This window comes from Leptodactylus fuscus, chromosome 5, assembly GCF_031893055.1.
Source record: "Leptodactylus fuscus isolate aLepFus1 chromosome 5, aLepFus1.hap2, whole genome shotgun sequence".
Classification (NCBI taxonomy): domain Eukaryota; kingdom Metazoa; phylum Chordata; class Amphibia; order Anura; family Leptodactylidae; genus Leptodactylus; species Leptodactylus fuscus.
In genome coordinates, this window is record NC_134269.1 from 104727752 (window position 1) to 104799840 (window position 72089).

Here is a 72089-nt window from a genome sequence, read left to right on the forward strand (position 1 = left end):
TTTTCAGCACAGTTTTTGTGCTGAAAAAGTCTGCCTCGGCTTATACTCGGGTCATTACGGCAGTATCATAGTTACAGACCCGGCATCTGGACCCAGCATCCAGACACCAGGGCGGGTGCTGGGCCGCAGCATCGCCACGCTCCTGGCAGGAGCATGGCGATGTTGTTCATTTCAAACTGCAGAAGTACTTACGGTACTTCTGCTAGCAGGACCGGAACACAGACACCCCCCCCACACACACTGCTCTATGACAGGCAGGGTGACGTGGCCACATACCCTCAGGCCCGCAGCCGGCGTGTGTCGCGTTCCAGCCCTGCAGTTTGAAATGAACATCAGCGTGGCGATGCTGCGGCCGGGCACCCGCCCCGATGTCTGGATGCCGGGTCTGTAGTTATAAGGCCGCCGCTCTACTCCAGAGCGGTCGCCATGGCAACCAGCACCTCCGCTGTAAGCGTTACAGCAGAAATGTCCTCCGCGGGTAGTGCTGGAAGCCTCCAAAGAGAACCGCTGCAGGCGCCGCCATGCCGTTGGAGAGAGGAAGGAGAGGGCACGACTGCTCTCTCGAGGGTGGCCCTGAAGCGCTGAGGGAGATCCCCTGCCGCCGGCAGGAGCGCTGAGGCCAGACCTGAAGGAAGACCTTGGCCGCTGGACCTGAAGGGGAACTGCAGCCGGCCGCCAGCAGGAGCGCTGAGGGGAGTCCCTGGCAGCCGGGGAATCCCCTCAGCGGTTCTGCTAGCGGCCGGCCGAGGTTCTAATTCAGGTCCGCCCCTCAGCACTCCTACTGGGGATTCCCCTCAACGCTTCTGTAAAGTCGCTTCCTTTTCTTTAGTCAGTGACGTCTATAATGAGGATCTTTTTTGGACATAGACACTGCGCATGTGCCAATCAGTACTAAATAAGGAGGTAGAACAAGTTTAGATTATTTTTCCTAAATCGCCATCTTCCTGTGAAGGTTAATACTACAGTGTGTTTTCTTTTGTAACATTACAAAGAAATATGTGTCAGTACTAATGCGGTCCTCATATCATGTCCATCTTTTGTCTATAGTGTATCCAAAGTGATCGCGATTGTCAATTATTGAATTATGGTATCACATTGGCTTATTGTTTTTTATGCACTTTCTATTGTTGGTTTTATTCTTTGTATGTATGTTCAGGGGTTAATTATGTTAATTGATCCCACATGTGAGACATGAGCAGTGTGTTTCACCATATAAGTGTCGCTCAGTCTGTTGGTAGTCAGGCTATGACTAAGGAACTTGTGTTCTGAAACGTGTCAGTCAGCTGACGCCAAGTATCCCCATTTCATCTGCTGCGGGGAATACTTATCTTTTGCCACTTTCGTAATTTTTGTATTTTTTTAACAAATGATCAAATAAAGAAATCAAGATTTTATTACAGCTGCTGGACCTCCGGTATTTTTTTCCTTGTGGATCACCCTGGACCAAAGGGCTATTATGTCCGTGCACCCACCTTGGCTCTTCATGAACTGTGAGGTTTTACTATGGACATAGTTCTTTGCACTGATTATATTTGAGGTTCTCTGTATGTGGGCTGTATTGTCCCCCTCCCTTTTTCCTTACTCAATACATAATTATTAGTAACTAATACTGTCAATACTGTGGTTGTGCATATAGATCCATCCATGTGCTGTTAATACAACAGTCTGGCACATGGCCTTGGAATCCTGTTGTGTGAATGAGCCCTTAGACATATGGATGTTAGACAACCTAAACCCCAACAGATCAGCTGCACCAGAGCACCGCGACTCCCAATAATAATTACATGCCAGGAGCCACACTGCTCACTCACTGTACAAAGTGTAGATGCGGCTTTTGGTATTGTAGTGCTCCCTCATAGACTTCAATAGGACAGCGCTGCAGTACTTAAAGCCACTGTTACACTTTATACAGCTAGTGAGCAGGGGGGAGTGGGGGTGTCCTGCATGTTGGCCCCCTGCAAATTTAATAGTGGTGGTATAACCAAATGGTGGTAGAATGTGGATAATTCCTTTAACCACTTCAGTACCGGGCCAATTTGTGGTCCAGGACCAGACACATTTTAGGTTTATTTTGTATTATGTGCGGTTTTGAGGTCTGTAAAATTTTTCTCGTATGTCTCAGTCAACTAATTTTTGCGTCTTTTTTCGGGGACACATAAGGCTTTATTTTTATGTTATTTTTATTTTCAAATGTGTTTTAATTTTTTTATATTCAGGAAAATATAAACATAATAGGAGGGAAATTGTCTGGTTTTCAATCTATTATTTTTTTTTTTTATTTAATAACACAAAGTGTCACTGAAAAACTTTATTCGGGGGATATTGTCACTCCTTAGGGAGAGACCACCATATAGGTGTGTGGAGACTTGTTAAGCCTTTAGCACTCCACTTTGCAAGGAACTATGGGAAGAATATGCAAATCTGCCTTGCAGCCGCTGTGTTCTGACTGGACATACAGGTACATCTTGTCAGAACAAGGCAACCACTTCCCAGACGTATATAGTCTATGGGCGGTACGGAAGTGGTTAAAGGGGTTCTATCATTGGGAAAAGTCATTTTTAGCTAAGCACATACTTGCATAGCCTTTAGAAAGGCTATTTCACACGTATCTTTTGTATGTAAATCGCCTCAGTAGTTTTTGAATAAGTCTGTTTTTATTCAGATGCTATTTAGCCTACTATATTTTTTTTACTATTAAGTACATAATCATACATTTTTTTTCTTTGACCAAAATGCATAATCTTACATTTGTCTACACTAAACGTCATTTGCCAAGTCTCCGCCCATGCTTCCAGCTACCTTAGTCCCCCCTGTAATAGTCTACTATCCTTCTCATTTTTGATTACCTTACAAAGTTTAGTATCATCTGCAAATATGGAAACCCTGCTTTGTAAATCCTCTCCCAGGTCATTTATAAAGATATTAAACAGGAGAGCATTCAATACTGACCCCTGTGGCACCCCACTCTGACTGTGACCCAGTCTGAATATTTACCATTAACACATATCCTGTTTTTCTTATCACCGAGCCAGTTGTGAACCCAGATTCATATGCTTTCCCCAGTCCCAACCTTCCCATTTTGTATGGCAACCTTTTATGTGATAAAATTTCAAAAGCCTTTGAAAAGTCCAGGTACACCACGTCCACTGCATTACCTACGTCCAGTCTAGAACTGACCTCATAAAAGCTGATCAGATTAGTCTGACAGGACCGATTCCTTATAAACCCATGCTGATTTGGTGTTATAAGATTATTTACATTGAGATACTCCAGGATAGCATCTCTTAGAAAGCCCTCAAATATCTTTCCCACCACAGAGGTCAAACTTACTGGCCTATAGTTTCCAGGTTCACTTTTATACCCCTTTTTGAAAATTGGCACCACATTTGCTATTCGCCAATCCTGTGGAACAGACACAGTCATTAATGAATCCTTAAATATTAGATACAAGGCTCTATCACCATGCTTAATTCCCTCAGAACTCGGGGGTGTATTCCATCTGGACCGGGTGATTTCTCTATTTTAGTGTTTTGCAGGCGGCACCGCACTTCTTCCTGGGTTAAACAGGTGGCATTTAATTGAGAGTTAACATTACCCCTAATCATGTTGCTGGCCAATGGCTTTCCTGGTGTAAACACTGTAGAGAAGAAGGCATTTAATACTTGTGCTTTTTCCTCATCCTCCTCCACCATTACACCCAGATTATTTTTGAGATTGCCCACATTGTCAGTTTCTATTCTCTTATTTATGTAATTGAAGAATTTTGGATTATTTTTACTTTCCTTGGCAATTTTTCTCTGTCTCAATCTTCGCCTCCTTTATTTGTCTTTTGCACAATTTATTTTTCTTCTGTATCACTACTTTCTTGTTTTAATACTTTAAATGCTTCCATTTTATCCCTCATTACACTCTTTACTGTTTTAGCCATATTGGTTTTCTATGATTTCTGGCCTGTTTATTTCCATAGGGTATGTGTTTTCTAGTGCTCTTATTTAGTATATTTTTGAAGATGTTCCATTTAGTTTGTGTTCCCGTCACTTTGTGGACATTGTCCCAGTTTATGCTGCTAATCTCCTCTCGCAGCTGGTTAAAATTGGCCTTCCTGAAGTTTAATGTTTTTGTACCCCCTCTACTGAACATCTTCTTAATGTGTACAAGAAAACTTATGTTATGGTCACTATTACCCAGATGTCCCCCAACCTCCACTTTTGACAGTGTATCGGGTTCAATTGTTAAAATTAGGTCTAGAAGTGCCTTGCCTCTTGTTGGGTCCTGCACTAGTTGTGATAGGCAATTGTCTTTTATTACTGACAAGAATCTGTTCCCTTTGTTAGATCTGCAGGTTTCTGCCTCCCAGTTTATATCAGGGTAGTTGAAATCCCCCATAATAATGACTTTATTATGCTTTGCGGCCTCATCTATTTGTTTTATTAGTATATTTTCAGCTTCTTCCATACACCCTACTAATGCCTCTGTCAAGCCTGGCTGAGGCACCATGTATTTAATTGATTTTTTAAATAATTTTGTTTAAGTCTTTCCCGACATTCGTGGTACTAGTACGGCATATGCCGGGTGTGCAAGTATGGTGGCCGATCGGGAGCCGGGCGGCCGCTATAGCCACCGGGGGTCTACTGCTTTACGCAGTAGACAACCAGCACTAATGTCTCCGATCAGTCCCCGGACCGATCGGAGACATTAACTTTTCCAGCACCTCGGTCAAAGCTGACCAAGGCGCCATTTTCCCGGCGGCCTGTGGGTGCCACCATTTTCTTGGTGATCGCCAGCACCCAGAGTAAGCTCCGGCGCCGACATCACGTTACTATGACAGCCGGGAGCCTTGTGAAGGCTCCCCGGCTTGTAATTACATCGCTTCTATTGCAGGCTATGCTACATAGCCTGAAATAGAAGTGCCGGTATTTTGCAATGCATTGCATTAGCATTGTAATGCATTGCATTAGTGATCAGACCCCCTGGAATTCAAGACCCCTAGGGGGTCTAATGCAAAAAAAAAAAAAAAAATTTTTAAAGTAAAACAATTTTTTTTTTTTACAAAATTCAAAATCGCCCCCTCTTTCCCTAGAACACATAAAAGTAGTTAAATACTGTGAAACACATACATGTTACGTATTCCCGTGAAATCGCCCACTCTACAAGTCTATAAAAATATTTTTCCTGTACGGTAAACGCCGTAGCAGGAAAAATAGTCAAAAGTGCCAAACTGCTGTTTTTTCATCGTTTTGATTCTGATAAAAATTTGAATAAAAAGTGATCAAAGCAATAGCATTTCCCGAAAATAGTAGAACTAAAAAGTACACCTGGCCCCGCAAAAAATACGCCCTATGCATCCCCGTACACATAAAAAAGTTACGGTTGTCAGAATATGGCAACTTTTAGAAAAAATTTTTAACACAGTTTTGGATTTTTTTTAAGGGGTTAAAATGTAAATAAAACCATATAAATTTGGTATCCCCGGAATCGTACCGAAACACAGAATACAGGGGACATGTCATTTTGGCTGCACAATGAACGAAAACCGAAGCCCGTAAGAAAGTCACAGAGATGCATTTTTTTCTTCAATTCCACCCCATTCTGAATTTTTTTTTCGAGCTTCCCAGTACATTATACAGAATTAATGGTGGCATCATGAAGAAAAATTTGTCCCGCAAAAATTAAAACCTCATATGGCTCTGGGAGCGGAGAAATAAAAAAATTATGGGGTTTAAAATGAGGGGAGTCAAACACAAAAAACGAAAATCAAAAAATACCATCGGCGGGAAGGTGCTAAAATGGTGTTGAAGTGTAACAAAAACAAAAAAATATTTATATATAAATTTGGTATAGCTGTAAATCGTTCCAACCCACAAAATACAGGTAATGACATTTTAGCTGCAATGAACATAATAAAAATGAAGCCTGTAAGAAAGTCATGAAACTGCAGTTTTTCTGTAATTCCAACACTCTGAATTGTTCTCCTTCATCCAAGTAAATTGTAAAGAATATTAAATGGTACCATTATGAAGTACAATGTGTCCCACAAAAACGATGCCTTCATATGGCTCTATGAATGGATAAATATAAAAGTTATGGCTTTTGGAAGATAGGAAGTGATATTATATGTTTTACACAAAATAAGACTGTGGTGGGAAGGGGGTAGACTCAAGTGAATTGCAGAGGCAGAACAAGCCCATATGCTACAAGGTCTAATACGTTGCCTACCTTTACATTATAAATTGACTATCATGACACTCAAGCAACAGACACTCATACAAATTATGAAGTCAAAGAGTTAATTTCTTAATATACAGGAATGCACCAGACAAATTCAGAAAATTATGTACATAGTTTATTTTGCACACAGGTTTGGTACAAGCTGGAAGGAAATTATATGGTGATTTATGAGTTTGTTCTGGGTATAATACCAAGTATTTTGACAAAGTGGTTAAACACACTAGATGCGTATGATTTAGGCATAAAAGCATCAGGAATTACAGAAGATGGAGCAACATAATTTGTATAAATCAACAAGTCCATCCCACAGCAGGATCAGAAACTGCTTCAAATGGCATTACTTTCTCAAAAGTCACTCCACCTCTATCATTTCAAGTAAGCTAGTAAGTGTACCGACTCGGGCGGGAAGTTTTAGTAATGAGCATGAATTATTTCATTTACAAAAAGCACTTACCAAAAATTGTGACATTATGTGATGCCTCTGGCCTTAGTCAGATTACAAGTTCATGAACAGACCAATCCACTGAATATTTCCCTCCACTGCATGTACAAGACTCATACACTTTAAGGCTTATAGAAAATTAGCATATGCAAATGTTTCCATACATTACATTAAAGGTTATGTCCACTTTCAGTACAATTTTGCTCCAAAACACACATCACTGCAAGATAAGTTTGTATTACAGTATAATGGATCCAGGTTACCCACATGTCATACATATAGTAGGTGTGCAGGTTAGTTACAACTTTAGCCTATTTAACTAAATTGGAGAAAGCTGTAAAACCCTGCACTGTCACTGCTAAGGCAACGATACCCAGGGACAAAGACCCATGTAAACATGGACAACAGGATTTTGAGATGAAAAAATTATTACATAATTCATGTATATTGCTTGCAAATTAAACTAAAATGGAACAAAACAAAAAGGAACAAACTACAATTTCAGACAACTTTAGAACTGTACTCATACAAACTACATCCTGCTGCACAAGTGCAGCCACTGAACCGTTTTGCAGTCCTGGAGCCGCTAATATATCTTACTTCCACAAATTTTGAGGTCTGTCCTTCTCTTCGAATATCTTACATGCAGGTTTGTCAAATATGTTTTTTGGACAAGAACTTTAGACTCAAGTCTACATTCCACCCGTGCTTCCACGACCCCATACATGGGACCATGTAAGTGAGCACAGGTCTCAAAATGGACAGGAATAGTACCTATCCTGTGTTATGTCCTGGTCTCATAGCCCCAATATATGGGACCATGAATATACATGTGTATGGGGGCTACAGAAATGAACGGGTCAGCCAAACTCCAAAGCAGATGTGAATGTAGACTTCCATTATCTGTTTTTTGCATCCTGTTACAGCTATAGTGTACAACTAGCCTAATGGTAAGGTATACTGAAACAGATTAAAAAGGACAACAAGGATAGCAACACTTCTGATTTTATGTTATTTCCCAGCAACTTGCCCACCCAGTTCCACTGACTGGCACGGAAAGCCTAGCCTATAGATTTGTTTTTAATACTAAATCTACCAAGAACATGGTAAATGTATGGAAATATTTACATGTGATCTTCATTGGTGCACATGAAAAAACAAGCTGTCATGATCTGCATAAAAGGTGAAACTGAAGTACAACAAAAAAAAATCCAAAGAAAATGCACCATCTCCTATCTGACACTGCAAAGAATTGCAGAATTATTTAGGCCAGATTTAGGTTTGTGTATGTCGTGCCATCATCAAAATTTCTGTCTACCATGTTGCAGAACAAAAATACAGATCAAGCAACAGAAGACTGATATAAGAAGAGCCTGAATATGGAACAATGGAGCTGAATATGACACTATATTCTGTAACACGGACAGTGTGTGTATCAGTTCAATGTGCACCACTAGCTCTGTACTCAGGGCCTTCCAAACACATACATGATATGGAGGGGGATACACAATGTGTAATTAACGGCTGGACCAAAATCATGATTTTTTTTTTCTATATTTCAAGACCTGTATCCAATGCACTCCAACAATTCAAACTGCAGCAAAAAGAGTTAATATGAAAATGAATCAATTTGATGTGTATCTGCATCAAAGCTACAGCAGTGGGTTTAAAACATAGAAAAGGACACTTAAAGAGGACATTTCACCAGCTTCCAGGTCTTACAATCTGTTAATAGGCGCTGCTCCACTCATTCTCTCTACCCTCACCATTCTCCAATAAGTGCTGTTAGTTTTGGAGCTTTATGTTACTTAGGCTCTGTAATGTCAGGTGAGCAGTGCCAGGCAGCAGCAAGAAAGGAGAGCGATTCAGAGCTCTGGAGGCAGCCAGTGTCAGAATCACAACCCTAGCCTGCTCCTGCCTGACACCACCCAAATAATAGTACACAATAGCGTATCAGGCACTAAAACTAACAGCACTTTACTGCTCAAGAACAGTAGGGGGCTAGAGGAAAATTTCCAATTTTCAATGATATGAAGAGATGGACTTCCTCTGAAACTTCCTCTTTAAGAACATATTAAACCATTCCCTATATATTAAAAAAAAAAAAAAAAGTCAATCAGCTCAAGTACAAGTTTCAAAATTAACACATCTTCCTTAGAAGTCTGACACAGCCGTCTTTCTATGAAACAGAACTGCCGTTTTCTTATGCAGGAGGCCAGCATATGTGGAATTGCTGTGACTTAAAGGAAGTTTGAAATTCCAGCCCCAGATAGATAGGTTGAGGTCAACTGAATCAAACAGCGTTGTCCCCTGGTGAATCCTGAGTCTTCATTGCCGAGATTTTGCTACAAAGAGCCCATTTGCAAACTGACAAAAATAGCAACGAGGTCACAGTTGTTAACCCAAAGTAATAAGTCTCCCATTGCTCTAAGCTGCTATCCCCCTCCCTTTTCCTTTGACTGACAGGGCCAGAGAGGATATACTTAATCTTGCCTGTCAGAATTCTGTTGCACTTGTCACTGCTGTGATGCTTCTCTGGCCTACTGCACATGGGAGAATATGAGCAACAGTGTGTATAACAGAACTCTCAGCCAAGTGAGATTAGGAAAAAACTGCCTGGCTCTGTAAATTAAGAAAAGGAGGGGCAAAAGGTGGCACAATATGGTGGGCAGCTTACATCTTTCGAGCAAGGAAGTGCCCTCATTTGCATGTTGACAAAAACAGTGATCTCAGCAACAGAGGCACCGATTCACTAGGGAAAAACACAGATTGATCCATGGGACCCTAATCTATCTGGGTTGATAGGATGGATTCTGGTCACAGATTGTACAGAATTCTACTGTGAATAAGACCTATCCCTTTATTCACAGGATAGGGAAGAGTGATCAGCACAATTGGTGGGGATTCCAACATTTGGACCTCTATCGATCAGGAACTTCTCCCCTTCTGCAAAGTTTCATTAGCGGTACTACCACCTTTAAGACTGTGGGATGTTAACCTGTAGTTTATTTGATGCCAACGTGTCTAAATGTCTCATTCTAAATGCAGCCTTCATACTTTAGCAAACCAGGCCTTTTTAGGTCTCAAAGTAAATCAAAGCTTAACCCCAACTGGTAGCTGTAAGCCCATGAAGCCTTGTATTTAAAGAGGACCTTTCACCACCTTTACAAGCTCTAGTTCTTAGTATCTGTTAATAAGCTCTGCTCCATTGATTCTGGCGCAGCTGTTTTTTTTTTTCTCTAGCCCCCACTATTCCTGAGCAATGAATGCTGTTAGTTTTGGGGCGTGATATGCTATTTAGGCTCTGTACTGTCAGGAAGGAGCAGGCAAAAGGTGCGTTTCTGAACTCTGACACTGGCTGCCTCTGATTGGAGCTCTAAGTCACGACCCCTGCCTGACATTACAGAACTTGAACATCATAAATCAGCAAAGATTATTAACAGATGCTAACAACTGGAATTGGCGGAGGCGGTGAAAGGTCCCCTTTAAAACATAGGTCATCTTCTTGAGATTTTCCATATCCCACCTTAAAACCTACATAAACTTTTGAACAACTGTCCATTAACTTGTAGATTATGTGTTACATTAAGGTGAAGGCCTCTACAAAGTGATTTGCTGCAATTTAAAGAAAAAAAAAAAAAGTGCTTTCCACAAAGTCTGCCGTTCTCCTCTGTGGACTTTCTGCCTAAATTAAACTCATCCAGAAAACGCCACTGGTTCTCTAGGAATAAATGACATGCACGAGTTTTGGAAATTGAAACATTTTTGCTGCAGATTTTAATTTTTTTTTACAATAGGTGGATGGGATCAACCAGAATCCCATCCACTTTGCAGGTAGTCTAAAGCACAGCCTTTTCACAAAACGGGGCTATGGCCTAAAGGTGTTTTCCGGCCTGAAATCATTTATCAGACACCCAGACTCCACACAGATCAGCTCTTGCAGCAGCCATTGAGTGCCAGAAGCCGCTAGTGTATAAACAGTGTGTGCAGCACTATGCAGTGGACAGGGCTGCTGCACTGCTCCTAATACTAGAACAGGAATGGTGCTAGAAGCACCCCTGTTTAATAGCAGCTACCAGCACCTGGTGGCTGCTGCTGAAACAGCTGATCTCTGTGGGATCCAGGCATCAAACCCCTACAGATCAAATACTGATGATCTATCTAGGGGCCAGAGAACACTAATAAATATTGTAATATAATTTATTAATGGATCTTGGCTTCATTCCTATCCATAAATCCACTGTGTCCTCTGATTTACTCTTTCCCTTGTTCCTCTGTTACCAAGTAGAATTCTTCTCACTGCTTACTGAGTACATTTGGACTGGCCCCCGTATAAAACACTTTTGTTATATCTTTGGAATTATACAGCTTCCATATCCCAACTGGTGGTTTCTCCATGTATATTACTTTGTCATGACCTCCTCCAAGCCAGAGTTTCTCTGTATTATACATAAGCCTGCCCATCCGTACTCCAGTAAGAAGCAGTAAGAGGATTTATGTTGCTAATAGAAAAACAGGGGGGAAAAAAAAAGTCAATAAGGCAAAGAAAGTGGATTTCATTGTAGGATTTCGTTGAAAGCTGCCAAAATCAATATACTGAGAGAGATCATTATAAATCATATTACTGAAAGGAAAGCTATATTTACCTGATGTTAGGTGAAGTCATGGTTTACTAATGGTATGCACAGCCTTCACGATATACTATTTGGGCCTGTCTTGCTTCACCTAACAGCATGTAAATTTGGCCTCCCTTTCAGTGAAAGATGGCAAAATCCATTAACAGATTACCATATATTACCACATTTATTAATGTCACATCAGCTTTGACTATTGCTAAAATGCAAGCAACAAAATTTGATCTAGAACTTTGCTCTAAACAGAACATCTAGACAGATGCAACGTTGTTATGATGAACACCTATCTCACCACTGGAAAAGAAGAGTGTTACTGTGAATCCATAGGACAACATGCGTCACTGCAACATCTGGCATTAATACTTTTCATGCGTTTAGCTTTTTGTGAATTCTGAGTAAATGGAGCAGACTAGAAACCTTGTACTGACAACTACAGCAGCTTGCCATTTTTATTTTTCTCCCAAGTGAAGTACCAGAAGGTTTTGTGCTCAGTATACATATATTATGAATAAATAAGCACTATGTTCTGCAACAGAAATTGTCACACAATGATTATTGTTAAATTTGGCTTATAACTCAGTTTCTTACAACCTACAATTTTGTATTTAAAGTAAAGGCTGTAAAAACTCAAAATAAAAAAGAAAAAAAGTATATTTATATTCACATTCTTTATACAGAAAATACAGTAGCTGTACAGGAGGTCTTTTTTGTAATCCTTTTTTTGCACTTTTGCTTCATTTCCATATGTTACTGTAACATACACCAAAGCCCCCTTATTTACCTTAGTAAACGCAAGAAAAATTATAACACAAGGGGCTATCCTCGTATTGTTAACAAAAAATAACAAAGGCTAACACTTCACTCCAAACAGAGAAAATCTTTAAGGGACAGTAAAATTTTACATTTAAATAAAGGGAGAAAAATAAGCCACTACCTTATATTTGGGCAACTCATAAACAGGAAGGGGGGGGGGGGGGGGAAGAAACAGAAATCACTGCTGCAAATTAAACCTTCAGCAGCAAGAAAACCCTAACCCTATAAAAAAAAAATGGGCATTTTCCATTACATTATGTTCACTCTGATGTGCACAAGTTGTATTTCAACTTCAGTTCCAATTATACATATAACAATTAACAGTATTTGTCCATCTCCTTTATCAGAGAGTTCATCACAGTGTAATCAGATCAACCAAATTGCCTTTAGGTGGCGTCATACTATCAGGGAAAAAGTTGACAAGCGTATCAAAGAGTTGTGTCCTCTGAGCATATGTGTGATCAACATCCGAGAACCCTGAACATAAGAAAAAAAATGAAATTAGAAGATGCCAAGTAAAAAACAAGAATATTAGCACTGCAACATAACATTAACAGAATAAGTTTACACAAGTTAACATTTTGTACCAATATCAAATATTTTTTGCAAAGAAAAACACATTTGAGTCCAGCCATCCTTACTCAACTCCTAATCTGAAGTATTAATTTCATTTGCATATTTAGTCAATATTATGCATTAGTCTGTCCTGCATTAAAAGAAAATAAATTAAAGCTGTACTTTGGGTATGTCCTGAGACTGCTTGTATAGACACAGAGAATTGCTGCAGATTTGCAGAAATTTTCTAATAAATATAGCAATTCACTGAAAAGCTGCAGCAGGCGCGTAGATCCAGATTGGTCTTTCCCCAGTAATGAAAGCTAATTGGTAGAGAAGCCAGAACTATGATGATCTTCATAAAAATGTGTATTATACAAGATTATAAACTAATCTTAAAGCATATATGGATAATATTATTGTACTGTACAGCTAGGGCTAGTTCACACGGGGCAAGAGGGGGCGGATTTTGACGCCGAATCAACCTCAAAATCCCCCCCTCACAATAGAGGTCTATGTAGACCGTTAATGTTCTTTTTTTCCGTGAGCGATTTGTTCCTTCTCACAGAAAAAAGAAGTGAGCTGCCCTTTCTTCAGGCGGATTCCACGGCTGATTCCACGGCTACACCACCCTCCGGACTAGGCCCATTCATTTCGGCCTAGTCCAGAGCAGAAAGCTGCGATGGGATGTGTTTATGCGGAGCCCCGTGTGCACTAGCCCTTAGGAAATATTTTGAAGTTTTGATTTAATTTTGCATTCAACTTACCCAAAGGGGTGAAATCTTTGCTAGATTTAAAAAGTGCAGATGGAAGAAGCTGAAACTGTGCAGAAAAAAAGTCAAATTATTCACTGCGATGTTACATTTCTTTCACGGATTAAAGCAATATAAATTTAAATTCTTTCCAAATATTTTGCTTATCTCGTTCGTTTTTTTCCGTTATGTGTTTAATTTTCTGTATGACATAGTACTAAATTCCATAATCAGTTGAACACATAAAACGTCCATTATACAGCTAAATCACACAAAAGTCTGCGTATACAGATTCCACGAAGGAAACCGTAAATTATTCAAAGGTATTTAGAAACTTGCTTAATATTATATGTACGGTTTAACGGTGAGCTGTTTTATCTACATTACACTTTTTCCCTTAAAAGGAAAATTGTCCGCACAAACAATCAGATTCCATTGGTGCCTTTTTATTGTGACCTGGTGCTCCTATGCTGAGAAATTCATGTTATAAATATTCAAACGAGTTCCTTTTCATATGCCTTATTAAAGGCACTTGGCTGTAAGAGACTGTTACCCCGACTGTGCCTCTCACTGGTAGCTAAGATGGAGAGCAGTCACAAATCAGCTCACACAAACCTGGTCTATTCAAATAATGTAAAAAAAACTTTTTCCGAAAGGCAGGGCCTTAAGGAGTCGGGATTTTTTTTTCTTTGTTTTGGAATTAAAAGGGATTTTCTGTACTTTTAAAAAAAAAATAAATCAGCAATTTTTTGAGTGATTTTTGGGTTTCCCTGGGAGCTCCTGGCGTCTTCTGCATTTTTTTTTTTACATGGTATAGCTTCTCGTTCTTATATCCTACAACTACCATGATGCATTGCTGCACCAATAGTGAGGCTTCATACTATTACCTGCCTTGCCTCAATTTTTTATGAATTTGTACAACCTTTAGGCTGAATTCACAGATTTTGGTCAGGAATCTGCTTCAAAATCAGCCTCCAAAAAAGCCTTCCCTTAGAGTTTTATTGGGAGGCTTTTTTTGGAGGTTGATTTTGAGGCGGATTTCTGACCAAAAAACTCTGTGTGAACTCAGCCTTAGTACCTAAATCAGTTTACAAAACCATGGCTTGCTCATCCTATGCCCATAAGGCCTCCATTCCATTTAGCAATGACCCATCCTTAATCACACATGAGACCTGAATCATGGAAGGCACAAAGTTGAAAAATCCAAATATCCTCACCTCTTTAGTCTCTTCAGGATCTGAATGATCCACAGTGACAAATAAATCATTCTGCAAGTACTTTAATGCACTAAGAGGCTCAGTCTGAGCACGTTCTTCAAACCTGCAATTATTTTACAAAAAAGAACACAAAAACTATCAAAGAGGAGCATATCACCAAATTTGCATAGAAAGTTGTATAGAAATATAGAATCTGCCTCAAAAAACACCTAACTCTGCAATTCTTTTCAAATGGGAGTCAGGCAAATTTTTTCCCCTCCAACTTCAGGGTTTGGCTTCAAGCAGATTCTGCCTTGCAAATCCCATTGAAATGAGTAAGGGGCAGAAAAAAAAAAAAAATTATATATATAATATATATATTTTTTTCTGCCTCTTACTCATTTCAATGGGATTTGCAAGGCAGAATCTGCTTGAAGCCAAACCCTGAAGTTGGAAACTTCTTTTCCTGACTACTATGGAAACAAATGGGAGCGTTTAGAGGAGGTTTTTTTGAGGCAGATTTTACTGTGGATCCTGCCTCCAAAAAATTTGTTGTGAACCTATCCTTAGTGTTACAGGCAGACTAATCTAGGATTAGGTCATGTATGAAAGAACAAACAAATAGTTACAAAGACCTTGCCCTAGCCAAATAGACTGCAATAAGAAAAATTGTAAGCATCCAAAAGAGAAGACAAAAAAAAAACAAAACAAAGAAACAAACACCTAAATCTGGAAAAGCATTTGAAATATAGCTGCCTTCACTGTCAGTCTGCAACACTTTCTTCATAATCCTTACAAAACAGTCATGTAGGAATCCTACAGAGAACATAGGGGTTACTCTCCTTCTGAGGAGTTCAATCCTTCACGGATAGTGCACTAGAGGCCCGGAGCTTTCGTCCTATTGCAGTCAGGGCACAGCAGGGAGAATAAAGAAAATGTAGATAAAAATTATGACGTTACTGTACCTGTGTTTTCTAATGAGGTATTTGCAGTGTCTCAACAAGTACTCTTTGGAAGGTCGGCATAACTTTAAAGACCAGAAGTCATCTAATCGCATTTTTGGAGAGCACGACTTTCCTGGATTTCCACCAAAAAGGTAATGAACCTATGAGATCAAGCAAAGAATATATACAATAAACTATAATAACATTGCTGTGCTAAAGAGGTAACAAATTCAAGGGGCATTCCCATTTCAAGGATCCTATCTATATTGTGAGCTGGCTTATGTAAATTCAAAAGTTTTCCTAAATATGTTGCGTTTGCAAATTCTGGTGTAATGGGAATTTTTTTCTCTAGCCACCGCTATTCCAGAGAAATCAATGCCATTAGTTTTGGTGCTTGATGTGCAATTTAGGCTCAGTACTGTCAGGAGGCCAGTGCCAGGGCAGGATGTAAATCTGAGATCTGAAACTGGCTGCCTCAGATTGGATCTATTAGACACACCCTTTCCATCTCCTGTCTGACACTGCCTTTCTAACGTAACAGAGCCCAACTAGCACATCAGGCACCAAAACTAACTTTTATTATTGGTCAAACATTGACGGAGCTCGAGAGAAAATTCCATCTGTGCTGGTTTCAGCGGAGCAGCACCTATTAACAGATGTTAAAAACTTGAATTTGTGGTAAAAGGTCCTTTTTAAAGTCCTCTAATCATGAGCAACAACCCCAGCCACCACTGGCCCCGCAAAAAAAAAAAAAATGCATCGCCATATACAAAAATATATATATATAAAAAAAAAGTTATAGGTGTCAAAATAAGGCGACTAAGAAAAAACATATATTTTTGCAACATTTTAAATCTTTGCTACAGGGGTTAAAAAGGAAAAAAAAAAGTATACAAATTTGGTATCCACGGATAGAGAAAGAGAATCATAGAGAGAGAGAAATCAGAGGAGTCTCTTTAGAAGCAGAGGTTGCAGCGTAAACAGTAAGGACAGTATACAAAACAGAAGCAGAGTGTGATATACTATCAGCTGTGGGTACTGTATATCACAGTAATATTAAAAAGGCATATATAGTTTCTGCTTGGAGATCATATTTAAGATAACTATATAATTCAATACTTTAAAAAAAAATTTTTAATGTAGATTGTAAGCCCCATACAGGGATCACAATGTCCATTTTTTTTCCCTAACAGTATGTCTTTGTAGAATGGGAAGAAATCCACGCAAAAACGGGGAGAACATACAAACTCCTTGCAGATGTTGTTCCTGGCGGGATTTGAGCCCAGAACTCCAGCACTGCAAGGCTGCAGTGCTAACCACTGAGCCACCGTGTTGCCCCAATACTTTAAAATTCGTCATCATAAAGAGGTATTATACCTTATGCAGCTCATCATATACCAACTGGTGTGCAAATCTTGGACAGGGCTCCTCCTCTTGAAGGCTTTTGTTTGGATTTTCTTTAGATGCTTGATCATTCTTATATACACAAGACCTATGAAAAGTGCAGGGAGTAGAAATATGACTAATGATTCACACAACAACTTTGCTCTGCATTTAATTTCAACAATCATTTGAACCATTTATATGCTTTTTAAGGCATTTATTTTATATGTCACTTTGTCTAAGTGTTTTTACAAGCATGCATTTTTTTTTAAGTTATAAAGAATACCTGCACCACTGTTGCTCAAAGAGAAAGGGGACACTGAGCAACCATATAGTGTAGAATTGTTTGATGTCTCAGAGGAACATAATGTGCATAGATAAACGAAAAAAGACCGAGTGGCCTCTCGCCTGTTGTCAACCACAAATAAAGACATATCAGATCCAGGTGGAGGTAGCAGCAAACCCACTGGCAACACCGAACACCAATATATGAGCAAGATCAGAAAGAACAGCGTACCAAGACAGGACATTTTAGGTTGCGCTCTCAGGTCAAGTAAGATGAACACCAATGGGCTGGTGCTCAATAAATCGTCTTTACCTTTCATTGTAGTTCATCTTCCTTGACCTGAGAGCGCAACCTAAACTTTCCTGTCGTTGTACGCTGTACAAAGCACTGTTGGTCAGCGTTTTAGCCAAAAAAACAAACAAACCCCAAAACAAAAGCTGTGCAATAAAGTACACCTTTTGTGAGTTTTGTTTGAAAACAAAAGTCAATGAAATTAAATTACAATGATGTAAAAGTTTAACAACATTCAAACATCTGATTTTCTGGCAGTATTTGAATCATTAATACTTTTTGTAATGTGCTTTAACAGGTTTTTTTTCTTCATTCTGTGAAATCCTGCATGTTTTTATTCTTCCCCTTGCTTCTGTATTGAGAACTGTTCCTGCTTCTCACTGAGTAACAGTATAGAGTACAGACAAGGAATAAGGGGCTGTGTAAAATGTAGAAAAATTGAGGGGAGGAAAGAATCACTTAAAACAGATATATCTCTGGAGTTATAAAACATAGAAGGTTGCTTTTGGAGTCATCTGAAAGATATTTCCAGAGCGATCGCTGGTTGAAAATAGCAAGAGAAAAATAGAGAGAAGCAGGATTTCACAGTAATGAGCCAAAATGTGTTAATTTGTTAATAAAGCATATTAGAAAGTGTATTAATGACACAAATACTGCCAGAAAATTAAAACCTCTCCAAATTAATTTATAATTAGCTGAGTGACTTGAGCTATAAGAAACAAGATGAGCAAGATGAGTGACTTACCAGCTATTTCGTACAATATCATAAATCCAAAAAGAATTCCTGACATTTTCTTCACGTTTTTCTTTATCTTTACTTAAGCCGGACAACACATGGATTTCATTCAATTCTGGGTCAATGGTAGCTCTCTGAGTGAATCCTGTCATTGGCACTATAAAATGAACAATGAATCAGAACAAATAGTTGAATGAAAACAAAACCGCTCTTTGTTGTACAAAGGTTACAGATTACAAAATTAAAACTATGTCCAAGGAGATGAACTATCAAAAAACGACAAAGGAAGCCGCACATTTAAAGGGATCCTATCAGACATTTTTTCTAAGTACCTTGTCGGAATAGCCTTAAGAAAGGCTATTCTTTTCCTACCTTTCATTGTCTTTCCGTGCCGCCGTTCACTTACAATCCCGGTTCTTGTCAGTATGTAAATTAGCTCTCTCGCAGCACTGGGGGCAGGCCCCAGCGCTCAGACAGCACTATGGGAGGCCCCAATGCGGTGAGAGAACTCTCTCCAGCACCGCCTCCATCTTCGTCAGGAATGGCCTCTTCATTCTCTTCTTCCGGCCGTGTCTTCTTACTACTAGGCTTCGGGCAGAGCAGACTGCGCATGGAGGCCTTAGAAGAGGCTGAAGATGACGCTGCTGAAGAAGAGGAGGTGTCGCTGGAAAGAGTTCTCTCGCAGCATTGGGGCCCGCCCCCAGTGCTGCGAGAGAGCTAATTTACATACCGACAAGAACCGGGATTGTAGATGAACAGCGGCACGGAGAAGACAACCAAAGGTAGGAGAAGAATAGCCTGTCTTAAGGCTATTCCGACGTGGTACTTAGAATAAATGTCATCTGAATGATAGGATCCCTTTAATACCTGTCTGTGTGCCACACGACACCTCTGCAGCCACACAGCTTCAGTGGTATAATGCACAAGGCCAGCAGTTTGCTTCAGAGGACTACAGCAGCAGGGGTTATATGGTTTGTTTTCTTGTTATTTCACTACTAGAGATGAGCGAATACTATTTGAAACTGCAGTTTCGAATAGCACGCTCCCATAGGAATGAAAGGGAGCGGCTGGCACGCAGGGGGTTTAGCGGCCGGACGCTGGCCCAGTCCATTCATTCCTATGGGAGCATGCTATTCGAAACTGCCATTTCAAATAGTATTCACTCATCTGTATTCACTACAATTCCTAGCTTTATGCTGAACTTGTATAAACAAACTTCAACAATCAGTATTTTTTTTTTCTTAAATATATGTTGGGGTTCTGGTGGCAGGAGGGGGAGAGGGGGAGAAGAAGGGACATGTGTGTTTTAGAATGGTTAGGAGTGGGAAACGGGTGACTACTTTTCAGCCTTCTGGGTAACTGTTTACCAAGTCCAATTGCTCTCGCTAATCATTAGCGAATCTTAGAGAAATATGAGCAACTTCTCATTGAAACAATTAAGTTGCTTATTTCAATTTTAAACTGCATTTGGCAGAACATACCAATGGAAACGCCTGCAACAGAAAGAGATCATGTATGTATGAGATCATACACAAGGCTTGGAATTACTTACCCATACCAGAATCTTTCTTGGTGCCATCTGATATAATTTCTACATGGTCACTGTCTACATCATAGCTAAAGAAGTCATTCAAATAGGTCTTTGATCTTTGTCCACCAAACACATATAAACAGCGGTTTTTCTAGAAAATGGGAAGAAACATAACACATGAATTATGTAGCAGTAAAGGTTAGTAAAAAGTCAATTACTAAAGTTGTAAAATATATAAAATGAATCCTACATCTATTATAAACCAACCCTTCAAATTATTATAAATGAAGTCTTCTATAGCAGTGCATACACAATACAAACAAATCATACCGAGTGGAAAAGCATGCAGTGACCTATCCTGGACTGTATATCTTCAGGTCCAGCATTGCATGAGTCTTCTCGCAGAAGTTTCCAGGTTTGAGTACGACAGTCAAAAACAAAAAGTCCACTAAACTGAGGTTCACTGGCCCTGCTGTCATCTACATTGCCGTTACACGTTAGTATTCGTCCACCAAAGGTGTAGATCATGTGCTTTTCTGAATCCATACACATCTACAAACAAAGATGCAAAGGTTACAGCTATTGCCTAGCATATTTCCTGTGAAATTTGCTATGTATAAGCATATTTATTAATGCACATCATAAAACACATGTCACAAAAGGTGTGACCTTTTGTATGTACCTGATGATCAAATACCAACTTTGGCCCACCATCAGCAGCAGTATCTTCGCTCAATAAAGACCAGGTGTTGGTGTCAATGTCATACCGATAGAAGTCACTTTTCAAAGATTTGCTGTTTCGCACTGATGAATCCAGATATCTGCCTAAAGTATAGATCTGCCTCCGCTGAGTGTCAATGCACATCTTGTGACAAGATCTGGCGCTTGGACCATTCTGATGGAATAAATCATAATTGGAGAATTTATATACATGATATATATGGCATTTGGCATTTTTACTCCACAGAATTCACCTGCCCTAAAACATTAAATAAAGGAAATCTGTTCAAAACATACCTGCAAAACATAGAGAGTAATGTAGAGGCCTTTACAAGGCGAAAATCATATTTTATGGATATGCAAATCAGCTTGCAAGTGCACCAGGAGCCTTCAGACAAGCATAAGGCAGACAGAGGCTTATCACATCAATCACAGGGGGTATGTTTCTATTATAGGTCCCTACACAGAACTTTAACATGTTAACAGACTGAAGAAATAAACAAGTATCTAGTATTGAATTGTCAGCAGGCAGGAAAAGACAAGCAATGCTACACATTTACACACCATTAAAGGGAATACATCAAGACTGGTGTTATAATCTTCAGACCTGATGTCTAGTGCACCGGAGTGATTTGCTCCTAACTCAATAACAGGCATCCCTGGTCCTACATGCACCTGAAGGCAGATCTGAGGCACCTTGGAGCTGGTGAGTATTTATACTAAAATGAAGCCATTTTTGGTATTCATTACATTGAAGAAGTGAGGCTGTGGTAGGTACTGTCCCCCTTCCTGCAAAGTTCCACCTACTTTGCAGAAAAGCATAGATGGAGGCATAATGTCAAAAATCACACAGTGAAATTTAGGGGAAAAAAAGCAAACTACTTTTTTATGCCAGGAAACTGCAGATGGGTGCTATATCATTACACAAATACTTTAACGCTAAGCATGTGTAGTACTGTAGCTTACAAATGCAACAGTGACCATAACATTTAAAGACTTAATGAGTTACCTGAATCTCTTTAAAAAGGAGAATTCCAAGTTACCCCATAAATTATATATATAATCACAGGGTAAACAGATGATCCTCTCCAGTCTCAAGAACTGGGATGTTTTGCACCTTGTTTTGAATAAATTGACTGGGCATAAGCACATGCCTCTACATTAATTTGAATTGGGACCGCCAGAGACAACCAAGATAGCCAAATGCACAACTTTGCCTATGTACAGGACCTGCATGCTTCAGACCTAGAGTCTGAAGATGACTGACAACTATATATGAGGCAATGTTACCATCAGTCGGCTCTGCTCTGTTCTCTCAGTGTGTATAGTGGCAGCTGCATGTGGTCAAAAGACTGCTTGCATTCTGTTTAAAATTTTACTGTATAACCATACCATCATTGGTGGGAGTAAGTGGGGTTTTGACCACAGGTGGCTACCAGTATGTGAGCATGCATTCTTAGTCCATAGGAGATGCATGTCAGTATTTTACACTCTGCAAACACGAAGCGATTCAATAAAAAAAAATTCACTTGCCTCCTTCTCTGTGTCTCTAGATATACAAATCCACTGATTTTCTCTCACACTGTATGCCCAAAAGTCTGCTAGATCCTGTGTTCCATCCCAACCTCCGAACAAATACACAGTCTCTAAAAAAAAAGAAAAAATGTTAAAATGTATTAGTAAAGAGCTATTATTCTGTTTTTATATAAGGGTCATTCCGTGTCAAGTGAACCAATGATTTTTCCCTCTATATTTTTAATTCTTTTGAGATTTTGTTATTTGGTAATAGTGTGTCAGAGAATGCAAAATGTGAAGAAAAAAAAATTCTAGAAATTTTTTTTGATTTTTAATTGATTTTCATAGTTCAGAAAAAGTGTGAATTTCTGTGTTGCCTGCCTTTACATTTCTCCTCATAACTTAGGCTAGAAAAAAGATAGAGAAACAAAATAAACACCATTCTACTCAGAACTATACAGGCTTTCACCAAATATATCACAAGAGTATCTTTGTTAATATTTTACCCATGTGAACGCAAACGCAATATTTTAAAACGCATTTCCGAAAAAAAAAAACGTTTTATTTAAAAATTTCAAAAAAATGCACATGGGCCTGCTATGCTCTTAGCCACATCTGTACCAAAATACAAGTTGGGATCGCGATGGGATAATATTTTAAAATATAACTATTAGTGTCATTCCGAAAATCTTGAATTCAGATCTGTTCAGCCTGTGGTCTAAAAGTGTGGGGTCTATATGTGAGATATGTACAGAGAATGATCCACCTCACAAAATGTTAATGTTAACTAGTGTCAGACTAGCAGTATACAGGTCCTGTAATATGACACTAGAGTGGGACCATCTCTCTCAGAGGTGTGTTTCTGGTAGGACACTTATTGTAGTTCACCTCAGATAACCACAAGAAGGGAGGTTCCAATCTTCATGTTTGATGCATGTCCCTTATTATTAAAGGTAGAGTAGAGTAATTAATACAGAAGTCATGTTGTTATGTTCTCATATTGCATTTCTCAGTATATGTTGATGCAGTCACTGATGTAAGGAATGACTGATGCTAATGTACAATTACTAGGTAGTATGGAAGGACACTTATTGTAGTGTGGAGCCTAACACCATGACAGGCCGTACATAATCTTTGACACAAAAGGAAATGGCCATTGCTAGTAAGCGCTTATGGGCAAGATTACATTTCACTCACTAGCAAGGACAAATTGATGATAAAAGGCCAGTAGTTTAAAAATGTCCTATTAATTGTTTGATTAGTTCATATTTTATAGAATGAGGATTTATCTACTGGACTATTTTTCTTAATAAATTACATGTTTAGTGATATAATAAAAAACAATTGTTACATGTAGAAATAGGTGTTATAAATATTGGTTCTTGTACTCTTGTTAACATATAATTAGGATGAGACTATTTAGAAAATCGCACTTGAGGATATGAGCAGCTTTTTTCTTTCGGTTTGTTCAATGCATTCAGGTTGAAAATGCTGAACAAGTTGTGTTCTAATGATAAGATGTATTTGTTCTGGCACTTACAGTATTTGTTTTTTATGTTTTTTTTATTGTTGCATATAAATGTTGAATTCGGCAAGTTGTAATTTGAAAAGAAAAAAGGAAGAAGCTCATACAAACATAAAATCAGATGATTCAAGGCTTAAAAAAAAAAAACTGATCCCAATTTGGTCCCAAGTTGAAAACCTGTACAAATATAACCAAGAACACAAGTAACACAAATGCATTTTTTCACAATTTTAAAACATACGTTTTTTTCACAATTGCGCATCAAAATTTTGAATTTGATTTCTCCAAAACAAAATATAAAGAAACATCGTCTTGTGACATATCAAATGAAAGCCGGTACCGCTCTGAGAAAAATGATGCCTCTCCCACCTATTTATCTTAATTCTAGCCCAAGATATGTTAAAAAATGTAAAGCCATACCAGGCCAAAATTCACACTTTCAAAACTTTAGAAGTCTATAAAAAATTAACTGATAAAAAATTAACTGATGAAGAAAAAAAATTCAAAACTTTTTATTTGTAATTAACTTAAGTTGTACTTCATAAAAAATAAAAATAAAAAAAATCTAAAGACGTCAGGTAAAAAAAAATATTCCTATTTGGATCACTTGATATGGAATGACCCATAAAGATATTCCTGATAATTCTCATCACAAATGTACACACATACTGTATCCTCCAACAAGTCAGAATAGAATGTTGACATTCTACACGCTCTGCTCAGATTTTTTTTAAACCAAAAAATTACATATACATATATATCTTAGCAATCATCTTTTCAGTTCCTTGTAGGCCTTACTTATTCCATACAACTAGAGTCAACTGCTGCACAAAAGCATGGTCTGAACACTCGCTTACTTGCTTATTTACTGATCCATGTACCTTGATTCTAATTTAACATGTAAAAGAAACTTTCACTGATGTCTTACAAGCTAACAGGTAACGTCTTCTGCAAGCTTCATACATATGTTTTCCCTGCTACACACATCTGACCATATACATTAGGTTTTAGTCAGTCGAAGCCACCGATTCTGGTGGCAGTGGACATAGATCAAAAAACGCATGGAGGACTCACACTTCTTCCCTAACATCTTATGTAGTGAGAAAAAAGGATTGAGAAGTTGAGATCAATACGGTTTCATCGGTGAACAGACTTTTAGTGACTTTGGGCACAGGAGGGGGAAGGACGTGTCCTGCACTTACATGGTTTCCTCTGGTTCGATAATTAATTACACTTTCTGATGGGCTCAGCACTAGCAGTTTTCTTCACAGTGAGAAGGCCCCATTGAGTACATTATTCTCACAGCTCAAACCCTCTGACCATCACAACAACTTCATTCAAATGAGGAAAATCTGGAACAGAAAGCGCTTCCGATGGGCTGGCAGCCAACACACCAGCAGCAGTTATGCCAAGGGCTTTGTTAATCTACTAGTCCACAATAGAAGAATGGGCACAAATGCCGTATTTTCCAGCAAACAAACACTGCTAAAATGGGATATGCTGGCGATCTATTTCATATTACTGGTTTCTTAAAATCAAGTTAAACTCGGATGAGAAGACATGAGGTTAAACTATAGAGAGAGTTAGTGCAATGTATATATAGACAGATAAATTAGTGTGAGTGCTATTGGTGGGGATGCACTGATAAAAAGTTGCAGTCCTGGTGGAGGTCTTTAAAAAAAAAAAAACCATGTCCATTATAGTATGATTCTGAGGAGATAAATATGTTCATTATGCTCCTAATAACTGACTACATGACTGAAATACATGCACTGAACAGAGCATACATTTAGAAAAATGAGAACTCCAGTGGATAATACAAGACACTCTTGGTCTGGGTCAGTATACTGGGGACCTAGGAGTCCATGTGCCAAGTGGTAAATGGTTAAATGATGCATACTGTAAGCACCATATTGAGCAGCTGTGTAGAACCCCTCTGCCCCACCACACCCAAGGATGAACAGAAAATTCCTCTAAAGCCTATGAGTACAGTGCCAGTGTGCTATTCAGTGCTATAGGAGAGCCAGCCAGGCAAGTACACTCACAGTCCATTCAAAAGGCGGCTTTGGAAGGAGAAAAGTTTGATCCCCCAGAAATTGGACAATTATCTCTAGTCCTGTGGATAGAGGGATCAATGTCCTTAAGCAGCTTTAAAGAGGACCTTTCACCACTTTTGGGCACATGCAGTGTTATATACTGCTGGAAAGCTGACAGTGCGCTGAATTCAGCGCACTGTCGGCTTTCCCGATCCGTGCCCGGTGTAAAGAGCTTACGGTGCCGGTACCGTAGTGCTCTATGGTCAGAAGGGCGTTTCTGACCATTAGCCAGGAACGTCCTTCTGCCTCGCGGCGCCTATCGCGCTGTGCTGTGGAGCGGGGAGGAACGCCCCCTCCCTCTCCTGATAATACTCGTCTATGGACGAGCTGTGTGAGCAGAGGGAGGGGGCGTTCCTCCCCGCTCCACAGCACAGCGCGATAGGCGCCGCGAGGCAGAAGGACGTTCCTGGCTAATGGTCAGAAACGCCCTTCTGACCATAGAGCACTACGGTACCGGCACCGTAAGCTCTTTACACCGGGCACGGATCGGGAAAGCCGACAGTGCGCTGAATTCAGCGCACTGTCAGCTTTCCAGCAGTATATAACACTGCCTGTGCCCAAAAGTGGTGAAAGGTCCTCTTTAAAAATTCCTAAGATTTTACATTAAAAACAAGGGGGTTTTATGCTAGTTTTTGTGGGGAAAAAGGCACCTTGTAAACCTACCCTAAAGCCATAGTCACACATCAGTGTTCTTTATCAATAACTCCAAGCCACACCCAAGAGTGGAGTTGTAAAAACAGAACAGGTGCAAATCCTTCCATTACGTCTCATCTGTATGTTTGTCTTACAATCTCCGAGGAAAACTCTGACTTGTGAACAGGGCCCTAAGTTGTCTAATTTCAGAGGGAAAACCTAATCAGTTACATCTCATCACACAGCTCCATTTACGAGGATGAGACATTTCTGTCAGATTACATATACGTTTCTACGCTCACCCTGTTGTGTTCAGTGATCACATTAAACCATAGGAAACACTGGAGTTTACACTACTGCAGTTCTTCTAGCTCTATATGTTAAAATGACACACAGACATTTACCAATGTTCCCTTCCACAGTCATTTTCACACAAAGGGTTTAAAACATGATTAACCCATTCATAACGTGACCATAAATTTGATTAGGCATCCTAACCAGATTAACATCTACCTACCAGATTGAACGTCAATGACCATTTGATGCCCTCCTCTCATTCCTGGACGGCTGTCCTCACAATCCCCTAAAATAACATGAAGGAAATAAATATTAAGTACAGTAGCCAAAATAATTATAGCATTAGTAGAATGCCAGAGTATTTAGAAGTATGTCTTGATACCAAAATTATAAGCAAATTAATTCTAAAACATTGGAATCTTGTGAATGGCATTAAGTGCAATGCTGCAAATCTAAAACCAATTAGTCTACCATTTCTTTAGAAAACTGCATTATAGAAGCCATCATCTTTTACACATCTGTGTTCTAAGGCAACAAGGTCATTTTTTTTTATCAAAGTCCGTTCGCGAGCGCCGGAGGAGGACGGGACCAGAGGACATCGGAGGAAGAAGAGGCGTGGATGAAGATGAAGACACACCCTGAATGCCCACCCAGCGTGCACGTTCGGTAAGTAGAGCACATTCTTTTTTAGGTTATTATTTTAAAACAGGGGGGGGGGGGGGGGGGTAGTTTAATATAACTTTACCAGTGCCTGAATAGCCTTTTTAAAGGCTATTCACGCATATGTGGGGCTCTAGCAGCATGATTTTGCTGATAGAGCCCCTTTAAGGCCAGATGCAAGACAAGACAAGTGAAGAGAAAGAAGAAGGTGAAAGGAAGAAATGATTGCGCTTCTGTGACCCAGAATATTCCCCAAAATATATATTTCTCACTTAAGTGTAACCTGGGACAAACTAGGAACAGGAAAAATAGGAACAAAGTAAAGGAGGTAGGACAGAGTGGCGTCTCCAGTTATCCAGTGGAAGTAGTTTACAGGGGTATGATAATTGAGAGCGTATGGCCTATTGAGAGACCATTTTTTGGGGATTATTATTATTTATTTATTTATTTAACGCTGAATTCACTGTATGGGATAAATGTTTATAGTAAACGTTGGAGGACAAGACAATAGTTTGTTTTTGTTTTTTTTAAAGGGGCGCTTTTTAGCTGTTACATATATAATTTACTTCACAGACTGTCTGAAGTTGCCCCTAGTGTCTTACAAGTTAATCTATGATGGTGACACATCAGCACCCATTGATCACATTGCCAATAAAGTAGCTCAAACACTTACAAATCCCTTAGATGTCAGTCCTTATTGAGTGCAGCATTTAAAAAGGACCTTTCATGGTCCGGGGCACAGGCAGTTCTATATACTGCTGGAAAGCCGACAGTGCGCTGAATTCAGCGCACTGTCAGCTTTCCCAATCTGGCCCTGGATAAAGAGCTATCGGTGCCGGTACCGTAGCGCTTTACAGTCAGAAGGGTGTTCCTGACAGACAGGTACGTCCTTCTGCACAGCAGCGCCTAACGCGCTGTACAGTGTGAGCGGGGAGGAACACCCCCCTCCCCTCCTGATAATACTCATCTATGGACGAGCACTGTGAGCAGATGGAGGGGGCGTTCCTCACCTCTGACTCTTTACAGAGTGATAGGCACTGCTGTGAAGGACGTACCTGACAGAATGTCAGGAACGCACTTCTGACTGTAAAGAGCTTCGGTACCAGGACCGATAGCTCTTTACCCGGGGCACAGATCGAGAAAGTGGACAGTGCGCTGAATTCAGCGCACTGTCGGCTTTCCAGCAGTATATAGAACTGCCTGTGCCCCGGACCATGAAAGGTCCTCTTTAAGGGACTGAACAACCAAAACAATTTTCCCAACTAGTGGCCACTAGTAGTAGTCAGTATCATCATCATGCTCTACTTTTACAACTTACATAAAATAGTACATTATGGAACGAGAAGTGGCTTCACCCTCCTTTGTAGGGAGTAGTATAATACCTACCAGTTATACTTCTGTAAAAACAAGTTTATTGGTACCTTTAATGCTTTTAGGAATTATTTGGTTCCATTGTGGCTTGTATTCTTGCTGACTGATGTATTGACTAAATAGACCATCTGAAGGGGGAAAAAAAAAAAAAAAAGTTCTGAATGCATAATTAAGAAAAGAAAAACACTGAAAAGAATAGTCTATGGCTGCCAACATACATAAGATAGAGGGAAATGTGCCACTTTTCTCACGCAAGTTAGCGGTTTGAGTTACCAAAAAAACATTGCACTAATTTTCAGACTACAATTTTCTTTTCTCCCTCAATTTTCAATAATATGCCATTGATGACAAGCTAGCGTCAGACTTGACTCATACAGGCATCTCTCTCCTAATAAAACATGTACAATGTGAGATCTGTGTGTCCACAATGCTGCTTCCTTCAGTAACGCTCATGCACTATTACCAATATACTCCTGTAATACTTCCTCCTGCTGCAGCTCACTTTCTTTGCTCATGAACAAGAATGGATCTCTCCCTCTAATACTAAACACCATTTACATTCTAAGAGATCTAGGCTCCCTGTATATACTGTCACAATATTGTTTCTGCATTGCTGCCATTTGTAGTTGTCCCTACATTGGAAACTGTGTTCACTGTAAATTAATTAGCATTCAATGAACATGTACATATGTGGTTAACTATTCAGGACCCAACACTACTGGTGTCCTAGAGGGGGGGTTTTCTTACAAGAAAAATTACAATCTTTCACAATGAGTAACTTCAAGCGATAAGACAGTAGAAAAACTAGGTCAGGAAAAGGAACATTCTTGACAGATACTTAATAACATTAGCAACATTATTCATGAAGGTAGCAACAGTGTTTTGCATGTACAGTTGTTTAGTATAATACACAAAAAGGACACTCAGTGGTGCTTCCAAGACCTATAGTTACCAGTGTACCTGCCTATCGCTAAAAAAAGCAATTTTTCAGTACTGTGTTGGAGTCATTTCTCACCTTTCTAAATGACTAAACTCTTACTAGTACATGTAGTGGCTAGCAATGTGTGAAAACTGGAAACGAAACTAGATAGTACCAATTACAGCCTTTTCAATCAGCTCTTCACTGCCATCGAAGTCTCCTTTCAGGACTAGCTTGTCATGTAGCTCTGTTAACATTGGATGTTCTAAAGCAATTTTTGTCTTCTTCTGTAAGGACTCAAAAGCTTCTGTGTAGTTGTGCTGACGGAAGTGCTTCAGACAAAGGCGAATGGCCTCCTGTTCACGGTACTACTGGAACAAGGACAAGAATGAGCATATTTACTATAACACAAAGCAATAAATACGCAAAGGCTGACACATTCAATTCCAATTGACAGAATACGCTAATACTACAAATACTGTATATATTTAAAAAAAAAATTTAAAATCACACTTTTCTTAAAGGTAGCCTACTACCAAAGTCACTTCTAAACCACTTATATTGGGTCAGGTCATAGAGTAATACATTATCAATATGTATGTCAATGAGTTGCTCAGTGAACCCAGGGTGTGACGGTGTCTGCCAGAGCACCCATTTTCACCTGAGGGCTCCACATATTGGAACTCTTCATGTCACAGAGAAGCTCATATGCATATTAATTAAAAGTGGATTTTCTTGGCAGGAAGATCGTACTTTCACATAAAAAGTATATTTACTAATAGCCCCCTACAACAAAATACAAGCTGTTGTAGAAACTATTTTGGTTGTGGTAGACTCTTGATGGTAGAAGTCTGTTCACATTTGAATGTCGAGCCTCTACCTGGATTCAGTCAGTCTTCACAATTTTTAAAGCAAGAAAACAGCCTGCAGCACAATTATTGCTATTAAACATACCAGACTCCAATGTATCCCATTAAAATTAGCAAATGTTAGGAATTGGGTCTCACACCAGATATATCCACTCACTGTATACCAATTTTGTAGGCCATCTGTATTCATTGCTTGGCATATAAAAAGAGGTACTCTACTTCCACACTCATCCCTTCCCCCCAGTTCAACTGTCAGACTAAGGGCTTGTTCACATCTGCGCCCCGGTCTCCGTTTTGCAGGTTTCCGTTTCCTGCCCGAAACTGGACAGGAGAGGGAAACCTGCAGTCATTTTTCAAACCCATTCATTTGTCCGGCTATGAGCACCTGTGAGCGTTTTATGCTCTCCGCTGCAAAACGGGTTTTTTTTGTCTTTTTTTTTTTTTTCTTTTTAACTGGACAGGAAGTCAGACATGCAGGACTTTGGTTTAAAAAAACGAAACAAAACCTTTTTGCCGCGTAGAGTACAAAACGCTCACGGCCAGACACATTGACAGGTTTCCGTTGGCAGAAGACTGAAACCAGAAAACTGAGATCGGGCGCTGGTGTGAACCCAGCGTCAGTTGTACAGGTGCCGTTTAGCTGTTGGGGCTTGATATAAAAAGGGGGGAGAAACACTATACAGATCATACCAATCTGAAAAAGGGGGCATGTATCCCCTCACATTTAGGAGGCGTTCCCACTACTGCTGCTGTCCGCCCCAGAGCTTCCATCCTAAACCCCAGGGAAACTGGGCAAGGGACAGCTTACCGGCGGTAAGCTTTAAAACCCATTCATTTGAATGGGTTTTTAAAGGGTAACCGCCGGTGTCTGTATGCAGCATCTCTGTCTGGAAACAGTTTGTTTTTGTACAGATATGTCCTACATGTACAACGGTGTCCATGAAAAAAAATAAATAAAAGTTTTCAGGTGGAAGCCCAAATTAATGGGTTTTAAAGCTGACCGCCAGGCAAGCCGTCCCTTGTCCACTTTCCCAAGGGTTTAGGACGGAAACCCCGGGGCGGACAGTGTGAACGCCCCTTATGGAACCCAATTTTTAATTTTTTTAAAATACTGAGCCTATGCCTACCAACTTACCAGGAGTCGTGATGTCTGAGTTTGGGGTCTCCAGACAAAGACTATGTAATTAGGAACCTTTTGGACTCGTTCTCACGGGGGCGGTGGAGGCGGATTTTGACACAGAGAGTGTCAAAGGAACCGCGTCACTCTCGGATCAAAACCCGCCTGCCACAACCATTGTGGCTTCCCCCTCCGCAGCCGACTCAATTGAATGAGCCGAAACCAGAGGGTGCTGCTGCTAGGCCGAAGCTGTGGCTCAGCGCGCCACGGCTTCCGGCTGAAGAAAGGTCATGTCACTTTTTTTCTGCTAGCAGAAAAATAAATAAATAAATGCAATCTACATAGACCACTATTGTAAAGGGGTGGATTTTGTAGCAAAATCCGCCCCTTTGTTCACGTGTGAACTAGCCCTTTGTATTAAATGCACTTCCTGGAACTTATTAACCATCTGTACCCTGGCTTGTGCATTATCAAACAAATTGCAATTACCAACACAGGAAACTAACACAGACAAGTATAAAAAAGTTCCAATTTCTTAACCACATCCATGAATTAAAAAAAAACACAACTATAAGGAAATTCCCAAATAGACACATAACTCATAACACAATACATACATATTTCATCATAGTAGAGGATTCAGATTATGCGAGCATCAGTTTAGGAAAAATAGTGTAGTACTGTACTGTGTTAGCATTAAAAAAAAATGTGACGACACTAATGTGAACAGAAACTCAACAGTATAGTAATATAGCTAGTCAAAATGTCAGAAATGAAAAAAAGGTCATCGCTAAGTAAACAAGTAAAGGATGTCTGTGTTGCCAGCTACACATTACGTCTGACTTTGGAAAAACTGTTACACAGAATGACCTTATGATCTCTTAGTAATGATACCAATGCAACATCACAACGTGAACAACTGTAGGAATACTTGGTGATCAAGTCAATCAGTTAACGCAATACCATGTTTCTCCAAAATAAGGCTTATCCTGAAAATAAGCACTAGCATGATTTTTCAGGACTTATACAGTATGCTTAAAAAAATAAGCCATGCTCCATCCATAAGCCCTAGTTATAGCTCATTTAAAGAGGACCTTTCATCAGATCGGGCACATGCAGTTTTATATACTGCTGGAAAGCTGACAGTGCGCTGAATTCAGCGCACCGTCGGCTTTCCCGATCCGTGCCCGGTGTAAAGAGCTTACGGTGCCAGTACCGTAGTGCTCTATGGTCAGAAGGGCGTATATATATAAAACTGCATGTGCCCGATCTGATGAAAGGTCCTCTTTAAAAGTGTCCAGACAGCTATACATGTAAAAAGTAATATATTATCGGCTTTCCCGATCTGTGCCCGGTGTAAAGCGCTATCGGTCCCGGGACCGTAGCGCTTTAGTGTCAGAAGGGCGTTTCTGACCGTTAGCCAGGGACGCCATTCTGCCCAGCAGCGCCTATCGCGCTGTGCTGTGGAGTGGGGAGGAACGCCCCCTCCCTCTGCTCACACAGCTCGTCCATAGACGAGTATTATCAGGAGAAGGAGGGGGCGTTCCTCCCCGCTCCACAGTACAGCGCGATAGGCGCTGCTGGGCAGAAGGGCGTCCCTGGCTAAGTGTCAGAAACGCCCTTCTGACTGTAAAGCGCTACGGTCCCGGGACCGATAGCGCTTTACACCGGGCACAGATCGGGAAAGGCGACAGTGCGCTGAATTCAGCGCACTGTCTGCTTTCCAGCAGTATATAAAACTGCATGTGCCCGATCTGATGAAAGGTCCTCTTTAAAAGTGTCCAGACAGCTATACATGTAAAAAGTAAATATATTACAGCAGAACAGATACAGTAGATTTCCTTCATCGAGGAAATCCGACACCCCCTAAACAATCGAACATTGACTTTAAGGGAGTTATCTGTAAAATATGGCACTAGTGAGATGGTTTTCCACAAGAATAAGGGGTTATGTTTGACTCAGAACTTTCCTTCACCCCCCCCCCCCCCCCCATATCCAATCACTCGCATGCTCAGGTCATCTCTACTTCAAAAACATCTCCAGAGTCCACACTTTCCTTACTGTGGAAATCATAACGACTATTATTAATGCCATGATTCACTCTCAACTTGACTATTGTAACTCCCTTCTGATCGGTCTTCCACTTACTAAAACCTCCCTACATTCTATTCTGAATGCAGCGGCCAGACTCATCTATCATTCTAAACACTACAGCGATGCCTCTAGTCTGTGTCAGTCACTAAATTGGCTGCCTATTCAATACACAACACAATATAAACTTATCACCCTCATACTAAGGCTTTCCATATTTCTACATCTCCCTACATTTCCTCCCTCATCTCTATCACCCAATCTGTGCTCTCCGTTCACTCAATGACCTAAAACAAAAATCCTCTATTAATCAGAACCTATTACTCAGGTATCCAAGGCTTCTCCAGAGTTGCATCACTTCTCTGGAATCCACTCCCTATTTCTAGAGATTCAAGCACAAACTAAAGTGACATCCTTTCAGACAGGCCTATCACATTTCCCAATGTAAACCCTTCCAGAGTTAGCCCTAAAACAAACCCTCCACTGTTCACGCTCCCACATTACCCCACAGGATATGCCGCCATATCAGACTAAGTTTATATGTCTAGGCACCATCTACATATTAAAAGGACACTGACTGGTGGCAGGCTCATACAGATTTATTTAATATGTAATGAAAGTAACTTCTATAACAAAAATGGCTGGACCACTGTATAAGCAATAACACCCCTACTACCTCGTGTATCACCCCTCCACCTCATAGGTTGCAAGCTCTTGCGAGCAGGGCCCTCAGTCCCATTATGTGAACTGACTATTACTCTAATGTATCGTTTGGTCTTCAACCCTACAATTGGTAAAGTGCTGAGGAATATGTTGGTGTTATATAAATAAAATGTATTATTATTATTATTATTATTCTTGTGACTGGCTCTCTCACACAGATCAGGTAGTCCCGCTGCCATCACTCCACTCCTGAGTCCGGGTGTTGTGGCAGTTTCCAGTCACGAGGGAGAGCCAATCGCTACACTTAGCTGCAGTGGAACACTTTCGGAACATAAAATAATATACAATGGAGGGCAAAAGGGGTAACAATGTTTTGAACTTTGGACTTTCATCTCACCATCCACTACAGCTTTGAACGTGAGACTAGAATAACAGACAATCATGGCTATCTCAAACATAAATTTGACTTGCACCTATTTAGCATATCATTAGTTATGCAGATTCTTGTCATGTAACTGCATTGGTACTGTTTTGTTCCTAAAAATCTTAAATTTTAATTATTTAGTTAGTATTTTGTAAATCCACTTTTGGCTTTCAACACTAAATCCTTCTGGACATGTTCTGGATCAGATTCAAGTATGTCTCAACTGAAATTTTATCCCAGGTCTCTTGTACACATTCCCAATGTTGATACATACTGGTCGACTTGGCATGAATACAGCTTTTCTTCAACTCTAAACACAAGTGTTTGATTGGGTTGAGGTCTGGAGACTAATCCAGCATCTCTACTTCATTGTCACTGAACCATTTCTTCGCTAGTCTTGATGTATGCTTCAAATCGTCCTGCTGGAACAGTAGTATCAGTAGTATCCAAGTGTATGAAGTAACTCATCTTGTACGATCCTCACATCTAGCTCAGCACAGAAATCACCATTCTCCACTGACTGGCTGTGAAACAATCCCATACCATCAGGTTTCCTCCCCCAAACTTTACAGTTCCTTCAGTTTCTGGATCTCTTAGCCCCCTCTTCCCATGCTTCTTCCAGACCCATTTAAACCCATCATATCCCAGTCTATAGACTTTCATCTCTTCGCTCCAAATCACCAGTTTTAATCCCTCTGCTATTCTCTTTTTGTACTTTTTTGCAAACTCGAGACAACGCTTCTTATGTCGAAATTTAAGTTGAGGCTTCTTCACCTTATTTCAGGCAATCATTTCATCACACGATGCTTGCATGGACATGATAGATCATGTAATGAGCCGACATGTTGACTGTGATATTTTGCACATACGTTCACCTTTGCTTTTGAATGGATGGATGACCATTGTGTATTGTTCCGTCATGGCACTCACATGATGCAGTTTGGCAATTTTCTTGGCTGAGATACTGCTATTGATGAGCTAGATGATGTAGTTTCTCTTTTCGATTTGAACCAGTGACCTTTCGCTTTGGAATCAACCTAATAACACACTGAGCTAATAGGAAGTGTGAGCACAGCTTGAAATTTGTAGTATATACAAAAAAGATTTTTCCACATCCAGAAGCAAAACAGTAACAATGCACTTACATGACAAAAATCTGCATAACTAATCATATGCTAAATAGCTGAAAGTCAAATTTATGTATGAAATAGGCAAGATGATAGTCTATAAAATGATGGTAGTCATGAAGTTGTATTGGATGGAGAGATATGGAGCCTGAAACACAAAAGTTCAAAAGACTCTTACCCTTTTGCTTGTTCGTGCAAGACCCTGTATTATTCCCAGGGAAACATGAACAAGTGCATTCAGAAAGGCTGATTCAAAAGAGTCATAAGGATAAGTTTTGGTGTTCTGCAAAAATGCAATGCAAATATATAAAATGTTACACATCTTGTAATAGAGATTAGAGTAGTACTTTGTGCCTCACTAAGGCATTATAAAGGCTCTAAAGGTATGTGCAAAAGACATCAGAAAAATCTGACGTGTATGTTTGCAGTGGAGCCTGTGGCAGAAATCCAAGGCTGAGCCTAGGGTTTCTGCCACAGTTTGCAGTTTTGAACTGGCATGCGTCCGCACACTGATATGCCCTATTCAGTAAAAGGTAAGGCTTCGTGTTCTCACAAGTACAAAACTTCAGCTCTCTCACATGAGAATCTGCACCAGCCCTTTTGTACACAGATTTCAATAATCCGGGGATAAAAAAAAAAAAAAAGGTCGCACAAATATATTATGGCTACCTCCAGATGTAGATTTTCTGTGACTTAAGTTAATTATGGAGTATTTGTGGTTCCATGAAACCCTACACAGATCCACGATAATGCACAGGTGTATGAGGCCATAGGAAATAATAGGTCAGTGTGTAAGCTGTTAAAAATACAGCTAGCTCACTGGCAAAGCTCGAATTCAGGTGCAGAGAGCCTTACAACCTATTCATTATAAGTTTGCACTGTCTATGGTCTGGCAATTTGTATGAATAAGGACTCTTGACATAAGCATTGTTCTGAAATGGCACCTTTGCATCAATTGTATTCTACAAGGCAAGTTGTCGTTCCATCTGGATGTCAGATTTTGGAGGGATCCTACACTTTAATAGAACACCTTTGATCCTGGGAGGCAACTTTTTTTTTTTTTTTTTTTTTTTTTAATGTAGATTGTGAGCACCATATAGGGATCACAATGTACATTTTTTTCCCTATCAGTATGTCTTTGTAGAACGGGAGGAAATCCACACAAACACAGAGAGAACATACAAACTCCTTGCAGATGTTTCTGGCGGGATTCAAACCCAAGACTCCAGGCGCTGCAAGGCTGCAGTGCTAACCACTGAGCCACCATGTTGCATCTCTGGAAAGCAACTAATAGCTGCAACACAAATAACATGCTGCATTTTGAAGAAAATGGCAATGGGATGAACAAAGTTTATAGAAAACGCCAAGAGGACAACTCTACCTACTTGACTTTTTTTTAATTAAATGTTTACACTTTTTAGAATACCATGTTTATTTTTTTGCTACTGAAAACTTAGCTGGGGCAGAAATGTGAAAAGGATTAAACCACTTTGAATAGAAAAAGTGCTTTAGTGCTCTTATTTTTTGTGTGAATACTAGAATAAAACACACAAGTTAGGAAAATGCTCAGGAGATAGTGAAAGAGGGACTATTACAGGGGGGGTCATACAGAACACAGTGACATAACTGCCGTCTTCCAGATATAGTTCCATTTCTATTCACTGAAAGAGTATAGAACAACCTTTTACAAAAATTTGGGTAATGCAAGGAATGCCTTATGTATTTATTGTCACTTCATAGCTTAGCACTCCATAGTAAACCCCCATTTCTTGCTGTAGCCAAAAGCTTACACTATATATGTGTCATTCTACAGATCACCACCAGCCACCTGGCTATATCATTATGAAGTGGACTGCTTTAATGTTACAGTACCATGATGTCAAATGTTCAAATGCACACCTACCTTGCTGTACCAATGAAGACATGGCTGTACAACATCAGGATCATCAATGCCATTGATTTCAACAAACCAAATACTAAAATTAAAACTTGGACCCCACGACAACAGAGGCACTATAAAAATACAAATGATACAACAAGATTAAACTATTTTGACAAGTTTAAAGCGACAGTTAACAAGCCAAGCAATGTGATAAATATGTTTGCATTTGCCACAAGAGTAGATGAATTTAGACATATTTATAAAGCTAGTGTTGAATGTGTATCACTAGAAAGGCTAATTGCACCAACATCCATGCTTCTGTAGTCTCCATGGTGACCTGTTATTCAAGATTTCTCTAGTTTCAACTTATAATTACAAATCCACTTATACATGTATAGTGTAAGCATATATGTTTAAGAAGGACTCAATGATTAGAAAATACCTATTTTAATGAAACGACATGGGAACATCTGCTCATCAATTTTATGCTTCAATGTGAAGGTCTCCTTGTTGTAATCATTCTTCAGGCCACTGAAATTAGATATTTTTATTAACATTGGGTAGGTAGGAGAAAGCTTATGTTATATTCAATTTTATTTAAATTGTGTTTTTGTTCTGAAAGTATTTTCAGCTGGTTAAGTTTACAAAAAACACACACTTAAAAATATGCCATGTTTCATACTGTCCACAATAGGCTGACACTTCCTGCATTTTATATACAGCTCATCAGCTTTGCTGTACAGACTGAGACAGATTGAATAGGGTCATCTCCTTATCTTTAGGAGGGAGGATGAGTTCATGGCAGCTCCATTTTGTCAACGTAGCTCTAGAAAAGGAAGGCTGGCAACAATAAACAGAAGAGAGTCTCTGTAGGGCCGAGAACTAGGTTTCTGAAGACTAATAATGTGCGACATACTGGGGGAATTCATTAAAGGGGTATATATATATTTATTTTTCTGACCCATCACACGGTTTATGAATTCTTTTTTTACCCTTCACCTGGTAAGGAAACCCCTCCTTTTTCTGTTTAGCCCCCTACCCTACACAGTATAAGACTCCCTTTGTATTGCCCCCCCCCCCAAAGAGGTCAGCTCATTTTTTTTTGTAAACACAGATAACACAGAGTCCATTCTCTGTAGAAGCATGACAAGTGTTCTATACAAACCTGTGTAATGTAATATATATTTACTGTGCATATTACTTGCATTTATATTAGATTTATAGTAATCATAATAAATAACCTCACATGTTAAAGGAAAAGTCTGTATTATTATTATACTTCATAGAGTCCTGATCAAACAGACAAATCTGCCCTGTCCCAGCTTTCTAAAGATAACAGGAAGTTAAAAGTGGAGACAGGAGGCAAAGCTGCTGAGACTGGAACTTGCCAGTCTTAATAAAGTCCCCCATAAATGCCAAGCTCTTACTTGCCACAATAAAAATCCACATTAATCAGGATCTGGAATAGATTTTCTCCATAACCCTCGTCAGTTTTGTGCCACATTACCACCCAGAAAATTGGCAGAGTTGAGAAGTTTCCCCACTGTCTATAAAGGTAATATACATAGAAAGTATGTGCCTAAATAGATAGAACCGCAGCAGAAATAAACACATCCGCATACGGCAAGCTTACTCTTAAACAGTGATAATAAAAAGACATAATGGACCTATTTCCCCTAACATCTTGTTTACCTAGAGAGAAGCTCTGTCATGTTTTCTTCATTCATTCCACCAAAGACTTTAAATTTCTTCAAATTACATACATGTGTTTTCTCATATTTTCCAAACGTGATGCTTTGTACAATGGCTGGCCTTTCAACCTTCAGTATCAGAAACTGTGCGAGAACAAAAAAAAAAAAACTAATTAAAAATGTATACACATTATAGTATATGACAGCATCAGATACATCATTTCTACAGCTGTGGTTTTCTTAGTGCACTTACCTGAGGAGGGTAGTTGCTCTCTGAAGACCATCTTGAAGATTGATCACTGGGTTTGTCAACTAAAATATTCCTATAAAAAAAATAGATAGCATGTCAATATACATACAAGATCAGGGAGATACTGATGGGGGGGGGGTGCTGGACAGCTAAAACCAACCCCTTCCTGGCGCTGTTCAGTCACCGCTATCATGAATGATGAGAACAGGGTCTGATAACCAATGAGCACTTAATCAGTACTTGCATAAGCAACGACAGTTTGCAGCAAGGCCCTATAGTAAGCAGTAAGCACAATTAAATGTATTTTATTGAGATTTTAATTCATAGACCAACACAAAGTAGCAGATAACTGTGAAGTGGAAGGAAAATGATAAATTGTATTGAAAATCTTAATAAAAAAAAAAAAAAAAAAAAGTCTGACGTGCAGAAGTATTAAGTCCCCTATATCAATACTTTGTAGAGCCACCCTTCTCAGCTATTACAGCCACAAGTCTTTTGGGGTCTATCTCATGTCTCTACTAGCTTTGTGTATATAGAGACAGATTTAATCCCAATCTTCTTTGCAAAATAGCTAAAGCAGAGCCAAATTGGATGGAGAGCGTCTGAACAGAAATCTTCATCTTTGAACTAAACCATCCCACTGTAGCTTTGGCTGTATGTTTAAGGTCATTGTCTTGCTGGAAGGTGAATCTCTTTCCCTGTCTCAAGTCTTTTGCAGTCTCCAACAGGTTTTCTTCCATTTTGGACTGTATTTATCACGATCCATCTTCCCATCAAATCATCTTCCCTGTCCCTGCTGAAGTAAAGCATCCCAACACTATGATGCTGCCACCATGTTTCACATTGGGGATGGTGTATTCAGGGTGATGAGCAGTGTTACTTTTCCACCACACATAGCGCTCTGCATTCAGGCTAAAAAGTTCAACTTTCGTCTCATCTGACCAGAGCACCTTCTTCCACGTTTGTTGTGTCCCCTCTATGACTTGTGGCAAACTGCATACAACACTTCTTATGACTTTCTTTCAAAAATGGTTTTCTTCTTGCCACTCTTCCATAAAGTCCAGATTTGTGGATTGCACAACTTCCAGTTGTCCTGTGGACAGATTCTCCCATCTGACGAAGATGGAGGTAGCGCTGGAGAGAGTTCTCTGGCAGCATTGGGGATGCCCCCAGTGCTGTTTGAGCGCTGGGGCCCATCCCCAGTGCTGCGAGAGAACTAATTTGCATACCGACAAGAAACAGGATTCCTACGAAACGGCGGCGCGAAGAAGAAGAATAGCCTTTCTTAAGGCTATTTCGACATGTTACTAAGAAAAAAATGTGTTTGTATGATAGGATCCCTTTAATTCACTAAAATGAATGCATTGGAGTGTGAAAAAAAATATATTTATATACTTTTTAGTAATTATGTTGCGCAATGAAAGACCAATATTCTTATATTTAAAAGTGACTTTTTTTCTCAAAAAGCAAAACTACCACCATATCTGAAAAGTTACATAAACAGGACCTTTAGACATGCATCCTTTCTCTATAATGAACTGCACTAGGAAGTATGACCATGCATTTGTTAGGGCGGGTTCACACCAGCGCCTGGTCTCCGCTTTGCAGGTTTCCGTCTTCTGCCTGAGAAATTGGACAGGAGACTGAAACCAGCAGTCAGTTTACAAGCCAATCGATTTAAATGAGTTTGCAAAGTGACCGCCCGTGAGTGTCTTCTGCTCTCTGCGGCGAAACCGGTTTGTTTTTTTGTTTTTTTAAACTGGACACAAAATTGGACATGCAGGACTTTGTGTCCGGTAAAAAACCCCAAAAAAACTGGTTTCCCCTTGGAGACCAGAAGACGCTCACAGACGGATACTGTCTGTCGGGATTCAGTCTCCTGTCAGGGTTTCTCGGGCAGAAAACAGAAACCCAAAAAGCGGGAGACCGGGCGCAGGTGTAAACCTGCCCTTACTGACAATAACTGTGCACTAGTTGTTTCCTATTGTTTTGCTTTCAAAGTTGCTGGAAGCGACACCAAAATATAGTGCAGCAATTATACAAAACCTTACTACAGAATATAGGACATAATGCGCCAGTTGTTTGTAGCTAGATAGTTTTATGATCACACTCACAAAATAAAACACCACTTGCCAATAAACTTTGGAACCTTTTCTGTTTACACAGCCTATTTACCTGTTAAGACAGAGCAGTTCAGATAATGCTTGTTCTTTCAGACAAGGTCAAGTCTAGGTTACCGCCAGTTTTGTTAAAGACCATCAGTCATCAAAATGCTATATTTGTATAAATCACTTTAAAAGGCCAAACTATATTCTATATTAAGTGGAAACATTTTTCTGGAAAATGGTTTCAAAACGGTTGGTAAACCTAAGATGATTGATAATATCCAAAAAAAAAAAAAGTTTATGACTACACTCCGAAGCTGTATCTGTATAAAGTATTAAGTTTGGTGTAAAATGCAACGTTTCCAGAACAGGTTCCGTCATCAGGCATTCGTCCAGAGAAGGAAAACGTGGTAGTCTGAAGTCATGTGGTAGCTGGGGATCAACCGACGGTGGGTGGTGAGAAACGGCTGCGTAAACACAGCGTTAGATTTTGCTGCAGGTTTTTTTGAGCCAAAGTCAAGAATGGCTGCAAGGAATGGGAAATCTATAGGACGTTCTTAAACTTCTATCTCCTGCTCAATCAACTTATGGTTTTGGCTCAACAAAACAGCAAAATCTGCAGCAAAAAAAGCTGAGTTTCTGCAACGTGGAGCCTCAGCCTAAAGAATTATTCCCAACCTATAAAGTAATGGCACATCACTAGGATAAGCTATCACTTTATAATTTATGGAGAGCTGAGTTGAGCTGTGGGACCCCCCATTAACTCAGAAAATGAAGTGGCTGCAGCTTTGATTTAGAGCTCTGTCCACTTTACAGTTTCCCTGCACCACAATGATCTCCGTCACTTGACATGGGACACTGATGTGCCAGACAAAACACAAAGAATGCAATGCTAAAATAGTGCAGGTCACTGGTCGGGTTATCTAGAAGATATACACAAAAAATCTGCTGTAAAAGTCACCTGACTCATTATAGTCAATTTCACTGGGCAGAGCAACGTGTAGGTCCCTTTCCATGTGTCCTACTAACAGATACTAAATGCCAGAGGTCACCTGATGTAAGCATACCAGTGTTGGGTGGGCACACAGGACACATCTGTGGGGTAAGTATATTGAAAAAAAAATAAAGGAAACAGATCTTTATTATAACCGTTTCACTGCAGTGTATTTACACGGCTGTCATCTGGTTAAAAGTATTAAACAATCCAACTTTTCAACAAGCTTGCATAAATGAATAGTACAAGCGACTAAGAACCTTTGTACCTTATCAGAGAGACATGGAACTTTCTGCTCTTGTGAGGCCGATTCCCTGTTTCTCCTCCCACTGAAATAATGACTATCAGGTTAATTTCTCACTAGATTTTACTTGTTATTTTGAATGGTTTTTTACTACTAACACCAATAGCTTTCTTAAGGAGTTTTCCTAATGATTTCATCATATGAAAAAAATACCAGAAAAAAAAAAATGCAGAAACAATGCTGTGTGAATATAAAAAGGAAAAACTATGAAGAAGGTGGCCTCCCTGCTATACGACTCTCTAGACTGCACAGGTCTACAGAAGTCTAGCGAGAGGGGACATCCCGATGATAAGAGAAGGCAGACATACTTATACTGCATACACACAACCAAGTTTCAGCCATTACACTTGATCATTGTGTTGACTGGATTTACCAGCCTGAACAGTATGTGGAGAGAGGGACTCCTAACAATAGTTATCTACGCTGCTAGGAGTCCTATACCATAATCAGTACCAGACCGTTTGTTGCTGGCAGCATGCAGGGACTCCTAGCATCATAGATCACTAGACTGCTCAGAGTCCCTCTCTGTACTGCACTGATATAACCTGCTAAACACATACTGGCCCGGTTACCCCCTCTCCTATCAGAGAGCATACTATACTTTTGCTGTCTGATTGTCACATAGAGGGATCATATAATATCTCCCCCCCCCCCAAGCCTTACTAGTGAGGTATTCTTATGTTATATTCTCTGAACATAACCAGGAAGTTTATTGGCGCTGTGACCTAGACATTTATCATTGTCCAGGGTGCAGCGCCAAAAAAAAGCTGCAAACACACAACACATACAAAGTCATCAATAAAGTTTACATTTCACCCAATCCCTGTCCTGTCCATACCTGAGCGTTCTACAGTAAAATAAGTCTCTAGTGATATCAGTTACACACTAAAATAATAGTAATAGCAATTATCACTTGAGATGAATGTATAGATTGCTAAAATTTTTATAGGGGTTTTTATGTAAAGTCCTATTTAATTTGCATGCACAAAATGGGTTGGCACATTTCTGCAATTTTGGTATTTCTGTAATTTTGGTATTTCTGTAAACTAATACACGTGTGTGTGTGTGTGTGTGTATATAACTTTACATATGAACTCCTCACATATTGCAGTTTTTTTGGACAGTACATTTTGTTTGCAGAAAGGGATTGCTTGAGCCACACTTTAGTGGCAAATTTGAATTTTTGAAGGTGGTTGTATATATGAAATATTAACTTGTATTTTTATATACAAGTTAATATTTATATTTTCATATCTCAAAAAATAGATTTTGGTGTCACAGTTTGGTAGGTGAAGTATAGCTTTTTAACATATTAGTGAATAACAGCAAAATCCTGCTTGTCTTCTGTGTTAGCGTTTTTGAGAGTCCAAGCACAAGTGTTTTAGTGCATTTTTTTATTTTAAGTATTTGTGTTTGTCACAAACTTGCATGAAGGTGGATGTGGCTATGGATAACCCATTGAGACCTATGAAATCTTCAGGTTGTCTACTTAAAAAAAATATATATATATATATATATATATATATATATATATAGTGCTTAGGGGTTCACTTGTTTTCCACAGTGTGTAACCCCTACATTTTATAGGATGATTCTTTTTTTTTTTTTTTTTTTTAACATTTCCAGCTTCAAAGCAGATTTTTGTTCCTTCCAGTTCTGGCGATTTTCTGAGGACACGTGCATGCGGATGTAGGCCTTAGTTATATGTATGAACTCGAACTGCAATATGTTGAACTCATTTTTAGGAGGTTTGGTGCATATCATTTTTTGTTTGGTTTCCGCTTTAAGCAACTAATATACTTTTATTTGCATTTTTTTCATAAAACATTCACTTTAAATCAAAATTGCATGAAGGTGCCTGTTCATATACAGTACCAAGTGGTATTCTGACAATGTTACAGGTGTCTACTTTAAGAAAGTATATAGGTATGGGGGGGGGGGGGGGGTTGGAAGATTTTTTTTTTTTTAATGTTGCAATTTAGGTTTGTTTGTATCTCTCAAAACTGAAAATTGCTCTGGCTACTAGAGGTGCAAAATTTCCAGAGACGCTTGGCAGTGAAAGAGTTAAAGGGCCTCTCCCACAAACATTTCACAGAATATACCATAAGATGTTTGAAAGATGCAGGTCCCAAAGGTAGGCCCCTCATCCTTCTCAAAGTATCACCTGCCCAAGCCTATACACCCCTGCTTGTTACCTGACCATGACCTGGCCTAGAAGACTTTACTAGACGGTGGGGCTTAGGAAAACAATGTAGCACTCTGAGCCATACAGTGTCCACAAATCCTAAAGTGAAGGAGATTTAGGGAAACCACTTATCACACTGTTCTATGCTGTATCACATCCCATACACTTCTATAGGAGTTACAGAAACAGTAGCTCAGCAAGCTTCATTGTTTTCGTAAGCCTGACCATCAAGAACAATCTCTCAGAAAGGTCTGGTACAACCAGAGGAATGGGGGAGGGGTACTTTTCCTTATGTGTAATATTATCAGCGGTCCGATTGTTGAAGCATTTTGTAACAAGCTATTACTCGCCACTATAAGCATAAAGGCCATGGGAGCAGTGAAGGGCTTCAGAAAACAGGCAATTGGCAGGGGTCTCAATAGTTGGACCCTCGCTGGACATAACCCATCTTAAGCACATACTATTAAGTTGTTTTTAAAAAAAAGTAGCTAAACATTTTAACTACTTGCAGTAAAGTTGCAACATTGGGTAAAACACTTCTAGTCATCCTAAAGAAGCTTTCATCTAGCCTGCAGGTGAAAGGGCACAACTATAGGACCCTTCCCCCCCCAGCCCCGGGGCTGACTTTATGGGAACTAGAGGAGTGCACACCATGGCTGACCGTACATTGTACCGATCCCCAGTAACCATGTCCTCATTACGTAACCAGTATCCCAGACCACACACCGTCACACACGGAGCATGAGAGCCGGCTGGAATACGGAGGAGCCCCCATACAAGTGTCAGCACAACATCCACATCCTTACTACACCCGCCGTGGCCAGGAGGCCTGCTCTGCCCGCACACACCCGCCCTGCACAAGGTAAGGCCGCTGCACAGGAGCTAGCACTGCGCCAGTCAGGAGAGCGCTGCTGTGCCCGCTGCCTGGGTACTCACTCTGGAAGGTAACTAGAGGAGAAAGAGCTCCACTTGTACACGGTATAAGACAACACTCTGCTCTCCGCCGCCATCTTGTCAGCAGGAAGACAGGGGGCGGGGCTCAGCTCTTAAAGATACAGACACCGGGAGGGCGGGATGTGTGACGGAGATCACACGGATGAGGTGTATATGAGAGGACGTGCAGGTTTCATGGCGTTCCTAGTCATCCCTATACACGTTAGTACATTACTGGTGTAAGGATATCACACTGTCCAGACGTGATTGAACATCTACATGGCCCGCTTCCCTTTAGGCAGAGCTAGGCTATTAGACGGAATGCATGAGATATGGAGACAGGTAGCGAGGTACCCGATAAACGGGTGTATAGATGGAGTGATAGCAAATCTACCCGTGTCTATTGTCTGCCACAAACATGTGCCGTGTGCCAAATCCCTGACAAAGGGGCGCACTACACAAGGTAAATGCTAGAATGGAATAAAGGTCAGGCGCTGCCTGGTATACGGCGGAGCCAGTAGGTGGCGCTGCCTCCCGTGTCTGTTAGTATGACCCGCCATCTACTGGCTCCACTTCATACCAGGCCGGTTAGTGTGATAACATAGAGGCAAACTCCTGTACTATAGGACTTATATTTCTGGAATACAACACTAGAACATGCCGAGGCCCGGGCGCGTTATGTGATGGGCCGCCAGATGGAGTTTACTATACACTACAGCTAAAGCTCCAGAGCCGACGCAGCGCCACCTGCTGGACCAACCCCGTGTCTGCAAATGCCCAAACTATAAATAAAGTTACCATATGATGAGAAAAATATCAAAATAGCCAAATCGTTATTTACCTCCCAAAAAGTGGAATAAAAAGTAAACAACATGTAGGATGTATAACAAAATGGTATGAATAAAAAACAAATCTTGTACCAAAAAAACCCCCTAAATTTATACACGAAAGACAGTTGTAGTAATGGTTTACATTCTAAGGGTGCATTCACACTACGTAACGCCGGGCGTGTATGAGAGCCGTACACGCCGGCGTTACAGCAGGGCTGCCGAGCACTTCCCATTCACTTCAATGGGAGCGCTCGTAAACGCCGCTGTTACGAGCGCTCCCATTGAAGTGAATGGGAAGTGTTCGGCAGTCTGCTATAACGCCGGCGTGTACGGCTCTCATACACGCCCGGCGTTACGTAGTGTGAATGCACCCTAAGGGTGAATTCACACTGAGTAAACGCTAGCTTATTCTGAACGTAAAACACGTTCAGAATAAGCGGCGTCTAAAGCAGCTCCATTCATTTCTATGGGAGCGGGGATACGAGCGCTCCCCATAGAAATGAATGGGCTGCTTCTTTCACTCCGTGCAGTCCCATTGAAGTGAATGGGGAGTGCCGGCGTATACAGCAAGCTCTGCTCATGCCGGAGCGTACACGCCAGCACTCCCCATTCACTTCAATGGGACTGCACGGAGTGAAAGAAGCAGCCCATTCATTTCTATGGGGAGCGCTCGTATCCCCGCTCCCATAGAAATGAATGGAGCTGCTTTAGACGCCGCTTATTCTGAACGTGTTTTACGTTCAGAATAAGCTAGCGTTTACTCAGTGTGAATGCACCCTAAGGGTGCATTCACACTGAGTAAACGCTAGCTTATTTTGTAGAGTAAAATTACACTTGTAAATTTTGCTATCCCATTGACTTCAATGATATTTTTTTACAAGTGTAAAAATACGCCTGTAAAAAATACGCCTGTAAAAAATACGCCTGTAAAAATACGCCTGTAAAATGTCATTGAAGTCAATGGGATAGCAAAATTTACAAGTGTAATTTTACTCTACATAATAAGCTAGCGTTTACTCAGTGTGAATGTACCCTTAGGGTGCATTCACACTACGTATACGGCAGCTTATTCTGAACGTAAAACATGTTCAGAATAAGCGGCGTATAAAGCAGCTCCATTCATTTCTATGGGAGCCGGCATACGAGCGCTCCCCATAGAAATGAATGGGCTGCTTCTTTCAGTACGAGCACTCCCATTGAAGTGAATGGGAAGCGCTGCGTGTACGGCTCGGCATGAGCAGAGCTTGCCGTACACACGGGCACTTTCCATTCACTTCAATGGGAGTGCTCGTAGTGAAAGAAGCAGCCCATTCATTTCTATGGGGAGCGCTCGTATGCCGGCTCCCATAGAAATGAATGGAGCTGCTTTATACGCCGCTTATTCTGAACATGTTTTACGTTCAGAATAAGCTTCAGGAAACGTAGTGTGAATGCACCCTTAGGGTCCATTCACACGGAGTAAACGCGCATGTATTTCGGCAAAATACACGTGTAAAAAATACACATGAAAAATAAGACTCCCATCGACTTCAATGACATTTTACACGTGTATGTTGATGTGTTTTTTTATACGTGTAAAAAAATGTCACTGAAGTCAATGGGAGTTTTATTTTTACACGTGTATTTTGCCGAAATACACGCGCGTTTACTCCGTGTGAATGGGCCCTAAGGCTGAAGCCCCACATTGCAGAAATGCAGCTTTTTTTTGTTGCAGATTTTGTTGTGGTTTTTTGAGCCAAAACCAAGAGTGGATAGAGCAGAAGAGAGAAGTATAAGAACTTCCTGTATATTTCCCTTTCCATTTGCAGCCATTCTTGGCTTTGGCTCAAAAAACAGCAGCAAAATCTGCAACAAAAAAAAGCTGCGTTTCCGCAATGTGGGGCCTCAGCGTTAAGGCCGGGGCCCCACGGGCCATAAACGCCGCAATTTGCCCGCAGTGGAAACGCTGCGGGAAAAATCGCGGCGTTTTACAGTGCAAGCAAAGGGAATGGGATTTATGCGAATCCCATGCCCACTTTGCGGAAAAAAACGCAGCGCGGACACTGCATTGATTTAAATGGATATCGGGTGCATTCTTTTACTGTCCGTGGGTGTCCTTAAAAGGGGTATTCCCATCTACATAATTATTTTTAAATTTGTAGATAATTAAAAGTTAAACATTTTTTGCATATATAAGTAATTAAAAATTCTGCAGAGTTTTAAAGATTTTCTCTAACTTTCTTAGTGGTGACAGTCTGTTATCTTGATCGGTTGCCATGGATACGACCACCAATGCAGAAACTTTCTAAGATAATCCTTTAATAGTCCCACAGTGGGGAAATTTCAGCATGTTACAGCAGCATAGTAATACAGATACAGGATAATACACAGTAATATATTACAGAAGTAGACACACATATGCTGAGAAGAGAAGATATACTAGGAGTCCATAGCAGCTAAGGAACGGAAGAGAAAGAAGGAGGACTTCATGGTCATCGTCATAATCATTAGTTCTCTGTGCGGAGTGATCTTCGCTTGGTCTGATGTAGATTATACAGCCTGGTCGCGGTTGGAAGGAAGGACCTGCGATAGCGCTCCTCACACTTGGGGTGAAGCAGACGGTCACTTACAGTGCTGCCAAGTCCCATCAGGGTCCCATACATGGGGTGGGATTTGTTCTCCCGCATGGAGGTCACCACAGACAGTATCCTTCTGTCACCCACCACCTGTACTGGGTCCAAGGGGCTCCCCAGGACAGAGCTGGCCCTCCTGATCAGCCTGTCAAGTCTATTTCTGTCCCTGGTTGATATACTGCTCCCCCAGCAGGCCACACAGAAAAAGATGGCTGAAGCGACCACAGAGTTGAAGAAAGCCCTAAGAAGTGCCCCCTGGAATCCGAAGACCCTCAGCTTCCTGAGCAGGTAGAGTCTGCTGTGGCCCTTTCTGTGCAGCGCCTCCAGGTGATAAACCCAGTCTAGTTTATTATTGAGGAGCACGCCCAGATACTTATAGGTCCTGACTATCGTAATGCATGTCCCTTGGATCTCCACCAGGATCGGAGCACTTCTCTGTTTACTAAAGTCCACCACCATCTCCTTGGTCTTCCCAGCATTAATCCTGAGCTGGTTCCACTGGCACCATTCAACAAAATCCCGGTTTAAGTCTGTGTATTCCCTATCGTCACCAGCAGTGATAAGGCCTACTATAGCAGAGTCATCGGAGTACTTCTGTAAGTAACAGCTGGAGGAGTTGTGCCTAAAGTCAGAAGTGTACAGTGTGAAGAGAAATGGGGCAAGAACTGTACCTTGTGGTGCCTCCGTACTACAGATCACAGTGTCAGACACACAGTCCTGGGCTCTCACATACTGAGGGTGGGTTGGCAGGTAGTCTAGGATCCAGTTGGACAGGTGATGGTCCACACCAACAAGGTCAGAAAATCAGCCATGATTTCTTTATTGTGGCCGGGATATCTTCTGAGACATGTAGTATCCCTGCCTGATAACCCAGCGACAATAAGAAAGTCATAGCTGGGATCCTGACAAGTCTCAGACCATAGCAACCCCAGACTCTGACATTAGATATAGCATTACTCCTCATTTACACATATTATATGATTTATTTATGTAAAGTTTGTTGAAAGTCACATTAACATTGCAAAAACACTCCTGAAAATGTCACTTTTTTATTGCAGATTTACATTAGTAGTAACATTTTATCCAACTTTGCATTCCAACTTTCATAACTTTTTAAATTTTATATCAGTGTTGCTTTGCGAGAGTTTATATTTTGTGGGTACATAATACTTTTTGATCTGTTTTTATTATTTTTAATTTTTTAACAGAAAATATGAAATTTGGCATCTGAATTCTATGTTTTGTGGCATTTATCATGTAGAATAAATGCCATGCTAATTGTATTATAGGGGTTGTTACGGATGTGTTCATACCAATTGTATTTTTTTTTGGGGGGGGGTTAATTAACAAAGGAAAAAAGTCTATTTTTACTTCTTTTTTTTTTTATTAAACGACTTAGGTGCTGTGGTCCGTATTGTGGCAGAATTCAAGGAAGTAACATCCATCTGGAGTGACAGGGGCAGGAGAATATTAAAATCCTTCCCTCTTTGCAGACTATCTACAGTCATGGCCAAAAGTTTTGAGAATGACACAAATCTTATATTTTCACATGATCTGCTGCCCTCTGGGTTTTATGTGTGTTTGTCAGGGCTCGTTCACATCTGCGTCGCCCTCTCCGTAGTTCAGGTTTCCGTTTCCTGCCTAAAACAGAGGCAGGAGACGGAAACCTGCAGGAGTCTCTCTCACCCATTCATTTGAATGGGTGAGAGAGATGTCCGGCCGTGTGCGGCGGTGAGCGTTTTGCACTCTCCGCCGCGAAACCGGGTTTTATAATCCGGACACAGAGTCGGACATGCAGTACTCTGTGTCCGGATAAAAAAAATCCGGTTTCGTGGCGGAGAGCCTAAAACGCTCACCACCGCGCACGGCCGGACCCGGTCTATGGTTTCCGTCTTCTGCCATGCACGGAGACATGAACGCAGGTGTGAACCCAGCGTCAGATGTTTTTATCACATACAGAAATATAATTGCAATCATATTATGAGTAACAAAAGCTTATATTGACAGTTAGAATGAGTTAATGCAGCAAGTCAATATTTGCAGTGTTGACCCTTTTTCTTCAGGACCTCTGCAATTCTCCCTGGCATGCTCTCAATCAACTTCTGGACCAAATCCTGACTGATAGCAGTCCATTCCTGCACAATCAAATGCTTGCATTTTGTCAGAATTAGTAGGTTTTTGTTTGTTCACCCGTCTCTTGATGATTGACCACAAGTTCTCAATGGGATTAAGATCTGGGGAGTTTCAAGGCCATGGACCCAAAATCTCTTATGTTTTGTTCCCTGAGCCATTTAGTTATCACCTTTGCTTTATGGCAAGGTGCTCCATCATGCTGGAAAAGGCATTGTTGATCGCCAAACTGCTCTTGGACGGTTGGGAGAAGTTGATCTTGGATGACATTCTGGTACCATTCTTTATTCATGGCTGTGTTTTTAGGCAAGACTGTGAGAGAGCCGATTGCCTTGGCTGAGAAGCAACTGTTACGTTCGTGTCTGAGTCCAGACCCAGATTCCGGGCTGCAGATTGCACCGCTAAGGAGACAGGGGAAGGAGACTATCCCTGGCACTACGGTGGCTAGCTAGGCCCTGCCTACGGGTGGTGGTCAGCTGTCCCCAAGCTAGTCTTGGCCCCGACAACTCCTGGCTCTCTAGCACGAAGACCTAGTAGACAGATAGGGCAAGAGCTATAGGAGAGCTAGGGACTGGGGTTTCTAAAGTGGTGACCCCTACAGAAATCCAGGTGCAGCTGCAGACAGACAAACGGGCTGGGAGGTGCTGGACCACGGACACGCAGCACAACACAAAACAAACAAGAGAATGAGGAGAGGGACAGTGGAGAGGTGAGGAAAGGGTAAACACAGGACTGGGAGAACACTGGAACCCAAAACCTCTCAAACCACAAGAAAGTGCCAAGCACACAGAGCAGAAGGACAGGGTGGACAGGCAACTTTCACACCACTTCCTAATCTGCTGGAACCTTCACAAAACAATCCTCCTCCTAAAGCCAAGAATCCTAGGGTGTAAACCACGAAAACCGGCAACATGTGGAGCCAGCCCTCTTCCTTAAAAAGGCCCCAGAATCCTCCCATAGGGTGATGGCAAATTAAACACCTGAGGTTCGATTCCTGGAACCTCAAGTCTGCTAAGAGGACTGGCACCAATACCAAACCAGATGGTCCAGTGGTAAAGTAACCACCAGCAGAACATAGGAGCCCGGATCAAATCCCTTTGTAAAAATTAATATTTGTATCATTCTCAAATCTTTTGGCCATGACTGTACACATGTTGTCCTGCTCAGTGATTAAAGCAAAGCTGCGAGTATATGCACCTCCGCTTTAATGAGTGATATCTCAAACTAGGTGGCCTACAGACATGATCTTGGTCATCTTTCTAACCCCCATGGATCCAGAGTTAGAACCGTTTAGGTGTAATCACTTTTTATTACATTTTTCATAAGAAAACAGGGTAAATACATAGTACAGAATACAGGCAATGGTGCAAACATCATAACAACACGTGTGCTGGTGGACATACAAGTCCAAAACAGGCAAGGGAGGAGAAGAGCAGGGGTAAGAGAAAGAAAGAAGGGGGAGATGAAAAGACGCCAGGGAACACACATACATCAAAGGGGGAAATTAGAGGAAAGGGCAGAGGTCCCCAGGACAGAGGGGGGACTAGGAAGAGTCATGAAAATAGGTTAGAGAACTTGGATGATTCCCAAAACACCACTCACCGCCGCCAGAAAGTCTCAAACTTAGAGGAGGTAGGGGAAGAGTTAGAGCCATTTACAGTGACTGCTACCTCTGCAATACACTGAACATGTCCTGCTAAGGGAAAACTTTAATGTACTTTGCATAAACATGAAGCAGGGTTCGCTCAGAGCTGTGTGTGGGTTGGGAGGGGAGACTTAATAGTGCTTGTAATTGCAGCTCCTTAAACTTTTAATTTTAAACACAAATTCACTCTTATTTTGTGTGTTTGATAGTACAGATTTGTACGTTATACTGTTTCTACCTGTCACATATCCCTGAATGAACTTCCTATTTCATATATTTTTCCAACTGTTTGTTCTAAGTGACACAACCTCACATGCCCCTGAGCTCAATATGTATTAGATGTGGCCTGTAATTTTGACTCTGTAAGTAGCTTTCAATGACTGGCATGAAAGATGTGAAAGGCATCATGATTATGAGTCTGCTGTTCAGAGCACTGTTTGAGACAAGGGCTATTGGAAGAATAGGTTTTAAGTAGAGATGAGCGAACAGTGTTCTATCGAACACATGTTCGATCGGATATCAGGGTGTTCGCCATGTTCGAATCGAATCGAACACCACGTGGTAAAGTGCGCCAAAATTCGATTCCCCTCCCACCTTCCCTGGCGCCTTTTTTGCACCAATAACAGCGCAGGGGAGGTGGGACAGGAACTACGACACTGGGGGCATTGAAAAAAATTGGAAAAAGTCATTGGCTTCCGAAATCATTGGCTAAGCACACACATTCAGCTCTACTTCATCGGGCTAATAGAATGCATTGGCCAGCGCTGATTGGCCAGAGTACGGAATTCGGCCAATCAGCGCTGGCTCTGCTGGAGGAGGCGGAGTCTAAGATCGCTCCACACCAGTCTCCATTCAGGTCCGACCTTAGACTCCGCCTCCTCCAGCAGAGCCAGCGCTGATTGGCCGAATTCCGTACTCTGGCCAATCAGCACTGGCTAATGCATTGTATTGGCGTGATGAAGCAGTGCTGAATGTGTGTGCTTAGCACACACATTCAGCTCTACTTCATCGGGCTAATAGAATGCATTGGCCAGCGCTGATTGGCCAGAGTACGGAATTCGGCCAATCAGCGCTGGCTCTGCTGGAGGAGGCGGAGTCTAAGATCGCTCCACACCGGTCTCCATTCAGGTCCGACCTTAGACTCCGCCTCCTCCAGCAGAGCCAGCGCTGATTGGCCGAATTCCGTACTCTGGCCAATCAGCACTGGCTAATGCATTGTATTGGCGTGATGAAGCAGTGCTGAATGTGTGTGCTTAACACACACATTCAGCTCTACTTCATCGGGCTAATAGAATGCATTGGCCTATCAGCGCTGGCCAATGCATTCTATTAGCGTGAACTGAGTTTTGCACAGGGGTTCTAGTGCACCCTCGGCTCTGCTACATCAGATTGCTACATCTGATGTAGCAGTGCCGAGTGTGCATCAGATGTGTAGTTGAGCAAAACTGACTCAGCACTGCTAAGTCTCTGCATTCGCATAGGAATGCATTGGCCAGCCTTCGGCCAATCAGCGCTGGCTCTGCCGGAGGAGGCGGAGTCTAAGGTCGGACCTGAATGGAGACTGGTGTGGAGCGATCTTAGACTCCGCCTCCTCCAGCAGAGCCAGCGCTGATTGGTCGAGTTCCGTACTCTGGCCAATCAGCACTGGCCAATGCATTTCTATGGGGAAAAGTTAGCTTGCGAAAATCGCAAACTGACAGGGATTTCCATGAAATAAAGTGACTTTTATGCCCCCAGACATGCTTCCCCTGCTGTCCCAGTGTCATTCCAGGGTGTTGGTATCATTTCCTGGGGTGTCATAGTGGACTTGGTGACCCTCCAGACACGAATTTGGGTTTCCCCCTTAACGAGTTTATGTTCCCCATAGACTATAATGGGGTTCGAAACCCATTCGAACACTCGAACAGTGAGCGGCTGTTCGAATCGAATTTCGAACCTCGAACATTTTAGTGTTCGCTCATCTCTAGTTTTAAGTAGTTACTCTGTTCTTTGCATTAGTTTTTTCAATATCCACAGAGACATTTGTGATCTTCAAGAAATAGACCTTTTCCCCTGTGTACCCAATAATGGCTTCAAATGATATAAAATGAAATAATGATAAATTAAACATCCCGTCTGCTCTCTTGCTATTTCTCAAAACAGGCACAGCACAGTGTGAAATGTTGACACTCAAATTCTAGCTTATTAAAATCAATGGCAAGACTCCATTCAAAGCCCGATAAAACCCATAAATGGGTTGTCATGTTTTGTTGCTGATAACCTATCAACAAGAACTAGATGCAAAATGATCCATAGCAGCAGTACTCCTGTGCTACTGCTACACAATGGGCGGTGCCTTCTGCTGTCAGCTCTGTAAAGCTGATGGGTGCTGGATCCATGTGTCGGACCTCGTCCAACCAGATACTGATGTCAACAGTATCAAAGATATGATAGAGCCTAGACTAATGATTATTTTTTTTCATTCCCAACATAGTATTTTTATTTTTTCATCAACATATTATGGCTAGTTTTTTGTGAGACAAGCTATTTTTATTAATGTCACAATTTAATGGTACATATTAACTTGAATTATTTTGAAGGGCAGGAATAGAAAATAGTAACATTTAAATTTTGGGGGTTTCCTCTTTATGGTGCTCACTGTTTGGCTTAAGATATGTTAAAGGAGTTGTCCAGGGAGTTTAAATTGACTTACCTGATCTGACAGATAATGATAATGATGGAATCAGGGGGTTCCGGCCTTATCACAACCCTCAGTGACATGATTGGAAGCAGAGTCCCAACCCCCTTCCCCAATTTCACAAGTAGTTCTTTACCTGCGTTATGGCAAAGCCAGCACCCATAGCACAGGAAATTAAGAGATTGGGGAATTAGGGAGGAGATGCATAATGGAGAAAGAAACCTTCTATTGAAACCAACTGAACTTATCACTGTAGAGTAACAGCCTTTAGATATTGTGGGCTGTGGGTTCAAATCCCTGCAGATACCTAATGGAAAAATGAAGTTAAAGAGGTTTTCTCATCTTCTTGTTTCAGCAGCTTTGCTGGCTGTCTCCTCTTCTCACTTCCTGTATCCCCTCTCCTAGCTTGCTGAACAGGAAACTATGAAGTATTATGATTACTAGAAACCTAATATTATCAAATAAAATGTGGATCTGCAGATCAGATAATATGTACATGCTTCTAAAGAACAGACTCAGTGTTATATGTGTGTTTACATAGAGAGATAACAGACAAGGCTTTATCAGCAAACTGCAATTAGCTGAACTGATTGTTCTGCCTGCAGAGCTGTAGATAACAGTATAACTGAGAGCAGTGAGTGACGTCACTTGTCCTATCACACAGGTCCAGCGTTATGGAAACACTGTATAAACAATGGGAGGGATAAGTTCACATAGCAGGCAAATAAAGCAGCATTTTTAAAGCAATATATTTAGGAAAAGTCTTGAATTTACATAAGCTAGCAGTATAGATAGGTTCCATGAGATGGAAATACCTGTTTAAACTCTATATTTATAGAAGATGTCCTGGCAACCTCCTCATTAATTTTCACTGCATTGAGGTGATGTTACTGTGTAGTAAATACTAATGAGCCAGCAGCTGGGTGAAAGGGGCTATTGCTTGGGTGAGGGGGCCTGAAAACTGAGAGACTCATGGGAGTTGACATGTCTGCTGATTGCTTTAAGGGGTCACATGGGACACAAGATTTTCAGCAATGAGACGTCAGGGGGACAAAGGTGTGCTGGGGACAAGTGAGTATGCTTTTTTTATTTAATTTTTTTTTTTTTTATACAACTCCCTGGCTGCCACAGGACCTTCTTTAGGCCATAAATACCTGATCAGGTGAACGGAGCCACTTCTTGCGTCCATCCTATACACAATATGGGGCTGGGAGTAGAAAGCTTTGTCTGCTGTATAGTGTCTGACTGCCTTCACTGCAGGTAATCCAGCCGCTATTTAGGGGACAGAGCTGTCTGCTTTCAGGCCACGTATTGTGTATAAGACAAGCGCCAGAAGCAGCTCCTTACAGTTGATGGGTCCGGGGGCTGGGTGTTGGCCCCCTACTAATCAGGTAAGACCTGATTAAGGTAATTAAACCCAGACACCCCCATTAATATTCCCCCCTAATGCTCCACACACTTCAATGTAACCCCCACAGGATATTGGCCCTATCACTGCCCCCACACAATAAAATGGCCCCATCACTGGTCCCTATTAAATCACTATGAGGGACGGTGTCAAACACCTTGGCAAAGTCCAGGAACACTATATCCACATCCTCCTCCCTGTCTAGGGCCTGATTCACATCTGCGTTTGGGCTATTCCGTTCCCCTCTCCGCATGAAAAATGCAGAGAGAAAAGTCCTGCAAGCAGCACCGAAGAGACTCCACAGTATAATAAAAGCTAGGGGCCACTATGGGACATAATACCGTGTGGACTAGCCACTATGGGACATAATACTGTGTGCAGGGCCCGCTATGAGACATAATACCGTGTGCAGGTGCCACTATGAAACATAATACATGCGCAGGGGCCGCTATGAGACATAATACTGTGTGCAGGGCCTGCTATGAGACATAATACTGTGTGCAGGGGCCGCTATGGCTATGGGACATAATACCATGTGCAGGGGCTGCTATGAGATATAATACCATGGGCAGAGGACGCCATGAGACATAATACTGTGTGCAGGGGCCGCTATGGCTATGGGACATAATGCCATGTGCAGGGGCTTCTATGAGATATAATACTGTATGTATGGGCTGCTATGGGACATAATACCGTGTGTAGGGGCCACTATGGGACAAAATACCATGTGCAGAGGCTGCTATGGGACATGACACCATGTGCAGGGGCCACTATGGGACATTATTCTGTATGACGGTGTGTTTTTGCACAAAAAAAACGGAAGCATATTTTTTTGTGTGTGTGCAAAAACGCACTTTGTGAATGCAGTTTTACATCGAAGTAAAAGATCCAGTTTTCCAGTTCCAGGAGGTAGCAGTTAACGCAAAAGCATCTAGTGGCAGCACTTCTTTGTTATGGTTTGTGGTATATGACTTTAGTATAGGCAGGGCCGGCGTCAGCGCACGGCATAGTCGGGCAAGTGCCGGGGCCCACAGAGCCTCTGGGGGCCCCCTGGCACTTGCCTGTCACAATTTCAGCTCATCGGCGTCCGTCCGCCGATGAGCTGGAATACATACGCGATGCAGGAGCTGTGAGTTCAGCTCCTGCTTTAAAGCTCCGGCCCGGCTTGCGTGTGTAGGCGCGATGACGTCATCGCATCACGCCTACACACGCAAGCCGGTCCGGAGCTAAGCAGGAGCTGATCTCACAGCTCCTGCATCGCGTATGTGATTGGAGGGAGAGAGAGAGGAGCGTCGGGGGAACGATGGAAGGTGAGTGATAGAAGGTGAGTGTAAGTGTTTGTTTTGTATTACATATTAAGGTGAAACATAATGAAGGGGGCCCATGAAACTGGGGGGCAAATGAAGGGGAGGGGGGGAACGGCATGACACTGGAGAAGATGAAGGGGGTGGGGAGAGAACGGCATGAAACTGGGGACAGAGATGGAGGGGGCCCAAAGAAACTGGGGGGCAAATGAAGGGGAGGGGGGAACAGCATGACACTGGGGCAGATGGATGGGGGAGAACAGCATGACACTGGGGCAGATGGAGGGGGTGGGGAGAGAACGGCATGGAACTGGGGACAGAGATGGAGGGGGCCCAAAGAAACTGGGGGGCAAATGAAGGGGAGGGGGGAACAACATGACACTGGGGCAGATGGATGGGGGAGAACAGCATGACACTGGGGCAGATGGAGGGGGTGGGGAGAGAACGGCATGGAACTGGGGACAGAGATGGAGGGGGCCCAATGAAACTGAAGGGGCAAATGAAGGGGAGGGGGGGAACGGCATGACACTGGGGCAGAGACGGGGGACATTAAACTGTGGGCAGATGAAGGGGGAGAACGTAATGAAACTGGGGACAGAGATGGAGGGGGACATGAAACTGGGGGCAGAGGAAGGGTGTATATGAAACTGGGGGAGAGATGGAGGGGGGCATATAATTTACGGGTGACTGTAGGAGGATTATACTGTGTGGGAGCACATAATAAATGAATGAGAATGGGTGGAATCAACATAAAAGTGGGTGGGGCTAAATTTGCAGCGGCGCGCAGAGCGCGCCGCACATTTTGCCCCTCTTTCTACTCTTTAAAAGATCGGGAGGTATGACGTTGGTGACGCCACACTCCTGCATGACGTCACTCGCTTCATCTGCAACGCACAGTGTCTCGACTCCCCCACCTCCTTTACAAGGGGGCCCACTGAGGCTCTGTCGCCCAAGGGCCCATAAAAACCTGGAGCCGGCCCTGAGTATAGGGGTCTTCAGCCTTACAATTATTGACCAGCACTCCGAGGACCTCATCTTTGATTTTTTAATTTAAATCGACACACCAAACAAAAAACGTTGCTTGTACCTGATGTAGCTAATTAGACCAGCACCCCCCCCCCTTTCTAATTGCACCCAAGGCACATGCCCACTGTGCCCCCACCCACAGTTTATGTCCCTGACTCAGCAGATGCAATGAAATTACATCTCACCATCTGTAATGGTCCTATGACAGCCTGTACTTGGCCATGGTGTCTTGTGGACCACATGCTTAGGGTTAGTTCACATCTGTGTATGGAAATCCGTTTGGGGAGTCTGCATGGGGACCCCCCCCGAATGGAATACCAAACTCATTGGCCAGCGGTATGCAATAAAAGCACACAGACCCCATAGACTATAATGGGGTCCGTTTTCTCTGCGCGGTGTCTGCACAGAACATGTGGGCAGAAAAGTAAGATGATGATCTACTTTCCTGTCCGCATGATTTGTGCGGACAGCGCAGGGAGAGCACACAGACCCCTTTATAGTCTATGAGCAGGGGTGAACCTGCCCTTTTCACCGCCCCCCGCCGTGGCGGAGTGAAGGCAGCAGGGCAAAGCGAAGGGGGCGTGGCTTAGCGGCGTTCGCAGGCAGGGAGAGGACCTGCTCTCTGCCTGAGCGGCCTCCCCAATCCACCACTCGGTGCTAAGCCAGTCCAGGACAGCTTGTCCTGGACTGGCTTAGGTAAGCAAAAATGCCGCCCTCCCTGGGGCCCTGGCATAGCGCCGCCTGAAGTGGTTGCTTCAGGTCGCCTCATGGGAGGTGCAGCGCTGTCTATGAGGTCTATGTTCTTTCACAGCACACCGCTTGCCAATGCATTTGGTATTCTGTTCGGGGGTTCCCATGCGGACTCCTCAAACACAGGTGTGAACTAACCCATAAAGGTGACTTGTGTCATATTGAAATATATACCCAATGGCTGCCTTCTCCACCATAGTATTAAAGTATATGTATGTCCAGAGGGTTTCATGTTATTTAAACCCAGAAATGATTGTATTGTGGGTAATTGGGTCTATGAGAAGCTTTGATATTACCTATGATTACATAGATACTTATGTGATTCCAATTACATTATATATTTCTCTAATTACAGCACTCATACATTTATTAAAGTTGCTATTTTTAGCCACTTGCTCATTATAAGTCCTCCAGTGTAGAGACTGTTGCTCCATATTATCTGCTAATGAGATCATGAACATTGATGAGAGTATAATCAAAGATAACCAATTTAATATCTTGAACCACTTATTTATTTGTGCGTAATATCACAATATGCTTCTGTTATATCACATGTAAACCATAACTTGTTTTTGTTTGTTTTCTTTGGTGGGAAGGGGGAAATATTGGAATATTCCCATTTAGATTTTTAGAAAACATCATTTGCTAGTAATATCCTCAATTATGACATTTCTCATGATGCAATAGTCCAGGCATCACACTGGCTATAGTTAAATACACTGTTCCAACTTGGAAGCCAGACATGGAAGAACCACAAAAGCAAGTCTATGGCACTACAGATTGCACGAGAGACACTACAGATGCCAGGTAGCGTTATGCATATCAGTAGCTGGTGTTGACTGCCAAGAAATGAATAAAAAAAACTTTGAGGCTATTCTAGAAATAAAAAGCTGTCTTCCATAAAGGAACGCATTCCCAATTATGCACTATTCTTTTTCATCAGAATCCAGCCTCAAAGAAAAAATATTAGGTTGACAGTAAGGATGAAGTCCCTCGTTGTGGAAAAGATGTTTTTTATTGTAAATTTTGCTGTGGATTTTTGAGGCAAATCAAGGAAGCTCTTATATTTCTCCTTTTTGCTCAATCTACACCTAACTTTGACCTAACTTTCACTGAAAAAAACTACCCCCCAAAACTACAAAAAAGCAGCTTTTCCATAATGTGGGGGCTTAGCCTAAAATGCTTTCAATTATTCATATAGGCAGGAAACACATAACTTCTCTGTATGACAGTTATTTGAATGCTGAATTCAGCATTAAATTCTTTTACTTGAACTGTAACATTTGTTGAAACATTTTCTATAAACATGCAAAGTTGCAAAATAAGTACAATTTTATAGTTGTATACAGAATTAACATACAATTCATCCAAAATTACCTCTTTATAAAAAACAACAGTGTGTTGGGCCTTCTTTCATCTTGAAAACCACAGTGTCATGTACAGGCCATCCCAACAGGTGATGTGGGTACACGTGTTGGTGGTCAACTCACTCCACTCACTCAATCTTGCATTCACCGTTCACTTAGGCAGCAAAGTGAGCAGAAATCGCACCCCAACATAGTCCCCGCATCCCAAATACACGCTTCTATCACCACCGTAACATATACCAGCATCTCTCTAACAGTCACACACAGTGGCGTAACTAGGAATGGCGGGGCCCCTTGGCAAACCTTTCACCCTCCCGGACCGACACCGAAGACCTCGACCGACCAACCCCCCGCCGGATTCCTGCGCACTCTATTATGCCCCATAAGGCCCCTGCACACAGTATTATACCCCATAGTGGCCCCTGCACACAGTATTATGTCCCTCAGTGGCCCCTCCACACAGTATTATGTTCCATAGTGGCCCCTGCACACAGTATTATGTCCCATAGTGGCCCCTGCACACAGTATTATACCCCATAGTGGTCCCTGCACACAGTATTATGTCCCATAGTGGCCCCTGCACACAGTATTGTACCCCGTAGTGGCCCCTGCACACAGTATTGTACCCCATAGTGGCCCTTGCAGACAGTAGTATGTCCCACTGTTGACACCCATAAACAATTATTATACTCTTTTCTTTTCAGACCCCAGATTATAATAATCGGAGACCCAGGGGGAGAAAAACATTAAAAAACTCTGTTGCTCACCTATCTCCTGGCTCCTACGCTGTCGGCCTCCAAAGTAGTCCATCTTCAATGACGTCAGACGTCACATGACCCGGGACGCAGGCCGGGGTCATGAGACGTCAGACGACTAGGCCGAAGCCTGCCCGGATCGTGGAGAGGTAAGTAACAGTGTTTTTTATGTTCCTTACCTCTCCCGGGCCGCCGATCATTATACTCCGGGGTCTGAAAATACCCCCGAGTATAATTGTGACGGTAAACCATATATTCCTATTTTTATACATTCTTTATACTGTTTAAGAAATTATATTTTTCTCTATGCAAGCTTATTATGCCTTATATAATCCAAGATGGCGCCTGTATCCAGGATTGTGAGAACAAAGAAATATTATGAAGTTATCATGAGGGGGATGTGTTATGACCATGAAGAGACTTCACGAAGTGAACATGAGCCCATCATGCACTAGTTACGCCACTGGTCAGACACAAACACACCTCAAAAAGGTAATGGATTCATAGAGCAACACAAAGAAACCTTAAATTTAACAATTGAATACCCAAAGAGTTTAGTATTATAAATACAATAAAAATAGACAAAAATAAAACAACATTGCAAACAGCCTTAAAATAAATGGGATAAAAAGAGAATAATATCAAAAGTCTGTCTTATGAACTTGGGAATCTTCTCTAGTGAAATGGACACACCCATCTCTCTCAGCTGGAACCACAGATTTGATATCAATTTTAAAGTATCATAGTCTCTTATGCCCTGTGTTTAGCCAACAATACATTAACAAGTAATGCATTCGACACTCCCACTTCTTTGATCCCACTACCAGCACCCAGTCCATATGAACCTTGTCCACAGGTTAGATGTTACCACAGTGCTTGGGCAAGTAGACCTTACATGGCCCACCTTGTTACACCAAAAACATTTGTGCAAATCTCCCTGAGCTGGGGTTTCCTTCACTGGAACGTTCTCACCGGCTTGAAGACCTCTGTAATGATGTTCCACCATTGGTTTCTGGCATCCTGTTGGCCACATAGGAGTCTACAATATACTCTGCTTGGTCTGCTGTTGTAGATTCCTGTCAAACACAATCCGCTGGACATTCAGTGGACAAACATGGAGAAATTGGTTTTTGATCATAGTGTGGGGGGCCAACAATATCTCTTGAAAAATTATGTATGAACACAGGTGGGGCCGAGACTGCTCTATCTGGCTCTATCTCTCTCGATCTCTCTCTGTCTCTCAGAGATGAGCAATCTGTTACACAAGGAGACAGTTAGGCTGGGTTTGTGTTGATGTATACAAAAGATCAAAGAAGAGAGTCCAAGATGAGTGAATGGGCTGTGAATCCTTATCACTGTTTAGGGCCTCAGCTTTGAAGATGTACTAGGTGTGTAGAAACAGGTTCTATAGCCTATTGATCGTTAGCCCCAAGGCTGGAGTGGTCTGACCAGCCTATTGATCATTAATTATCTCTCTTGCCATGATATATGCATCTAGACTGTTTCATGAGAAAGTCCATCCCAGTTTGGATAGTAATAATGAGATGGAGAGTACAGTATGCCTTAGCCAATAGTCACATGTTGGGTTTATGTTACAACTCTACAACCAATCATGTTATGCCAACCATGTTATGTTATAGTCCAACCTGCTTTTGTCTGTATTGTATTTAAACTACCTTTTCTACCATTAAAATTAGAACTCACTTAATACACTATCAGGTGTGTGTGTGACTTCTCCAGGCCTGATGATGGGGGTGACTTCTCCAGGCCTGATATCTAAGTACAGACAACATAACTCAGGGGTCTTGTGCCCCTAACAATAGGATCCTCAAGGCCCTCAAATGTGGTCACAGAAAATCCTCTGATCCATTGCCAGAAGGTAGTCTGTAAGCTGCCCACAACATCTGCATAGCTGCTTGTGGGGTCCTGCTGTATATTCCGGAACCTTATGTGGTACACCTCTTGGGTGAGGTTGGTCTTTTTCATTAGGGCCTCCTTAATGGTGCCATAGTTCCTATCCAACTCAGATGGCAGATCAGCAAAAACTTCAAGGGCTTTGTCCTTAAACTCTGGAGCTAAATACTGTGCCCACTGCTCATGGGGCAATAGTATTGCTGGTAGGATTTTTCAAACCCCCACATAAAAATGTCCAAGTCCCCATCCTTTTCTATAACAGGGAAGTTCTTCAGGGGTAGCCTCTGTGTACAGACATCCTGGACTTGGGTCTGGGGAGAGTTGCTATTCCTCTGCAGCTGGGCCATCTCTAATTGAAATTCCTTCTCTGCCTGACGTTTTGCCACTTCACTTTCAGTTTGCTGATATTGGAGTGTCACGGGATGGTTAGAGTCTATACTATAGGCAATGTGTAATATATATTTCATGTGGAATGTATTCTCTAACCTGTTATATACATCAATGTGTAGTTGGCTGATTAGGGTCTAGTGTGTTAGCACATTGTATGCAAATACCCCTAACTAGTGAGGACCAGTGAGGACAATGGGTGGAGATAATCTGATCAGTGTCTCCAAGAAGATGTTGGATGGTGCATTGTCCATAGTAGACAGGGAGTCTGCTCTCCTTGGTATAGGTGAGGGGGGAAGGATCTGTTACTCAGCCCTTCCCACCCACAGATATAGGTGTAACAGTCTTAGTATATAGTTGTAGCTAGGAGTTAGTATGTGTTAGCCGGCCTGTGCACAGCTCTACAGAGAGCCAGGATTTAGTTACAGGACCAAGGAGCCAAAGCTATCATTGGATTGTGACTTCTGTGGACTTATTGTTATTACGGTTGATGTGACCGCCGCCGGCTACTAACTTTGTGGATTACAATAAATTGCTGTTGTCTCCCAACCTCTTGCGTCCGTGTTGATTCAAAAGACCATCCGGAGGAAGACGTATACCTCAGCTCTGTGACATGGAGGATCATCTGTAAGTGCACTAGAGTCACTGGTGCCCAGCTGTTGTAAGGCCACTTACAAAGAAAAGTCCACCCCCTCCCCCACCCAGGCTAGGGCTGTTCTTCCCATCAGGAGAAGTTATTGCTGGGACAGAGTCAGTTGCTGGACTTGCTAGAGTGGTGATGGTTTCTTGCCCCAACGCTTCAGGCTATTGCATCAACTCCTGCTCCACCAGTGCAGAGATCTGCAGGTCTTTGGTTTTGTCAGCTTTTATTATGCAACTTTGCACATGAGCTGCATGAGAGCCTCCTTGCTCTTTTTTTTTTTGTATAAGCATGCCAGATAAAAGATAGGAAAGAAAAATGTGGGAGGGAAACTGCAAGTATGTCTTATAATAAGCACTGAGGTAGTTTGTGTAGAACTGGTGCACTCCTCTCAAAGATTAGACCAGTTTGTAAATGCAAGGGTTAATCTTGGCACTTAATGCTCTATTAATAGAAAAAAGTAAAACTAAAATTATCCCACCACTTGCCATCAATTTGTGGCTATCAGGGTTCAATCCGGCTCTCTCAACTGGATCCACAGATGTGACATCAATTGTAAGGTATCATAGTCTCTTGTGCCATGTGTTTAGCCATATCTTCGTGACAGGGTGCCCCCCTCTTCCTTCACCCTAAGGTAGGGGATGACAACTCATTTTGGTCTGGTAAGAGGTATTTTTTTTTCTGTGTGTCTCTGATGGCTCTGAAGGTCAACTCATCAACTCAGGGGCTCCCTCCCTTACTCTGTCAGGGTCACTAAACCCCTTTCTCTCTCTGTCACTGGACCAGGATGTTGTAAAACAATAAAACTGGCTGTTTCTTACTAGGCCCCTTTGTATACAAACAAACCAATTAGGTGGTTTGATAACACATAAATAGCCAAAACATTCACTAAAGATATATATGTTTATGACTAGCATGATTAGGTAGTAATACATACAGAATAACACATATACAATAATACCTACTCAATAAAACATAAGCAATAATACATAAACAATGTTACAAAGCTTCTGTCTTCACACAGAGCAATTAATGTGTGCATACACAGAAGTCACTGGAATGGTGTTCCATCCAACACTATTACTTGAACTTCGCCAGACTGAACCATTGATACATGACAGGGTGGGTTTATGAATACATACTGCTTGCAGCAAATTCTGACCCTTCTGTCATTATGATGCAACAGAAATCGGAATCTATCTAACCATTCAATGTTTGACCACTGCTTCAATGATTTAATTTTGTGCCTTTTTGTAAAAAAAACCCCCCAAACTACTGAACAGAGTTTAACCATGTCAAAGGCAATTCTTACAACAGTTCTTCATTTTATTTTATTAGCTATCTCTGATGGGACAGGGATAATAAGCTCCATGACTGCACATGAAGTACATATTTTGAAGCAGGAGTTGAATAAACGAAGGAAACATTGGTAGATCGTGCATAATCTTAAGATAAGTAGTGGAACAAAGCGTTGCTCAGCAATACATAAACATTCATGACATTTTACAACAAAAATGCGTTACAACATCTGCTTTGTGTGATTACCTAATTTTAATGACCCAGTATGAATAAATGTTCAACAAAGGAGACCTAGTTGGAACAATTTAGGATTGAAACAAAAACATATATACATACACCGATTAGACATAACATTAGAAACTGCCTAATATTATGTGAGTCCCCCTCATCCCTGCAATACAGTTCTGTCATCTTGAAGCATGGACTATACAAAAGTGATATTGTAACCTTTTCTGCATTTTATACTACACTAATTCTTCTGTGTGCATTAATGAGGCTTGGGCAACAGTGACCTTGCCAATAGTTTACCAGCTGTCATTTCTTGGACCACTTTTGGAAAGTACTATCCAGTCAACATCTCGGTCTCTTTCATCTAGCCATTACAATTTGTCCCTTGTTAAAGTTCAAATCCAAATCCGTATTCTGCCACAAGATAAACAATGATAATCTCCCATACCTTGTCAATGACCTTGATATATAGTACTGTGCAAAGTGGTGTGGAAAAAAAGTTGCTAAATATTAATGCTTTCAAAATTGCAAATGGTAATAGGTTAATTTTGACAATTAATACAATGCTAAGTGAATTAACAAAAGAGAAACCTACGCCAAATCAATATTTGGAATGACCATACTTTGCCTCAATTTATACACCAGCACACAGTTATTAAAGGAGGTCTTTTGTGAATGTAGACTTTATTAAATTCTTTTGTCTGTTCATGTGATCCCAGACAGGTGCTGAGGTCATACAGTACGTACAGAAAGTATTCAGACCCCTTTAAATTTTTAATTCTTCAACCTACAGTTCCAATAATCTAGCCAAATACACATAATACCCCTACTATAGCATGCACTTCACATATCAGAAATAGTTCTTCAATCAAAAAATAATTTTTTTACATGAATTTTAATGTCAAACATTTTATTAGAATACACAAAACTAATCAATTAAAAGAATCCTAACTAAAAACAAGTTGCAACATCTTTGTCCATCTGGGCTTTGGCGTCATCATCCGGCCGCATGCTGAGGCGCAGGAGATGTGTTCGGTTGTGATTTATTCCGTTGGTTTCTTCCTGCACTCAGGGGTGAGCCTGCTCCTTTTGCCGCCCAAGGCTAACTGCAGAAAGCCGCCCCCCCCCCCCCCCCGCCGGGAGCGGGTCAGGGGCGTGGCCGAGTGAAGGGGGCGGGGCTTAGCGCCGTTCGCCGGCAGAGAGTAGGCCCGGAGACTGCCTGCTCTCTGCCTGAGCGTGAGGGGAGGCTGCCGGAGCAGCGCTGCTCCAGTGGCCTCCCCAAACCACCGCTCAGTGATAAGCCAGTCCAGGACAGCTTGTCCTGGACTGGCTTAGGTAAGTGAAAATGCCGCCCTCCCTGAGGCCCTGGCATAGTGCCGCCCGAAGCGCTCGCTTCAGGTCGCCTCATGGGAGGTGCGGCACTGCCTGCACTGTCTGAACACTGCCCTATTGTTTCACCTTGGTAATTGATTTTCCAGCACACCCATCTCCTTCACCTTCAGTTTTCTCTGCTCCTCTAATGGTTAATCTGGCCTTGCCCTGTGATTGACAGCCTGCCTTCCTGTCAACTCCATGGGCGGGTTCTTCCTCCCTATTTAGCCTTGGCTCTCATTCACACCAGTGCTTGCTATTGCCATGTGCATACTTGCTTCTTACTGTCCCTATGTTTGCTTGCATTCTTATCCTTGACCTTTGGCTTTCCCTACTGACTATTCTTTGGACTCCGATTTGGAACTGCATCGCTCGACTGTTACGGACCCTTGGCTAGCTGACCTCCCTTTGTTGTTGTCCGTCTTGTCTCCGTTTTGTGTTTCACATATACAGGAAGGGACCATTGTTTGTGGTTTCCGCCTATTACATAGGATAGGGCCTGGCAATAGGAAGGGACAGTTGGGGGCTTCAGCTTAGGGCTCACTGTCTCTTGTGTCCCGTCTCAGGATTCAACAGCTACTGGGGAATTGCTGTCCTAGCAATTCCCTAACACAAGTGATATAAAGGCAAGGTCACAGTGTCACAAATATGCATCACATGAAAAAGAATAAATAAATAAACATATCCATCATCTAATACTGTATAAATATATCAAATAATCCCTCATACAGCAAAACAGTTATTATCATCCAGGGCTGGCTTGTACAAAGAGACAAACAAATATAAATAAATAGGTACCCTATAAAGGTGTGAACACCATCCTATCAAATCACTTGTCTCTTGTTACAATTCAAAGCCTGCTTGTGCAGAGGAATAGCCAAATTTAGATAAATAAATATACAGATATGTACCCCATAAGGTTTTACACACCCTCATACACCATGTCTCATATAGCTAAGTATCCACACAGTCCCTGCTAACACAATGCTGAAAAGGGGAAACATTATAAATAAACATAGATATCAACTAATACAGAGAAACTGCACCAGTATCTTACATATAGTGACACAGTGACCTCCACCAGCAGCCCCAACATGTGTTTCGCCCCCCGCTTCGTCAGTGGGCTGCACAGTGGAGGGCAAGGAGGGGAATATATATAGGAGTATAACACCTGCAAACACTCTACCTGGCTGATAAAGGCGCCATTATCCAGTAACTACTAACTGCACCACATAGTCTCGCGATATCTCCAAATCCTGCACACACTCAGATATCATTTAGTGTAAAAAAAATCACACCAAAAATGGCCTCCTCCAATAGAAGCCCAAATACACATACACAAAACAACACACAGACAAATAACATACCACTGCATCACTATCATTGAATCATAACACACAAAACGTCACCACTTAAACAATCCACAGAATACACATTACATTCATATATAGTGCACAAGTGAAACAAACAAAAAAAAAACACAACACAAATATGTGCATATACACTGCACCAATCATTCAAAATACAGCCCTAAAATGTTGAAAGTAGGGTTGAGACGATCTTGAGATTTCAGGATCGTTTTTAAAATCCAATTTCTGATCATTTTCCATTCAAACCCGATCCCAATTCCGATCCCAATGCAAGTCAATGGGATTTTTTTAATAATCAGAGATCGGATTTTAAAAATGATCCTATTCACTATACATCATGGAGTCTAAAAATTGAACGCTTTAATTGTTAGAATGCACACTGTGTAGTGATTTAAAAGAATCCTCTGGCTACTTAGTCCCGCCCGGTGTCCACTTACCTGCACAGATCGCTGGTCTGGTCCCCACTGTTTTCGGTCCTCTTCTCGCCTCGCTGCCCCTGCCGCCTCCCAGGTTAGTGTTACAGACCTAGGAAGAAGGTGGGGCTTGTGGCTTAGGAGAGTGTGGGCGGGTACAGGGTGGGGAGATGTGATGTCTCCCCTCCCAGTACCCGCCCACACTCTCCTAAGACACAAGCCCCGCCTTCTTCCTAGGTCTGTAACAATAACCTGGGAGGTGGGGGCAGCGAGCTGAGAAGAGGACCGAGAACAGCGGGGACCAGACCAGCGATCTGTGCAGGTGTTAGCTACTAGAGATGTTAGCTAGTCTCCCATTAGAATGAATGGACGCAGCCGGCGCACAGGGGGTTAAGGCTGTGTGCTGGAGACGTTTGGTGATGACATCACCACCTCTGTTCCCCAAACGGATCTGGTCAATAATCCTCACTTTGAGATTATTAGTTTCTTCACTATGATAATCCCTATAATGTCTGGCGACAGGTTTCAAGTTCAGTGTCTCCATTTGATTTGTCAAATCAACTGCTCTCCAGATGTCTCTTGCGTGTTCCAAAATTCTTACACAGGCTTCCCTGGAGGTCATACCAATATAAATCATACCGCATGGACACTCCAAATAATAGATGACTCCTTTGCTTTTACAATTCAAAGAATGAATGATTTTATATTCATAATTCCTTGATGTATTAGAAAACGTGTCTGTCTTCACCATATATCTACATGCGGAACAATTACAGTCCCAATCGTGTTCATACGGTTAAATAGAGATCCCACAGGTTTCTCAATGCAAGTTGAGTTTTATTCAAGTGATGAGTACACACAAGAATGTGAACATTTTCGGCTCAAATTAGCCTTCATCAGACTCCGTCAATAGAAGTGTATCCAAAAGACCAGGTTCAGTTACAGTTGATTAAGGAAAGATTCCAGGTAGCTGGTACTTATTATTATATTATTATAGGGTTAAGAATGGATCCCTCTGTAGGTCCCAGTGTCCTCTACAGCATCCTGCGATGTATACAATCCTTCTCTGCCAGGGGAACAAGTTAGTGACGTGGTGGCACACGCATATCACGGAAGCTGTTACACCTTTTTACCGTGATCGGTGCACGTCCCGGTAATAGGGGACCTACATCCTTATCATGTTTGAGTATGGGCCAGAATCGATCAACCAACTCCCTAAACTCCTTCCATCTACTATGGTAATTGGTAATCAGTCTTACCTCTTTTTTTTCAGTTCTTTCTTCTTGAAGTTCAGCAAGGAAGTTTTTTGCTATTTGATACCCACACTCAATATCATTATAAGAGTATATATAGAAAAAATGGGAACTGACAGAGCGCTAATGGCAGCAAAATCCGTAATAAACTTGAAAATAAAAATAACGATGTGCAAGATTAAGATAAATTGGTTCTTTTTTTTTTTGTTCCAAGGACATGAACAACAGCTTAAAACGGCTACACGTTTCGACACCGGGCGGGTGTCTTCTTCAGGCCAAGCAGGAGGTGTCCAGCAATAGCCTTAGAACCAAATCAGCTAATTTGTATCAAAGTAACAGGATGAGCTTAAAAATAGCTGTTGTATTAGGTTCCAATGACAGTAAAAACAAGGGCTACGCATATCGACACTGGTCCAGTGTCTTCATCAGGCCCCTGCTGTTCAAATTCCTTTACTGCAACTTCTTTTAGATATATTTCTCAAAAATGTTTATCTGACGGGATCTACCGCCTTCATAACGACATAGAACCATCTAGAAAATCCTCTCAC

The 72089-nt window shown here is 41.5% G+C and overlaps 1 protein-coding gene across 2 annotated transcripts; it reads right to left on the minus strand.

Moving 5' to 3' along the window:
* Positions 1 to 6321: 6321 nt before the first annotated feature.
* Positions 6322 to 46246, minus strand: MKLN1 (muskelin 1). Of its 2 annotated transcripts, XM_075273945.1 has the most exons (18): positions 46166 to 46246; positions 39645 to 39714; positions 39393 to 39535; positions 38143 to 38231; positions 37722 to 37831; positions 29703 to 29895; positions 28659 to 28736; positions 26798 to 26863; positions 22045 to 22157; positions 20474 to 20686; positions 20122 to 20343; positions 19813 to 19942; positions 18270 to 18417; positions 16942 to 17056; positions 15586 to 15725; positions 14642 to 14744; positions 13440 to 13494; positions 6322 to 12594 (listed from the first exon to the last, which is right to left on the minus strand). In XM_075273945.1, the coding sequence occupies exons 1-18, from the start codon at positions 46237 to 46239 to the stop codon at positions 12473 to 12475; spliced, it is 2184 nt and encodes a 727-aa protein (XP_075130046.1). In that variant the 5' UTR covers positions 46240 to 46246; the 3' UTR covers positions 6322 to 12472. The 2 variants fall into 2 exon arrangements, with proteins under 2 accessions (XP_075130046.1, XP_075130047.1); XM_075273946.1 differs by lacking the exons at positions 38143 to 38231; positions 39393 to 39535; positions 39645 to 39714; positions 46166 to 46246 and having other exon boundaries at positions 29703 to 29898; positions 37722 to 37826.
* Positions 46247 to 72089: the final 25843 nt, after the last annotated feature.

What these genes read in the sequence shown, in the direction of transcription:
- MKLN1 (XM_075273945.1), bottom strand. Translation starts at nt 46,239, where the DNA reads ATGGCGGCGGAGAGCAGAGTGTTGTCTTATACCGTGTACAAGTGGAGC. An exon ending in AGAGCAACTACCCTCCTCAG is followed by an intron (nt 39,536 to 39,644) that starts GTAAGTGCACTA and finishes GTTCTCGCACAG; the next exon opens with TTTCTGATACTGAAGGTTGA. An exon ending in TACCTCATTAGAAAACACAG is followed by an intron (nt 14,745 to 15,585) that starts GTACAGTAACGT and finishes AAATAATTGCAG; the next exon opens with GTTTGAAGAACGTGCTCAGA.